General features: G+C 46.5%; 3 non-coding genes across 3 annotated transcripts; all 3 read left to right on the forward strand.

Annotated features, from left to right (window-relative positions):
- Nucleotides 1-7,641: 7,641 nt before the first annotated feature.
- Nucleotides 7,642-7,713, forward strand: TRNAH-GUG (transfer RNA histidin (anticodon GUG)). The gene has a single exon. It is a non-coding gene; the product is annotated as a tRNA-His (tRNA).
- Nucleotides 7,714-15,955: 8,242 nt separating this feature from the next.
- Nucleotides 15,956-16,027, forward strand: TRNAH-GUG (transfer RNA histidin (anticodon GUG)). The gene has a single exon. It is a non-coding gene; the product is annotated as a tRNA-His (tRNA).
- Nucleotides 16,028-47,131: 31,104 nt separating this feature from the next.
- On the forward strand, nucleotides 47,132-47,203 carry TRNAH-GUG (transfer RNA histidin (anticodon GUG)). Its single transcript has one exon. It is a non-coding gene; the product is annotated as a tRNA-His (tRNA).
- The last annotated feature ends 24,886 nt before the right edge of the window (nucleotides 47,204-72,089 follow it).

The following is a 72,089-nucleotide window of genomic DNA, read 5'->3' on the forward strand; positions in this document are numbered from 1 at the left end:
CATAGTCTAGTCCTAGGCTATTGTAGGCACTGGAGTATCTTTGAGTGGAATGAGAGGCGTTCTGTAGTCGCGTGAAAGGACCTTTCAAGTCAATCTGATATGTATTGTCCTGTGAAAAAAAGCGTTCTTAGACACAGTGAGGAGTTTTTGGGGATAATGGGAAAATCATTTGCAACTAAATGACAGGAATTTCTTAGTCCAATCATGAGGTGTGCTAGGCTTTTTTATACTGTGGCGGAAAGAGAGAGAGTATAACAGTCATTATAAATAAAGGGCCAAGGAAGTGACAGTTTATGGAAGGAACAATTTGCACATAGTATTAGAATGTGGTCAGGAGGAGGACAATGTGCTTACACATATGAAACATTAGAAGGTAGACATTATGGAAGCACATATATTTCTTTATTTTTATTGTATTTGGGGAAAGGGGGTTAATATAGCACGTCCAATGTGGAAAAGTGCTTCCCATAGCACCTTGCAGGTGGGCGACATCTAGAGCTGTGCAGTAGCCACCCATGCCCCAGAGGTCAAAGAGAAGAAGAAGTTACACATGTTGGAGGTGAGGGTGAGACAGGGAGGAGATATGATCCTCGTATGAAGCCGAGAGAAGGAGGAGGCGTGAACGTGCATCCATGTATGCAGGCGAGAAAGGGAGGAGTCAGGGTCATGCATCCCTTCCTGAGGGTGAGACAGGGAGGAGATATGATCCCCGTATGAAGCCTAGAGAAGGAAGAGGCGTGAACGTGCATCCATGTATGCAGCCGAGAAGGGAAGGAGCATTGGTCATGCATCCCTGCATGAGGGTGAGACAGGGAGGAGATATGATCCCCGTATGAAGCCGAGAGAACGAGGAGGCGTGAACGTGCATCCATGTATGCAGGCGAGAAGGGAGGGAGCATTGGTCATGCATCCCTGCATGAGGGTGAGACAGGGAGGAGATATGATCCACGTATGAAGCTGAGAGAAGGAGGAGGCGTGAACGTGCATCCATGTATGCAGGCGAGAAGGGAAGGAGCATTGGTCATGCATCCCTTCCTGAGGGTGAGACAGGGAGGAGATAAAATCCCTTTATGAAAGCAAGAGAACGAGGTGGCATGAACATGCATCTCTGTACGCAGGTGTGACAAGGAGGAGACATTAACATGCATCCCTTTTTGAGGGAGTGATAAGGAGTCATCATGAACATGCATCCCTTTATAAGGACATAACGTGGAGGACGCATGAACATGAATGCCTGAATGAGGGCTAAACAAGGAGTCATCAGGAATATGCATGCCTGTATGACAACAATACAGGGAGGAGACATACACATTGCATCCCTGTATGAGAGTGTGACAGGAAGGAGACATTACATTGCATCCCTGAATTAGGACGTGAGAAGGAGGAGACATTAACATGCATGCCTGAATGAGGGCTAGACAAAGACTTATCATGAAGATGCATGTCTTCATGAAGACCACACAGGGAGGAGATATAAACATGCATATCTTTATGGAGGAGAGACAGGGAGCAGATATGAACATGCATCCCTGGCGAGGCAAGGAGAAGATATAAACATGCAACCCTTTATGAAGGCGAGACGGGAGGAGACATCAACATGCCTCGCTGTATGAGGGGATAAAGGAATGAGCCATGACCATGCATCCCGGAATGCGGATGAAAAAGGGAGGAGCCATGACCAGTCCTCCCTCTATGAGGTCGAAACGGTGAGGAGACATCAACATGATTTGATTTGATTTGAAGTACTTGCAACGTGGCACACCGAGCAGGGACAACTGCATCTGGGAGCAGATGTTTCCAGGTTCCATATTCCACTCCATATTCCAACACAAAATCTTAGAGAGCTCCTACCAAAAGATCTGATTCTATCATTTATTTGAATAAGAATGCCTTTAGTGATTTTCCGAACTGTATTAGCTCTGTCATGTTTCTAAGTTCCCAAGGCAAGGTTTTCCATAGCCTGGGTCCATAGACTGCAAAACGTCGGTCTCCTCTGGAGATACAGAGAGAGGGAGGAATTACTAATAGCAGCTGATCTGCCGAATGCAGTGGTCATTTAGGTTGATACCAAGTCACCTTTTCCACAAGATAAGTAGGAGCAAGATTATGTAGACATCTAAAAATCAAACACACTATTGAACCGGGACAGCCCACACAGCCCTTTAAGACGAGGTAGCAATACTTTGAGATGAATGGGGATGCAGAAGATACTCAAACATCAATAATCAAAACAACTCAGGAAGTTGTTTTAATGTCAATAATCTAAAGCAGGGAGTACAACGGACATCAACGGACGTCTCACAGCATGATCTCAACGAAATTCATAAAAAACATTCTAAAACCCATCATTGCTGACGTTAACCAACGTATTGCTAACGTCATCCTACGTGGCAAACTACAAAGACCTAGTGGCAAATGTGATAGGCTTAGAGGGAACATCTAGGCATACGTTCCATACTAGTCGAAGAAAGTGATAGGCTCTTCAACATCGGGTGGGACTACTAAGCCCACCCTTCAAACAGGTCACTATGAACGTCACTAAATACAAGACTTGCCATTGGTTACACAAACTATTGGGCACTTATTTATTTATTTATTTCTATAGCGCCGAAGCTCGCAGGCATCAGGGCGCATTACATGAAGACAAGTACAACAGAAAAGTAACCGGACAGTAGAGTAAGATTACTGGTTCTGAGTAGATTACATTACATGTACATTAGTATTTATGCAGGTCCTTTATTTGAACAACAGTGTCTTCAGTTTTTTCCTAAAGGATAGGTAATTAGATCCTAGCCTTAGGCTGTTTGGGAGCTCGTTCCACTTAGTTGCCGCTTTGGTAGGGAAGGCTCGTCCAAGTCCATTATCTTTTTCGGAGTGACTTACTTTCACAAACCCTTGCGCCTTGGATCTTAAGGTGTGGCAAGGTTCGTATGTGGTTATTTGTTTTTTTAGGTATACGGGTGCGGATCCATATATACAGTGATGGACAATGGTCATTGCTTTAAAAGTGATCCGGTCTTCCAGGGCTAACCAATGAAGGGCCTTTCTGTCTTCTGTAATATGTTCCTCCTTTTTTTCTTGGTAATTGTCCTTACTGCATTGTTCTGTAGGACCTGACATTGTTTGATGCATTTTTTATTGGCCCCCCCCTTAAGTAGTGCATTCCCGTAGTCCAGTCTAGATGAGATGGTGGCTCTGGCGATAATGGTGCTGTTTTGTTTACTCACTAATGGCCTGATGCGGCTGAGCAGTTTTTGGTGGTATCAGCAACTGTTTTTCAGGTATGTTACGTGGGCTTCCGCTTCCAAGGATGCTTGCAGGTGGACACCTAGTGTCTTGACCTTATCAGAGACCCTTACATTTGTGTCTTTGATCTTAAAGGTGGTGTATTCTGTGTCTAGTTTAGCGCTTGCCTGGTGTGATCCAAAGATCATGAGCTCAGTTTTGCTTCCGTTGAGGCAAAGCCAATTTGTCAACATCCAGGCTTCGATGGTGCTGTAATTGCATGCAAGCTTATTATTGTCAGTGGTATGACAGCTAGATATTTTGATGACAAGTTGTGTAACATCGGCGAAATGTGTAAAGAAGACCCCTAGGTTGGTTAATAGGGTACATAGACGCTGCAGATAGAGATGGAACGAAAGGGGCAATAGGATGGCCCCCTGGGGTACTCCATGATTTATAGGTCGGGTATGGAGAAGTGGTCACCACAGTGGATCTTGGAGCTCTGCTCTTTGAGGAAGGATGTTACCCAGTCTATGGCTCCTCGAGAACGATTACCTGATTTGTCTAAAGCCTTGTGGAGTTTTTGATGGTCGAGCAAATCAAATGCTGCTGAGAGGTCTAATAATATCAGCATCCCTGTTTTTCCCTCGTCTAATATATTAAGCATTTTAGTCTGAAGGTCCAGCAGGGCCGTCGCTGTACTATGTGCTCCTCTAAAGCCCAATTGTTGGGTGTCTGTGTGTAGGAGGCTGTTCCTGTCGACATAATTTTGGAGTTGGGTGGTAGCGACTTTGTCCAAGATTTTTAGGAGAAAGTTACAGTTAGTTATTGGACGGAGATTGGAAGGGACGTGTAGGTCTAATCCAGGTTTTTGGACTAGGAGTGTACCAGTAACTGTTTTAATTGTGGTAGGGACTTTGTTGTCTCTAAACAAAGCATTCACCATTCTACGAAGATAGGGGGCAAAAGTCCTGGCATTGTCCAGTATAAGCTAGGGGGGGGGGTAGTATGTTTTCGGAGCAGGCTGTGCATCTAATGGTAGAAAGTATAGAGTTCATGTCCTCTAGAGAGATTGGGAGAACTTGAATGTACTCCTCTCGTGGGGGGTATGCTCTAAGTTATCCAGGAGAAGGTGTGGTTGGACGTCCAACTTACAGGATTTTATGACTTAGCAAGCTTTTTGAATTTTATTGTAAAAGTCTGTTTGGTCCTTCTCACAGTCTTCTTGTGATGGCTGAAATGTATTTATTCATTTGTATTTGTAGAGCACACTACAGCCCGCAGGCATCGAGGTGCTATAACAGTGCTCTAGTTGGCTTGATTAAGGGTTCACTGTGAACCCGTCCAAGTAGATAAACTTAGAGGAAGGTACAATGCATGGTACAAGGTTACACACAGACTTAGACCATGCTACATTGCATGGCATGTGGTTGCAGAATACAGAGAAGGGGGAACAACAAGTTGTTAGGTAACAGGTACAGCAGGGGTATTTAAGGCTAGGCTAGTTCATAGAAAGAGACTAGTTTTGATGGCCTTGCGGAAGGCCGCATGGGAGTCAATTGTCCTAATAGGAGGGCGTTCCAGTGGGTGGCTGACAGAGTTGGGAAACTGGCGCCGCCGGCGCGGGCTTTGCGTGTCCTGGGAACAGTAATCACGTTTGAGTAGGGAGTTCTGGAAGGTCTGGAGGCAGGGGGTTTGGAGATCCTTTGGACCAGTTAGGGGGAGCTGCCTGGCCGTGAAGACACTTGTGTGTAAGGACAAGGGTTTTAAAGATCATCCTTTCTTTGACAAGGCACATGCACAAGGCACACCTGGGAGGGAGTGCTGGTAAACCCTGAGGGCAGCTTGTGGGAGAGATACACTTGCCTGATTTTGCTAGGAGGGTGCAGCTGATATTCAGGGAGGTGGGTGACACATCAATCAGTGTCTGTCTCCTAAAGTGAGTGGACGAGAGACATGTCGTCGGATGAGAACTGTGAGCAAGACCAGGTGGAGATGGGAATCCCTGGGGACAGCTTTTGTGAGAGAGACATGCTTGCCTGGTTTCACTGAGAGGGTGCAATGGAGATTTGAGTGGCTGGTTCACAGACCAGTCAGTGTTAGTCTCGTAAAGCGAATAGACAAGAACAGTGATCTCCCAACATTGCACCGTTTGGAGTACCGCAGGGCGATTTTATCTCCATCTCTTTTTAATCTTTATATGGAGCCCTTAGGAAACATTGGGACTCATTACGAGTTTGCTGGTATGTGGTAAAAGTGCCAGTGATTCTGGTGAACAGGACTTTTTAGCGTTCTGGTCAATTACGAGTTGGCAGTAACACCGTTGCCGGTATTACCGGACCCGGCACAACCACCTCTGTAAATACCGGAGCTGGTAATATCACAAGGGACTGATTGCAGACAGTGCGCGGCCTCGAGCAATATGGCTGCTCCCATACAGGTAATACATCAGGCTCCCCAAAGGAGGGATAATAGATTTTCAGAGGTTTTAGCCTTAAGTGCCGCGAGGAGACTGAAATTGCAGCAAGAACATCTTCTGCTCACTAATATACTACATAGCAATGAGGTTCCCAGGAGCACCGATAGCTTCACCTGCTCCCCTACGGGCTCCTCCATACAACCTCGGCCAATGGTCTATTCACCTTACAATGCACATCTGGGGGTTAAGGGGGAGTTGTTCAAAGATAGTGGAGCTACACCAGAAAGCTCGGGCCCCTTAGGACATCATTTTCCTCGAGATCAGCCGGCTGAGTTAGCAGCAGCCAGAGCTGTGAAGGAGTTGGTTGAGCCCAAAGCCATAGCCAATTGGCTATGCTTTAAGGATAACATGTTACGGGATCTAGCAATCTGTTCGAACTTTGGGGAATTTTATTCCTGGGTAGACACTGTTTCGTCAAATATGTCTGTGCCCTTATCGTCATCTCTACAGAAGTCCTCTCAGGTGAAGTTTACTAGAGAGGAAAAGGCCTCTCAAACGTCCATTCTTGAGAACAGAGGTCATACAGACTCTCAAACAGAGCCGATTGAGCTCACTCACAGAGGGACATCTGGGAAATCCAAGACAACTCTGTTCATTCCTTGTCAAATGACTACAGTATCACAAGAGAGTATACCACCTCTTCTGAAGCCCAGGCGACTCATGGCTCCCCTTCCATTTAAGGACATTCGCCAGAGAAAATCCACCATGCCCGAAATTGCGGATTCCAACATGAGGAGTTTCGCATTGGACCCAAGAAACATCGTTCTGATCAATGTGGACAAGCCGAAGCAAGTGGAATCCAGGGAGTCACTAAAAAATAAAGTTTTAGCACGGCTTAGTAATAAAGTGGGACCCAATTGTATAAGGGCGCAGGACCTCAAAGTTCTTCGGAGACTACAGATCAGCAACTGGTGCAAGACAGATAACACTGACTGTATCATTATTGGTTGTGGGCCTAGTAGTTTGCCCTCTTTTATAAACAGTCTCACCAATGTACAGGACATGTCCGCCTTCACAAAAGTGCGAATAGTGTTAAATTAACCTATCCTCTTTTCTTTACGATGTTGTTTTCCTTCTTCCATGGGAATGGCCTAGTGGCCCCCTTGTCAGTACATGTTTTCGGAGCTTAATGTTGTTTGTTCTTGTTATACTCATTATGCCACTTTGTTGTTTTGTCGGCGCCTATAAGCCTTAGGGTACCTTGTGCGCGGTATAAATCAATAAACATAAACATAAGGCTGCGAACGCCAGCTGGAAACTGTGATCACTGCCTGTGTTCTTTCTGGAACTCCAGCGCCTCTCTATCCCAGCCTCAATATTTTTTCCGCCACCACCCTCCCAATGCCAGCCCGCCACCCCTCTTCGTAGGTCCCATGCAACCCCATTTACCCCCTCTCCTCCTGGCCTCGTCATCTCCATCACCTGCCTACAGCCGTGGCAAAGGGACGTTTTCCCTTTTCTGTTTTTATGGTGGTGGCCTTTGGGAGATTTGGCACGTGCAATTGGTGCAGAGCACTTTTCCTGTGAAAAAAAATTAACTATTAGCACCCAGGAGGGAGCCCCTGCGGTTCTTATAGGGATAAAACTCTGCAATGGAAGGGGACAGGGTCAATAACAGCTGTAAACTCTCACAAGACCATCACTGCTCTCACACTTTCCTGCTCTCAGGCTGGCGGGCCATTATCGGCCCTGGCTGCCGCACCATTGCCAGGTTTGTGTAACTATATTATTTCTAATTGGCTCCACTTTGATGACTTTCATTGGGATTCTGACTTGATTATTGAGATCTTAAATAAGTGACTAGGGATCAGGTGTCCACTTATTCGCATGGATGACAACACAACCAACCTGTAATTCAAACATGAGTCATGACATCACGGATGGAGTACAGCTTATGATAGAGGTGGAACAAGGCGCTCTAGCAGCCCAAGTAGCTCGCCGTGATCGTATAGTGGTTAGTACTCTGCGTTGTGGCCGCAGCAACCTCGGTTCGAATCCGAGTCACGGCATTGCGGTGAGGCAATGTCACGGCAGTTGGGCAGATATTTTAGAATTTCCATTAATACATTGGCAATCTCTGTGGAGGACTGAAACAATTCGATATATCCTGGTACTGTACCTTTTGTTTCTTTAATGCTCTTTGCACACTTTTTCATCGGGTGACTGTAATGTATTTCAACCAAATCTAATTAAGAGCGCATTATGTGGTGACATTTGCAGTACATGAAACATTATAACACTGCCATTTACGTCAATAACCACTAGCTTGATTAAGACATATGTATTGCAGCGACAGTATTTCCCAGTTACAAATGGGAATAAAAACAACATCCGCGAGGGATTGAACCAACGACATTTAACTGATGTTGCCAATGGAGCGCGTTACAGAGAGCGCGAGGTCCCGCCTTTACAGTCACACGCTGATGATAATACAGATGTTTAAATAAACAGGCATATCTGTGGACTTGTGGTCTTTCTACATTGGGACTCATAGTCTAGTCCTAGGCTATTGTAGGCACTGGAGTATCTTTGAGTGGAATGAGAGGCGTTCTGTAGTCGCGCGAAAGGACCTTTCAAGTCAATCTGATCTGTATTGTCCTGTGAAAAAAAGCGTTCTTAGACACAGTGAGGAGTTTTTGGGGATAATGGGAAAATCATTTGCAACTAAATGACAGGAATTTCTTAGTCCAATCATGAGGTGTGCTAGGCTTTTTTATACTGTGGCGGAAAGAGAGAGAGTATAACAGTCATTATAAATAAAGGGCCAAGGAAGTGACAGTTTATGGAAGGAACAATTTGCACATAGTATTAGAATGTGGTCAGGAGGAGGACAATGTGCTTACACATATGAAACATTAGAAGGTAGACATTATGGAAGCACATATATTTCTTTATTTTTATTGTATTTGGGGAGAGGGGGTTAATATAGCACGTCCAATGTGGAAAAGTGCTTTCCATAGCACCTTGCAGGTGGGCGACATCTAGAGCTGTGCAGTAGCCACCCATGCCCCAGAGGTCAAAGAGAAGAAGAAGTTACACATGTTGGAGGTGAGGGTGAGACAGGGAGGAGATATGATCCTCGTATGAAGCCGAGAGAAGGAGGAGGCGTGAACATGCATCCATGTATGCAGGCGAGAAAGGGAGGAGTCAGGGTCATGCATCCCTTCCTGAGGGTGAGACAGGGAGGAGATATGATCCCCGTATGAAGCCTAGAGAAGGAGGAGGCGTGAACGTGCATCCATGTATGCAGCCGAGAAGGGAAGGAGCATTGGTCATGCATCCCTGCATGAGGGTGAGACAGGGAGGAGATATGATCCCCGTATGAAGCCGAGAGAACGAGGAGGCGTGAACGTGCATCCATGTATGCAGGCGAGAAGGGAGGGAGCATTGGTCATGCATCCCTGCATGAGGGTGAGACAGGGAGGAGATATGATCCACGTATGAAGCTGAGAGAAGGAGGAGGCGTGAACGTGCATCCATGTATGCAGGCGAGAAGGGAAGGAGCATTGGTCATGCATCCCTGCATGAGGGTGAGACAGGGAGGAGATATGATCCCCGTATGAAGCCGAGAGAACTCGGAGGCGTGAATGTGCATCCATGTATGCGGGCGAGACAGGAAGGAGCATTGGTCATGCATCCCTTCCCGAGGGTGAGACAGGGAGGAGATAAAATCCCTTTATGAAAGCAAGAGAACGAGGTGGCATGAACATGCATCTCTGTACGCAGGTGTGACAAGGAGGAGACATTAACATGCATCCCTTTTTGAGGGAGTGATAAGGAGTCATCATGAACATGCATCCCTTTATAAGGACATAACGTGGAGGACGCATGAACATGAATGCCTGAATGAGGGCTAAACAAGGAGTCATCAGGAATATGCATGCCTGTATGACAACAATACAGGGAGGAGACATACACATTGCATCCCTGTATGAGAGTGTGACAGGAAGGAGACATTACATTGCATCCCTGAATTAGGACGTGAGAAGGAGGAGACATTAACATGCATGCCTGAATGAGGGCTAGACAAAGACTTATCATGAAGATGCATGTCTTCATGAAGACCACACAGGGAGGAGATATAAACATGCATATCTTTATGGAGGAGAGACAGGGAGCAGATATGAACATGCATCCCTGGCGAGGCAAGGAGAAGATATAAACATGCAACCCTTTATGAAGGCGAGACGGGGAGGAGACATCAACATGCCTCGCTGTATGAGGGGATAAAGGAATGAGCCATGACCATGCATCCCGGAATGCGGATGAAAAAGGGAGGAGCCATGACCAGTCCTCCCTCTATGAGGTCGAAACGGTGAGGAGACATCAACATGATTTGATTTGATTTGAAGTACTTACAACGTGGCACACCGAGCAGGGACAACTGCATCTGGGAGCAGATGTTTCCAGGTTCCATATTCCACTCCATATTCCAACACAAAATCTTAGAGAGCTCCTACCAAAAGATCTGATTCTATCATTTATTTGAATAAGAATGCCTTTAGTGATTTTCCGAACTGTATTAGCTCTATCATGTTTCTAAGTTCCCAAGGCAAGGTTTTCCATAGCCTGGGTCCATAGACTGCAAAACGTCGGTCTCCTCTGGAGATACAGAGAGAGGGAGGAATTACTAATAGCAGCTGATCTGCCGAATGCAGTGGTCATTTAGGTTGATACCAAGTCACCTTTTCCACAAGATAAGTAGGAGCAAGATTATGTAGACATCTAAAAATCAAACACACTATTGAACCGGGACAGCCGACACAGCCCTTTAAGACGAGGTAGCAATACTTTGAGATGAATGGGGATGCAGAAGATACTCAAACATCAATAATCAAAACAACTCAGGAAGTTGTTTTAATGTCAATAATCTAAAGCAGGGAGTACAACGGACATCAACGGACGTCTCACAGCATGATCTCAACGAAATTCATAAAAAACATTCTAAAACCCATCATTGCTGACGTTAACCTACGTATTGCTAACGTCATCCTATGTGGCAAACTACAAAGACCTAGTGGCAAATGTGATAGGCTTAGAGGGAACATCTAGGTATACGTTCCATACTAGTCGAAGAAAGTGATAGGCTCTTCAACATCGGGTGGGACTACTAAGCCCACCCTTCAAACAGGTCACTATGAACGTCACTAAATACAAGACTTGCCATTGGTTACACAAACTATTGGGCCCTTATTTATTTATTTATTTCTATAGCGCCGAAGCTCGCAGGCATCAGGGCGCATTACATGAAGACAAGTACAACAGAAAAGTAACCGGACAGTAGAGTAAGATTACTGGTTCTGAGTAGATTACATTACATGTACATTAGTATTTATGCAGGTCCTTTATTTGAACAACAGTGTCTTCAGTTTTTTCCTAAAGGATAGGTAATTAGATCCTAGCCTTAGGCTGTTTGGGAGCTCGTTCCACTTAGTTGCCGCTTTGGTAGGGAAGGCTCGTCCAAGTCCATTATCTTTTTCGGAGTGACTTACTTTCACAAACCCTTGCGCCTTGGATCTTAAGGTGTGGCAAGGTTCGTATGTGGTTATTTGTTTTTTTAGGTATACGGGTGCGGATCCATATATACAGTGATGGACAATGGTCATTGCTTTAAAAGTGATCCGGTCTTCCAGGGCTAACCAATGAAGGGCCTTTCTGTCTTCTGTAATATGTTCCTCCTTTTTTTTCTTGGTAATTGTCCTTACTGCATTGTTCTGTATGACCTGACATTGTTTGATGCATTTTTTATTGGCCCCCCCCCTTAAGTAGTGCATTCCCGTAGTCCAGTCTGGATGAGATGGTGGCTCTGGCGATAATGGTGCTGTTTTGTTTACTCACTAATGGCCTGATGCGGCTGAGCAGTTTTTGGTGGTATCAGCAACTGTTTTTCAGGTATGTTACGTGGGCTTCCGCTTCCAAGGATGCTTGCAGGTGGACACCTAGTGTCTTGACCTTATCAGAGACCCTTACATTTGTGTCTTTGATCTTAAAGGTGGTGTATTCTGTGTCTAGTTTAGCGCTTGCCTGGTGTGATCCAAAGATCATGAGCTCAGTTTTGCTTCCGTTGAGGCAAAGCCAATTTGTCAACATCCAGGCTTCGATGGTGCTGTAATTGCATGCAAGCTTATTATTGTCAGTGGTATGACAGCTAGATATTTTGATGACAAGTTGTGTAACATCGGCGAAATGTGTAAAGAAGACCCCTAGGTTGGTTAATAGGGTACATAGACGCTGCAGATAGAGATGGAACAAAAGGGGCAATAGGATGGCCCCCTGGGGTACTCCATGATTTATAGGTCGGGTATGGAGAAGTGGTCACCACAGTGGATCTTGGAGCTCTGCTCTTTGAGGAAGGATGTTACCCAGTCTATGGCTCCTCGAGAACGATTACCTGATTTGTCTAAAGCCTTGTGGAGTTTTTGATGGTCGAGCAAATCAAATGCTGCTGAGAGGTCTAATAATATCAGCATCCCTGTTTTTCCCTCGTCTAATATATTAAGCATTTTAGTCTGAAGGTCCAGCAGGGCCGTCGCTGTACTATGTGCTCCTCTAAAGCCCAATTGTTGGGTGTCTGTGTGTAGGAGGCTGTTCCTGTCGACATAATTTTGGAGTTGGGTGGTAGCGACTTTGTCCAAGATTTTTAGGAGAAAGTTACAGTTAGTTATTGGACGGAGATTGGAAGGGCCGTGTAGGTCTAATCCAGGTTTTTGGACTAGGAGTGTACCAGTAACTGTTTTAATTGTGGTAGGGACTTTGTTGTCTCTAAACGAAGCATTCACCATTCTACGAAGATAGGGGGCAAAAGTCCTGGCATTGTCCAGTATAAGCTAGGGGGGGGGTAGTATGTTTTCGGAGCAGGCTGTGCATCTAATGGTAGAAAGTATAGAGTTCATGTCCTCTAGAGAGATTGGGAGAACTTGAATGTACTCCTCTCGTGGGGGGTATGCTCTAAGTTATCCAGGAGAAGGTGTGGTTGGACGTCCAACTTACAGGATTTTATGACTTAGCAAGCTTTTTGAATTTTATTGTAAAAGTCTGTTTGGTCCTTCTCACAGTCTTCTTGTGATGGCTGAAATGTATTTATTTATTTGTATTTGTAGAGCACACTACAGCCCGCAGGCATCGAGGTGCTATAACAGTGCTCTAGAAGGCTTGATTAAGGGTTCACTGTGAACCCGTCCAAGTAGATAAACTTAGAGGAAGGTACAATGCATGGTACAAGGTTACACACAGACTTAGACCATGCTACATTGCATGGCATGTGGTTGCAGAATACAGAGAAGGGGGAACAACAAGTTGTTAGGTAACAGGTACAGCAGGGGTATTTAAGGCTAGGCTAGTTCATAGAAAGAGACTCGTTTTGATGGCCTTGCGGAAGGCCGCATGGGAGTCAATTGTCCTAATAGGAGGGCGTTCCAGTGGGTGGCTGACAGAGTTGGGAAACTGGCGCCGCCGGCGCGGGCTTTGCGTGTCCTGGGAACAGTAATCACGTTTGAGTAGGGAGTTCTGGAAGGTCTGGAGGCAGGGGGTTTGGAGATCCTTTGGACCAGTTAGGGGGAGCGGCCTGGCCGTGAAGACACTTGTGTGTAAGGACAAGGGTTTTAAAGATCATCCTTTCTTTGACAAGGCACATGCACAAGGCACACCTGGGAGGGAGTGCTGGTAAACCCTGAGGGCAGCTTGTGGGAGAGATACACTTGCCTGATTTTGCTAGGAGGGTGCAGCTGATATTCAGGGAGGTGGGTGACACACCAATCAGTGTCTGTCTCCTAAAGTGAGTGGACGAGAGACATGTCGTCGGATGAGAACTGTGAGCAAGACCAGGTGGAGATGGGAATCCCTGGGGACAGCTTTTGTGAGAGAGACATGCTTGCCTGGTTTCACTGAGAGGGTGCAATGGAGATTTGAGTGGCTGGTTCACAGACCAGTCAGTGTTAGTCTCGTAAAGCGAATAGACAAGAACAGTGATCTCCCAACATTGCACCGTTTGGAGTACCGCAGGGCGATTTTATCTCCATCTCTTTTTAATCTTTATATGGAGCCCTTAGGAAACATTGGGACTCATTACGAGTTTGCTGGTATGTGGTAAAAGTGCCAGTGATTCTGGTGAACAGGACTTTTTAGCGTTCTGGTCAATTACGAGTTGGCAGTAACACCGTTGCCGGTATTACCGGCCCCGGCACAACCACCTCTGTAAATACCGGAGCTGGTAATATCACAAGGGACTGATTGCAGACAGTGCGCGGCCTCGAGCAATATGGCTGCTCCCATACAGGTAATACATCAGGCTCCCCAAAGGAGGGATAATAGATTTTCAGAAGTTTTAGCCTTAAGTGCCGCGAGGAGACTGAAATTGCAGCAAGAACATCTTCTGCTCACTAATATACTACATAGCAATGAGGTTCCCAGGAGCACCGATAGCTTCACCTGCTCCCCTACGGGCTCCTCCATACATCCTCGGCCAATGGTCTATTCACCTTACAATGCACATCTGGGGGTTAAGGGGGAGTTGTTCAAAGATAGTGGAGCTACACCAGAAAGCTCGGGCCCCTTAGGACATCATTTTCCTCGAGATCAGCTGGCTGAGTTAGCAGCAGCCAGAGCTGTGAAGGAGTTGGTTGAGCCCAAAGCCATAGCCAATTGGCTATGCTTTAAGGATAACATGTTACGGGATCTAGCAATCTGTTCGAACTTTGGGGAATTTTATTCCTGGGTAGACACTGTTTCGTCAAATATGTCTGTGCCCTTATCGTCATCTCTACAGAAGTCCTCTCAGGTGAAGTTTACTAGAGAGGAAAAGGCCTCTCAAACGTCCATTCTTGAGAACAGAGGTCATACAGACTCTCAAACAGAGCCGATTGAGCTCACTCACAGAGGGACATCTGGGAAATCCAAGACAACTCTGTTCATTCCTTGTCAAATGACTACAGTATCACAAGAGAGTATACCACCTCTTCTGAAGCCCAGGCGACTCATGGCTCCCCTTCCATTTAAGGACATTCGCCAGAGAAAATCCACCATGCCCGAAATTGCGGATTCCAACATGAGGAGTTTCGCATTGGACCCAAGAAACATCGTTCTGATCAATGTGGACAAGCCGAAGCAAGTGGAATCCAGGGAGTCACTAAAAAATCAAGTTTTAGCACGGCTTAGTAATAAAGTGGGACCCAATTGTATAAGGGCGCAGGACCTCAAAGTTCTTCGGAGACTACAGATCAGCAACTGGTGCAAGACAGATAACACTGACTGTATCATTAATGGTTGTGGGCCTAGTAGTTTGCCCTCTTTTATAAACAGTCTCACCAATGTACAGGACATGTCCGCCTTCACAAAAGTGCGAATAGTGTTAAATTAACCTATCCTCTTTTCTTTACGATGTTGTTTTCCTTCTTCCATGGGAATGGCCTAGTGGCCCCCTTGTCAGTACATGTTTTCGGAGCTTAATGTTGTTTGTTCTTGTTATACTCATTATGCCACTTTGTTGTTTTGTCGGCGCCTATAAGCCTTAGGGTACCTTGTGCGCGGTATAAATCAATAAACATAAACATAAGGCTGCGAACGCCAGCTGGAAACTGTGATCACTGCCTGTGTTCTTTCTGGAACTCCAGCGCCTCTCTATCCCAGCCTCAATATTTTTTCCGCCACCACCCTCCCAATGCCAGCCCGCCACCCCTCTTCGTAGGTCCCATGCAACCCCATTTACCCCCTCTCCTCCTGGCCTCGTCATCTCCATCACCTGCCTACAGCCGTGGCAAAGGGACGTTTTCCCTTTTCTGTTTTTATGGTGGTGGCCTTTGGGAGATTTGGCACGTGCAATTGGTGCAGAGCACTTTTCCTGTGAAAAAAAATTAACTATTAGCACCCAGGAGGGAGCCCCTGCGGTTCTTATAGGGATAAAACTCTGCAATGGAAGGGGACAGGGTCAATAACAGCTGTAAACTCTCACAAGACCATCACTGCTCTCACACTTTCCTGCTCTCAGGCTGGCGGGCCATTATCGGCCCTGGCTGCCGCACCATTGCCAGGTTTGTGTAACTATATTATTTCTAATTGGCTCCACTTTGATGACTTTCATTGGGATTCTGACTTGATTATTGAGATCTTAAATAAGTGACTAGGGATCAGGTGTCCACTTATTCGCATGGATGACAACACAACCAACCTGTAATTCAAACATGAGTCATGACATCACGGATGGAGTACAGCTTATGATAGAGGTGGAACAAGGCGCTCTAGCAGCCCAAGTAGCTCGCCGTGATCGTATAGTGGTTAGTACTCTGCGTTGTGGCCGCAGCAACCTCGGTTCGAATCCGAGTCACGGCATTGCGGTGAGGCAATGTCACGGCAGTTGGGCAGATATTTTAGAATTTCCATTAATACATTGGCAATCTCTGTGGAGGACTGAAACAATTCGATATATCCTGGTACTGTACCTTTTGTTTCTTTAATGCTCTTTGCACACTTTTTCATCGGGTGACTGTAATGTATTTCAACCAAATCTAATTAAGAGCGCATTATGTGGTGACATTTGCAGTACATGAAACATTATAACACTGCCATTTACGTCAATAACCACTAGCTTGATTAAGACATATGTATTGCAGCGACAGTATTTCCCAGTTACAAATGGGAATAAAAACAACATCCGCGAGGGATTGAACCAACGACATTTAACTGATGTTGCCAATGGAGCGCGTTACAGAGAGCGCGAGGTCCCGCCTTTACAGTCACACGCTGATGATAATACAGATGTTTAAATAAACAGGCATATCTGTGGACTTGTGGTCTTTCTACATTGGGACTCATAGTCTAGTCCTAGGCTATTGTAGGCACTGGAGTATCTTTGAGTGGAATGAGAGGCGTTCTGTAGTCGCGTGAAAGGACCTTTCAAGTCAATCTGATCTGTATTGTCCTGTGAAAAAAAGCGTTCTTAGACACAGTGAGGAGTTTTTGGGGATAATGGGAAAATCATTTGCAACTAAATGACAGGAATTTCTTAGTCCAATCATGAGGTGTGCTAGGCTTTTTTATACTGTGGCGGAAAGAGAGAGAGTATAACAGTCATTATAAATAAAGGGCCAAGGAAGTGACAGTTTATGGAAGGAACAATTTGCACATAGTATTAGAATGTGGTCAGGAGGAGGACAATGTGCTTACACATATGAAACATTAGAAGGTAGACATTATGGAAGCACATATATTTCTTTATTTTTATTGTATTTGGGGAGAGGGGGTTAATATAGCACGTCCAATGTGGAAAAGTGCTTTCCATAGCACCTTGCAGGTGGGCGACATCTAGAGCTGTGCAGTAGCCACCCATGACCCAGAGGTCAAAGAGAAGAAGAAGTTACACATGTTGGAGGTGAGGGTGAGACAGGGAGGAGATATGATCCTCGTATGAAGCCGAGAGAAGGAGGAGGCGTGAACGTGCATCCATGTATGCAGGCGAGAAAGGGAGGAGTCAGGGTCATGCATCCCTTCCTGAGGGTGAGACAGGGAGGAGATATGATCCCCGTATGAAGCCTAGAGAAGGAGGAGGCGTGAACGTGCATCCATGTATGCAGCCGAGAAGGGAAGGAGCATTGGTCATGCATCCCTGCATGAGGGTGAGACAGGGAGGAGATATGATCCTCGTATGAAGCCGAGAGAACGAGGAGGCGTGAACGTGCATCCATGTATGCAGGCGAGAAGGGAGGGAGCATTGGTCATGCATCCCTGCATGAGGGTGAGACAGGGAGGAGATATGATCCACGTATGAAGCTGAGAGAAGGAGGAGGCGTGAACGTGCATCCATGTATGCAGGCGAGAAGGGAAGGAGCATTGGTCATGCATCCCTGCATGAGGGTGAGACAGGGAGGAGATATGATCCCCGTATGAAGCCGAGAGAACTCGGAGGCGTGAATGTGCATCCATGTATGCGGGCGAGACAGGAAGGAGCATTGGTCATGCATCCCTTCCTGAGGGTGAGACAGGGAGGAGATAAAATCCCTTTATGAAAGCAAGAGAACGAGGTGGCATGAACATGCATCTCTGTACGCAGGTGTGACAAGGAGGAGACATTAACATGCATCCCTTTTTGAGGGAGTGATAAGGAGTCATCATGAACATGCATCCCTTTATAAGGACATAACGTGGAGGACGCATGAACATGAATGCCTGAATGAGGGCTAAACAAGGAGTCATCAGGAATATGCATGCCTGTATGACAACAATACAGGGAGGAGACATACACATTGCATCCCTGTATGAGAGTGTGACAGGAAGGAGACATTACATTGCATCCCTGAATTAGGACGTGAGAAGGAGGAGACATTAACATGCATGCCTGAATGAGGGCTAGACAAAGACTTATCATGAAGATGCATGTCTTCATGAAGACCACACAGGGAGGAGATATAAACATGCATATCTTTATGGAGGAGAGACAGGGAGCAGATATGAACATGCATCCCTGGCGAGGCAAGGAGAAGATATAAACATGCAACCCTTTATGAAGGCGAGACGGGGAGGAGACATCAACATGCCTCGCTGTATGAGGGGATAAAGGAATGAGCCATGACCATGCATCCCGGAATGCGGATGAAAAAGGGAGGAGCCATGACCAGTCCTCCCTCTATGAGGTCGAAACGGTGAGGAGACATCAACATGATTTGATTTGATTTGAAGTACTTACAACGTGGCACACCGAGCAGGGACAACTGCATCTGGGAGCAGATGTTTCCAGGTTCCATATTCCACTCCATATTCCAACACAAAATCTTAGAGAGCTCCTACCAAAAGATCTGATTCTATCATTTATTTGAATAAGAATGCCTTTAGTGATTTTCCGAACTGTATTAGCTCTGTCATGTTTCTAAGTTCCCAAGGCAAGGTTTTCCATAGCCTGGGTCCATAGACTGCAAAACGTCGGTCTCCTCTGGAGATACAGAGAGAGGGAGGAATTACTAATAGCAGCTGATCTGCCGAATGCAGTGGTCATTTAGGTTGATACCAAGTCACCTTTTCCACAAGATAAGTAGGAGCAAGATTATGTAGACATCTAAAAATCAAACACACTATTGAACCGGGACAGCCCACACAGCCCTTTAAGACGAGGTAGCAATACTTTGAGATGAATGGGGATGCAGAAGATACTCAAACATCAATAATCAAAACAACTCAGGAAGTTGTTTTAATGTCAATAATCTAAAGCAGGGAGTACAACGGACATCAACGGACGTCTCACAGCATGATCTCAACGAAATTCATAAAAAACATTCTAAAACCCATCATTGCTGACGTTAACCTACGTATTGCTAACGTCATCCTACGTGGCAAACTACAAAGACCTAGTGGCAAATGTGATAGGCTTAGAGGGAACATCTAGGTATACGTTCCATACTAGTCGAAGAAAGTGATAGGCTCTTCAACATCGGGTGGGACTACTAAGCCCACCCTTCAAACAGGTCACTATGAACGTCACTAAATACAAGACTTGCCATTGGTTACACAAACTATTGGGCACTTATTTATTTATTTATTTCTATAGCGCCGAAGCTCGCAGGCATCAGGGCGCATTACATGAAGACAAGTACAACAGAAAAGTAACCGGACAGTAGAGTAAGATTACTGGTTCTGAGTAGATTACATTACATGTACATTAGTATTTATGCAGGTCCTTTATTTGAACAACAGTGTCTTCAGTTTTTTCCTAAAGGATAGGTAATTAGTTCCTAGCCTTAGGCTGTTTGGGAGCTCGTTCCACTTAGTTGCCGCTTTGGTAGGGAAGGCTCGTCCAAGTCCATTATCTTTTTCGGAGTGACTTACTTTCACAAACCCTTGCGCCTTGGATCTTAAGGTGTGGCAAGGTTCGTATGTGGTTATTTGTTTTTTTAGGTATACGGGTGCGGATCCATATATACAGTGATGGACAATGGTCATTGCTTTAAAAGTGATCCGGTCTTCCAGGGCTAACCAATGAAGGGCCTTTCTGTCTTCTGTAATATGTTCCTCCTTTTTTTTCTTGGTAATTGTCCTTACTGCATTGTTCTGTATGACCTGACATTGTTTGATGCATTTTTTATTGGCCCCCCCCTTAAGTAGTGCATTCCCGTAGTCCAGTCTGGATGAGATGGTGGCTCTGGCGATAATGGTGCTGTTTTGTTTACTCACTAATGGCCTGATGCGGCTGAGCAGTTTTTGGTGGTATCAGCAACTGTTTTTCAGGTATGTTACGTGGGCTTCCGCTTCCAAGGATGCTTGCAGGTGGACACCTAGTGTCTTGACCTTATCAGAGACCCTTACATTTGTGTCTTTGATCTTAAAGGTGGTGTATTCTGTGTCTAGTTTAGCGCTTGCCTGGTGTGATCCAAAGATCATGAGCTCAGTTTTGCTTCCGTTGAGGCAAAGCCAATTTGTCAACATCCAGGCTTCGATGGTGCTGTAATTGCATGCAAGCTTATTATTGTCAGTGGTATGACAGCTAGATATTTTGATGACAAGTTGTGTAACATCGGCGAAATGTGTAAAGAAGACCCCTAGGTTGGTTAATAGGGTACATAGACGCTGCAGATAGAGATGGAACGAAAGGGGCAATAGGATGGCCCCCTGGGGTACTCCATGATTTATAGGTCGGGTATGGAGAAGTGGTCACCACAGTGGATCTTGGAGCTCTGCTCTTTGAGGAAGGATGTTACCCAGTCTATGGCTCCTCGAGAACGATTACCTGATTTGTCTAAAGCCTTGTGGAGTTTTTGATGGTCGAGCAAATCAAATGCTGCTGAGAGGTCTAATAATATCAGCATCCCTGTTTTTCCCTCGTCTAATATATTAAGCATTTTAGTCTGAAGGTCCAGCAGGGCCGTCGCTGTACTATGTGCTCCTCTAAAGCCCAATTGTTGGGTGTCTGTGTGTAGGAGGCTGTTCCTGTCGACATAATTTTGGAGTTGGGTGGTAGCGACTTTGTCCAAGATTTTTAGGAGAAAGTTACAGTTAGTTATTGGACGGAGATTGGAAGGGCCGTGTAGGTCTAATCCAGGTTTTTGGACTAGGAGTGTACCAGTAACTGTTTTAATTGTGGTAGGGACTTTGTTGTCTCTAAACGAAGCATTCACCATTCTACGAAGATAGGGGGCAAAAGTCCTGGCATTGTCCAGTATAAGCTAGGGGGGGGGGCAGTATGTTTTCGGAGCAGGCTGTGCATCTAATGGTAGAAAGTATAGAGTTCATGTCCTCTAGAGAGATTGGGAGAACTTGAATGTACTCCTCTCGTGGGGGGTATGCTCTAAGTTATCCAGGAGAAGGTGTGGTTGGACGTCCAACTTACAGGATTTTATGACTTAGCAAGCTTTTTGAATTTTATTGTAAAAGTCTGTTTGGTCCTTCTCACAGTCTTCTTGTGATGGCTGAAATGTATTTATTTATTTGTATTTGTAGAGCACACTACAGCCCGCAGGCATCGAGGTGCTATAACAGTGCTCTAGAAGGCTTGATTAAGGGTTCACTGTGAACCCGTCCAAGTAGATAAACTTAGAGGAAGGTACAATGCATGGTACAAGGTTACACACAGACTTAGACCATGCTACATTGCATGGCATGTGGTTGCAGAATACAGAGAAGGGGGAACAACAAGTTGTTAGGTAACAGGTACAGCAGGGGTATTTAAGGCTAGGCTAGTTCATAGAAAGAGACTAGTTTTGATGGCCTTGCGGAAGGCCGCATGGGAGTCAATTGTCCTAATAGGAGGGCGTTCCAGTGGGTGGCTGACAGAGTTGGGAAACTGGCGCCGCCGGCGCGGGCTTTGCGTGTCCTGGGAACAGTAATCACGTTTGAGTAGGGAGTTCTGGAAGGTCTGGAGGCAGGGGGTTTGGAGATCCTTTGGACCAGTTAGGGGGAGCGGCCTGGCCGTGAAGACACTTGTGTGTAAGGACAAGGGTTTTAAAGATCATCCTTTCTTTGACAAGGCACATGCACAAGGCACACCTGGGAGGGAGTGCTGGTAAACCCTGAGGGCAGCTTGTGGGAGAGATACACTTGCCTGATTTTGCTAGGAGGGTGCAGCTGATATTCAGGGAGGTGGGTGACACACCAATCAGTGTCTGTCTCCTAAAGTGAGTGGACGAGAGACATGTCGTCGGATGAGAACTGTGAGCAAGACCAGGTGGAGATGGGAATCCCTGGGGACAGCTTTTGTGAGAGAGACATGCTTGCCTGGTTTCACTGAGAGGGTGCAATGGAGATTTGAGTGGCTGGTTCACAGACCAGTCAGTGTTAGTCTCGTAAAGCGAATAGACAAGAACAGTGATCTCCCAACATTGCACCGTTTGGAGTACCGCAGGGCGATTTTATCTCCATCTCTTTTTAATCTTTATATGGAGCCCTTAGGAAACATTGGGACTCATTACGAGTTTGCTGGTATGTGGTAAAAGTGCCAGTGATTCTGGTGAACAGGACTTTTTAGCGTTCTGGTCAATTACGAGTTGGCAGTAACACCGTTGCCGGTATTACCGGCCCCGGCACAACCACCTCTGTAAATACCGGAGCTGGTAATATCACAAGGGACTGATTGCAGACAGTGCGCGGCCTCGAGCAATATGGCTGCTCCCATACAGGTAATACATCAGGCTCCCCAAAGGAGGGATAATAGATTTTCAGAAGTTTTAGCCTTAAGTGCCGCGAGGAGACTGAAATTGCAGCAAGAACATCTTCTGCTCACTAATGTACTACATAGCAATGAGGTTCCCAGGAGCACAGATAGCTTCACCTGCTCCCCTACGGGCTCCTCCATACATCCTCGGCCAATGGTCTATTCACCTTACAATGCACATCTGGGGGTTAAGGGGGAGTTGTTCAAAGTTAGTGGAGCTACACCAGAAAGCTCGGGCCCCTTAGGACATCATTTTCCTCGAGATCAGCCGGCTGAGTTAGCAGCAGCCAGAGCTGTGAAGGAGTTGGTTGAGCCCAAAGCCATAGCCAATTGGCTATGCTTTAAGGATAACATGTTACGGGATCTAGCAATCTGTTCGAACTTTGGGGAATTTTATTCCTGGGTAGACACTGTTTCGTCAAATATGTCTGTGCCCTTATCGTCATCTCTACAGAAGTCCTCTCAGGTGAAGTTTACTAGAGAGGAAAAGGCCTCTCAAACGTCCATTCTTGAGAACAGAGATCATGCAGACTCTCAAACAGAGCCGATTGAGCTCACTCACAGAGGGACATCTGGGAAATCCAAGACAACTCTGTTCATTCCTTGTCAAATGACTACAGTATCACAAGAGAGTATACCACCTCTTCTGAAGCCCAGGCGACTCATGGCTCCCCTTCCATTTAAGGACATTCGCCAGAGAAAATCCACCATGCCCGAAATTGCGGATTCCAACATGAGGAGTTTCGCATTGGACCCAAGAAACATCGTTCTGATCAATGTGGACAAGCCGAAGCAAGTGGAATCCAGGGAGTCACTAAAAAATAAAGTTTTAGCACGGCTTAGTAATAAAGTGGGACCCAATTGTATAAGGGCGCAGGACCTCAAAGTTCTTCGGAGACTACAGATCAGCAACTGGTGCAAGACAGATAACACTGACTGTATCATTATTGGTTGTGGGCCTAGTAGTTTGCCCTCTTTTATAAACAGTCTCACCAATGTACAGGACATGTCCGCCTTCACAAAAGTGCGAATAGTGTTAAATTAACCTATCCTCTTTTCTTTACGATGTTGTTTTCCTTCTTCCATGGGAATGGCCTAGTGGCCCCCTTGTCAGTACATGTTTTCGGAGCTTAATGTTGTTTGTTCTTGTTATACTCATTATGCCACTTTGTTGTTTTGTCGGCGCCTATAAGCCTTAGGGTACCTTGTGCGCGGTATAAATCAATAAACATAAACATAAGGCTGCGAACGCCAGCTGGAAACTGTGATCACTGCCTGTGTTCTTTCTGGAACTCCAGCGCCTCTCTATCCCAGCCTCAATATTTTTTCCGCCACCACCCTCCCAATGCCAGCCCGCCACCCCTCTTCGTAGGTCCCATGCAACCCCATTTACCCCCTCTCCTCCTGGCCTCGTCATCTCCATCACCTGCCTACTGCCGTGGCAAAGGGACGTTTTCCCTTTTCTGTTTTTATGGTGGTGGCCTTTGGGAGATTTGGCACGTGCAATTGGTGCAGAGCACTTTTCCTGTGAAAAAAAATTAACTATTAGCACCCAGGAGGGAGCCCCTGCGGTTCTTATAGGGATAAAACTCTGCAATGGAAGGGGACAGGGTCAATAACAGCTGTAAACTCTCACAAGACCATCACTGCTCTCACACTTTCCTGCTCTCAGGCTGGCGGGCCATTATCGGCCCTGGCTGCCGCACCATTGCCAGGTTTGTGTAACTATATTATTTCTAATTGGCTCCACTTTGATGACTTTCATTGGGATTCTGACTTGATTATTGAGATCTTAAATAAGTGACTAGGGATCAGGTGTCCACTTATTCGCATGGATGACAACACAACCAACCTGTAATTCAAACATGAGTCATGACATCACGGATGGAGTACAGCTTATGATAGAGGTGGAACAAGGTGCTCTAGCAGCCCAAGTAGCTCGCCGTGATAGTGGTTAGTACTCTGCGTTGTGGCCGCAGCAACCTCGGTTCGAATCCGCATTGCGGTGAGGCAATGTCACGGCAGTTGGGCAGATATTTTAGAATTTCCATTAATACATTGGCAATCTCTGTGGAGGACTGAAACAATTCGATATATCCTGGTACTGTACCTTTTGTTTCTTTAATGCTCTTTGCACACTTTTTCATCGGGTGACTGTAATGTATTTCAACCAAATCTAATTAAGAGCGCATTATGTGGTGACATTTGCAGTACATGAAACATTATAACACTGCCATTTACGTCAATAACCACTAGCTTGATTAAGACATATGTATTGCAGCGACAGTATTTCCCAGTTACAAATGGGAATAAAAACAACATCCGCGAGGGATTGAACCAACGACATTTAACTGATGTTGCCAATGGAGCGCGTTACAGAGAGCGCGAGGTCCCGCCTTTACAGTCACACGCTGATGATAATACAGATGTTTAAATAAACAGGCATATCTGTGGACTTGTGGTCTTTCTACATTGGGACTCATAGTCTAGTCCTAGGCTATTGTAGGCACTGGAGTATCTTTGAGTGGAATGAGAGGCGTTCTGTAGTCACGCGAAAGGACCTTTCAAGTCAATCTGATCTGTATTGTCCTGTGAAAAAAAGCGTTCTTAGACACAGTGAGGAGTTTTTGGGGATAATGGGAAAATCATTTGCAACTAAATGACAGGAATTTCTTAGTCCAATCATGAGGTGTGCTAGGCTTTTTTATACTGTGGCGGAAAGAGAGAGAGTATAACAGTCATTATAAATAAAGGGCCAAGGAAGTGACAGTTTATGGAAGGAACAATTTGCACATAGTATTAGAATGTGGTCAGGAGGAGGACAATGTGCTTACACATATGAAACATTAGAAGGTAGACATTATGGAAGCACATATATTTCTTTATTTTTATTGTATTTGGGGAGAGGGGGTTAATATAGCACGTCCAATGTGGAAAAGTGCTTTCCATAGCACCTTGCAGGTGGGCGACATCTAGAGCTGTGCAGTAGCCACCCATGCCCCAGAGGTCAAAGAGAAGAAGAAGTTACACATGTTGGAGGTGAGGGTGAGACAGGGAGGAGATATGATCCTCGTATGAAGCCGAGAGAAGGAGGAGGCGTGAACGTGCATCCATGTATGCAGGCGAGAAAGGGAGGAGTCAGGGTCATGCATCCCTTCCTGAGGGTGAGACAGGGAGGAGATATGATCCCCGTATGAAGCCTAGAGAAGGAGGAGGCGTGAACGTGCATCCATGTATGCAGCCGAGAAGGGAAGGAGCATTGGTCATGCATCCCTGCATGAGGGTGAGACAGGGAGGAGATATGATCCCCGTATGAAGCCGAGAGAACGAGGAGGCGTGAACGTGCATCCATGTATGCAGGCGAGAAGGGAGGGAGCATTGGTCATGCATCCCTGCATGAGGGTGAGACAGGGAGGAGATATGATCCACGTATGAAGCTGAGAGAAGGAGGAGGCGTGAACGTGCATCCATGTATGCAGGCGAGAAGGGAAGGAGCATTGGTCATGCATCCCTGCATGAGGGTGAGACAGGGAGGAGATATGATCCCCGTATGAAGCCGAGAGAACTCGGAGGCGTGAATGTGCCTCCATGTATGCGGGTGAGACAGGAAGGAGCATTGGTCATGCATCCCTTCCTGAGGGTGAGACAGGGAGGAGATAAAATCCCTTTATGAAAGCAAGAGAACGAGGTGGCATGAACATGCATCTCTGTACGCAGGTGTGACAAGGAGGAGACATTAACATGCATCCCTTTTTGAGGGAGTGATAAGGAGTCATCATGAACATGCATCCCTTTATAAGGACATAACGTGGAGGACGCATGAACATGAATGCCTGAATGAGGGCTAAACAAGGAGTCATGAGGAATATGCATGCCTGTATGACAACAATACAGGGAGGAGACATACACATTGCATCCCTGTATGAGAGTGTGACAGGAAGGAGACATTACATTGCATCCCTGAATTAGGACGTGAGAAGGAGGAGACATTAACATGCATGCCTGAATGAGGGCTAGACAAAGACTTATCATGAAGATGCATGTCTTCATGAAGACCACACAGGGAGGAGATATAAACATGCATATCTTTATGGAGGAGAGACAGGGAGCAGATATGAACATGCATCCCTGGCGAGGCAAGGAGAAGATATAAACATGCAACCCTTTATGAAGGCGAGACGGGGAGGAGACATCAACATGCCTCGCTGTATGAGGGGATAAAGGAATGAGCCATGACCGTGCATCCCGGAATGCGGATGAAAAAGGGAGGAGCCATGACCAGTCCTCCCTCTATGAGGTCGAAACGGTGAGGAGACATCAACATGATTTGATTTGATTTGAAGTACTTACAACGTGGCACACCGAGCAGGGACAACTGCATCTGGGAGCAGATGTTTCCAGGTTCCATATTCCACTCCATATTCCAACACAAAATCTTAGAGAGCTCCTACCAAAAGATCTGATTCTATCATTTATTTGAATAAGAATGCCTTTAGTGATTTTCCGAACTGTATTAGCTCTGTCATGTTTCTAAGTTCCCAAGGCAAGGTTTTCCATAGCCTGGGTCCATAGACTGCAAAACGTCGGTCTCCTCTGGAGATACAGAGAGAGGGAGGAATTACTAATAGCAGCTGATCTGCCGAATGCAGTGGTCATTTAGGTTGATACCAAGTCACCTTTTCCACAAGATAAGTAGGAGCAAGATTATGTAGACATCTAAAAATCAAACACACTATTGAACCGGGACAGCCGACACAGCCCTTTAAGACGAGGTAGCAATACTTTGAGATGAATGGGGATGCAGAAGATACTCAAACATCAATAATCAAACAACTCAGGAAGTTGTTTTAATGTCAATAATCTAAAGCAGGGAGTACAACGGACATCAACGGACGTCTCACAGCATGATCTCAACGAAATTCATAAAAAACATTCTAAAACCCATCATTGCTGACGTTAACCTACGTATTGCTAACGTCATCCTACGTGGCAAACTACAAAGACCTAGTGGCAAATGTGATAGGCTTAGAGGGAACATCTAGGTATACGTTCCATACTAGTCGAAGAAAGTGATAGGCTCTTCAACATCGGGTGGGACTACTAAGCCCACCCTTCAAACAGGTCACTATGAACGTCACTAAATACAAGACTTGCCATTGGTTACACAAACTATTGGGCACTTATTTATTTATTTATTTCTATAGCGCCGAAGCTCGCAGGCATCAGGGCGCATTACATGAAGACAAGTACAACAGAAAAGTAACCGGACAGTAGAGTAAGATTACTGGTTCTGAGTAGATTACATTACATGTACATTAGTATTTATGCAGGTCCTTTATTTGAACAACAGTGTCTTCAGTTTTTTCCTAAAGGATAGGTAATTAGATCCTAGCCTTAGGCTGTTTGGGAGCTCGTTCCACTTAGTTGCCGCTTTGGTAGGGAAGGCTCGTCCAAGTCCATTATCTTTTTCGGAGTGACTTACTTTCACAAACCCTTGCGCCTTGGATCTTAAGGTGTGGCAAGGTTCGTATGTGGTTATTTGTTTTTTTAGGTATACGGGTGCGGATCCATATATACAGTGATGGACAATGGTCATTGCTTTAAAAGTGATCCGGTCTTCCAGGGCTAACCAATGAAGGGCCTTTCTGTCTTCTGTAATATGTTCCTCCTTTTTTTTCTTGGTAATTGTCCTTACTGCATTGTTCTGTATGACCTGACATTGTTTGATGCATTTTTTATTGGCCCCCCCCCTTAAGTAGTGCATTCCCGTAGTCCAGTCTGGATGAGATGGTGGCTCTGGCGATAATGGTGCTGTTTTGTTTACTCACTAATGGCCTGATGCGGCTGAGCAGTTTTTGGTGGTATCAGCAACTGTTTTTCAGGTATGTTACGTGGGCTTCCGCTTCCAAGGATGCTTGCAGGTGGACACCTAGTGTCTTGACCTTATCAGAGACCCTTACATTTGTGTCTTTGATCTTAAAGGTGGTGTATTCTGTGTCTAGTTTAGCGCTTGCCTGGTGTGATCCAAAGATCATGAGCTCAGTTTTGCTTCCGTTGAGGCAAAGCCAATTTGTCAACATCCAGGCTTCGATGGTGCTGTAATTGCATGCAAGCTTATTATTGTCAGTGGTATGACAGCTAGATATTTTGATGACAAGTTGTGTAACATCGGCGAAATGTGTAAAGAAGACCCCTAGGTTGGTTAATAGGGTACATAGACGCTGCAGATAGAGATGGAACAAAAGGGGCAATAGGATGGCCCCCTGGGGTACTCCATGATTTATAGGTCGGGTATGGAGAAGTGGTCACCACAGTGGATCTTGGAGCTCTGCTCTTTGAGGAAGGATGTTACCCAGTCTATGGCTCCTCGAGAACGATTACCTGATTTGTCTAAAGCCTTGTGGAGTTTTTGATGGTCGAGCAAATCAAATGCTGCTGAGAGGTCTAATAATATCAGCATCCCTGTTTTTCCATCGTCTAATATATTAAGCATTTTAGTCTGAAGGTCCAGCAGGGCCGTCGCTGTACTATGTGCTCCTCTAAAGCCCAATTGTTGGGTGTCTGTGTGTAGGAGGCTGTTCCTGTCGACATAATTTTGGAGTTGGGTGGTAGCGACTTTGTCCAAGATTTTTAGGAGAAAGTTACTGTCATACACAAACCAGTCCCGCCACCATGCACCGTCACACCAGCACACACAGGTACTGTCCCTGGGTTGCAGACCACCTCCCGGGACATTTCCATACCTAGGGTGCGAGGGAGTCGCCATGGTCAACGAGGGCGGGCAGTGCGGAAGGTCCGACCCGGTTTGTTGCCTCGTTACCATTGGCAACTCCCATGGAGACTACGTTCAAGCTGGAACACCCGACTGCGTTTACTTCCTGGTTCCGCGGCGCTCTCCCGATCACGTGCCCAGAATCCCGCTCACGTGATCAAGAGCCGGCACGCATAAAACCGGGAAGTTCGAGTTCCATCACCGCTTCACAGCTGTTCCACGACTCTGTTCGGCTTTTGCAGCATTCACGATACCTGGATACAACGGACTTATTGGACCTTGGCTTACGGATTACGGACTGGCTTGCTGACTCCTCGGATCTTGTTACACGGATATTGTTACTTTTGACCCTCGGCTTTTGATTAACGGATTGCTTACGGATCACCCTTTCTTGACTCTACGATTTTGGCCACTGGCGCTGAGTGGCAAACTCAGGTGCTCACCTAGCTACAACCAGCCTCTACCATCTGGGTTACGGTTGACACGGCTGTCCAGACCTACGGCTCTCCCTCGCACCAGGCCCCCGGCACCCCAGAATCATCCCGGTTGGGTTTAGGTAAGAGATTTATACACGTTTCTGCATATCCCAGTATTGTGTCTGCCTGTGCTAATCTTACCTTCCCTTTAACAGCCTCCGGGGTCCAGGACGTCATCAGATCCGACGAAGAAACAAAACACCTGTGGCCTCAAAGCTCGCACAGGGAGTTTCTTTACCCATCCCTGTGGGTGATTTGTGGACAGAGGTCCATTACTCTTCACTACGCGGCAAGTCACGACAGACTGTGAAGCCGTTGCGTCGTGGAGAGTATGGAACCGGAGGACCCCGTGGCTGCCTTGGTACAGGCACTCACATTACTAAGAGCAGATATGGTTGCCGCTACTGCTACGATACACCAGAGATTAGATCTGATACAGAGCACCCAACACCCCTTGCCCGCTGATGCTGAGTTCGGGGAAGCTGCTGCTGCAGCGCAACCCCCAACTGCTCAACAGCCTCCTACTGCTCCTGCCGCACCTCAGGTTCCAATACTCATGTCCACGCCCTTTCCTTTGGCTGCCCCAGAGAGGTTCCACGGTGACCCCAGAAAGTTTCGCACATTTGTGAACCAATGTAAACTGCATTTCCTCTGTAGACCTCAGGCTTTCCCTGACGCCATCACTAAAGCGGCGTTCACCTTGTCCCGCCTGGCCGGCACCGCGGCAGAATGGGCCAACCCTTTGTTGGAGAACGACAACCCCGTCCTATACGATTTTGACCTACTAGTCACAGAATTGTCCCGTGTGTTTGACACGCGTCACAAAGCCCAGTCTCGGGACCTCGAGCTGTTAGATCTGACCCAAGGAAAGAATACCCTCCTCGAATACATAGCTCGTTTTAATCAATTAGTCGCTGAGACATCCTGGCCTGAACCAAAGAGGGCGGTCGTTTTCTATAGGGGGCTTAATAACACCATGAAGGACGCTATGGCTGTGGTTCCATCTTTGCCCACGACCCACACTGAGTTAGTGGATCTCGCATTACAAATCGACGCAAGACGTTCCGAACGTCGGTCTGAAACAGGAATCCCCCTTGCCACTCCACCCTCCTCTTTCTTTGGTACAGGCATTGAACCCATGCAAATAGGTGGCATTCGCAGTCCCATCACGCAATCAGAAAGGGAACGCAGAAGAACTGACCATGCCTGTTTTTACTGTGGTCTACTTGGCCATTTTGTAAAATCATGTCCCCGACGCCCTAAACTCAAGAATCCGTTTTTTCTGAATGCTCGACCCTAGATCCGGGGACTGGATCGAGCAATGTTCCCATTTCCCCGGATAGGAACCCCGCTTTTGGCAGAATCAGACCAGTGTTGGTACAGGCCATGCTTAACCCTACACCCGACATATCTCATGCCATCTCGATTTACATCGATTCAGGCGCCACGGGCAATTATATTGATATAACTTTGGCCAGATCCTTAAACTTGCCTCTGATCTCCAAGCAACATCCTGAGCCCGTACAAGCAGTAGATGGTACAGCACTGATATCAGGCCCTATAAAGCAACAAACCGCCCCCATCACACTCACAATACAAGACACGCATCAGGAAATCATCACCTTCGATTTGATTACGATGCCACAGTTCGGTATCATCTTGGGTCTTCCTTGGTTACATCTACATAACCCCTTGATTGACTGGAAGTCGGGGCAAGTCCATTTCGAATCTGAGACATGCCAGAATTATTGTCTCACCGCACCTGATGACGCTGAATACCCCCCACGGGCCCTAGGGGGCATAGCACAGCTCACTCTGCAAGAGGATATCCCTATGGCTCTCGAACCCCATGTAGTGGGGGCTGTTGCCGTTGGTTTCCCTGCGGATTACAACGATTTCCGTGAGGTATTCGACAAGGGTTCCTCGGAGGTGCTACCACCACACCGGCCTTATGACTGCCCCATAGACCTAATTCCTGATTCCGTGATTCCCTCAGGCCGCATCTACTCCTTATCTCCATCAGAAGAACAGGCATTAAAGGATTATATACAGGTTGCATTGAAGGTCGGTCATATTCGTCCCTCCACCTCTCCGGCTGCTAGCCCAATATTCTTTGTCCCAAAAAAGGAGGGCGATCTGCGTCCTTGTGTGGACTACCGCCGACTTAATTCCATCACCGTAAAAAATCGATACCCAATACCCTTGATCACTCCCTTACTGGACAGGTTAAGCCACGCTACCATATTTACAAAACTCGATCTCCGCGGAGCCTACAACCTGGTTAGGATCCGCTCCGGGGACGAGTGGAAGACGGCTTTCTGTACACGTTACGGATTATTCGAATACGTGGTCATGCCCTTTGGGCTTTGTAACGCCCCTGCTACCTTCCAACGTTTCATGAACGAGGTATTTCATGATCTGTTGGACGTATGCGTGGCAGTATACCTTGACGACATTCTCATATACTCGCAGGACATAAAAGAACATATAGTACATGTCCGCGAAGTACTGTCCCGTCTCCGCCAACACTCCCTCTACGCCAAACCTGAGAAATGCCTGTTTCATACTGAAAGCGTTGATTTCTTGGGATTCCACATTACACCTGGGGGTTTGGCCATGAACCAGTCCAAAGTCCGTGCGGTTTTGGACTGGCCAAAACCCGGCAATCTCAAGTCCTTGCAATCATTCCTTGGGTTCTCGAATTTCTATAGGCGTTTCATCCAAGACTTCTCATCTCTGGTAGCTCCTCTTACAGCCCTAACCAGCCCCAAATCGCCTTTTGTTTGGTTGGATGGACACCAGGCTGCTTTCGACGCCTTAAAGTCTGCATTTACTACTGCCCCTGTCCTGAAACATCCCGACCCAGAACTCCCGTTTATTGTGGAGGCCGATGCGTCCTCTTTTGCTCTCGGGGCAGTCCTGTCCCAACGTTGCCCTCATTCGGGTCAATTGCATCCAGTGGCATTTCATTCTCGGAAGTTCTCTGTTACGGAACTACATTACACTGTCACGGAGAAAGAATTGCTCGCCATCAAAGATGCATTCTTGGTCTGGCGGCATCATTTGTTGGGAGCGAAGCACACTGTCATGGTGTTCACCGACCACCGCAACCTCCAGGATCTGGCCTCGCTCAAATGTATTAACAGTCGGCAGGTGCGGTGGCATTTATTCTTTGCGGCCTTTGACTTCCAGGTCAGACATCGTTCCGGTCTGTCCCATGGGAAAGCGGACGCGTTGTCTCGCTCTCCGGGTGGGGTATCCTTACCGGTGTTTCCAGAAACCCTGTTAAACCAACATGTTATTTGCCTTTGCACCCCTCCTTTATCTCTATTGGACTCACTTCGCACATGGGTTTCACAACATCCCGATCAGGTCACCGAGTGGGATCCAGAGTTCCATGAAGGGTTGCCCTATATCCGAAACAGGTTGTGGTTGCCTTCTACCGACACTCGCAACCTTGCTCTGAAGTGGTCCCACGATAGCGCCATCAATGGTCATCCAGGACAGAAACGCACGTTGGACATGCTCGGCGTTGGTGTTGGTGGCCCTCCATGAAAAACGACGTTGAAGGGTATGTTAACACCTGTGCTATATGTGCCCAGTGTAAGCATCGTAGGGGGCGTCCACTGGGGCTACTACTTCCGTTACCTGTACCCCCCAGGCCTTGGCACACGGTTTCCATGGATTTCGTAACCGACCTGCCCCGGACAAAGGGTTTCGACACCATATGGGTGGTGGTCGATTCATTTTCCAAAATGGCTCGCTTCATTCCCTGTTCTGGCATCCCTTCTGCCCCAGCTTTGGCCGATCTCTTCTTTAAATCGGTCTTTTGTTTCTTTGGGTTGCCCACGATTATTATTTCGGATAGGGGGCCCCAGTTCACTTCTCGGTTCTGGCGAGCTCTTACGGCTCTCCTGGGTATAGATTCCCGCTTTTCCTCCGCTTACCACCCGGAGACGGACGGCCAGACTGAGAGGGTGAACCAGGCCATGGAACAATATCTACGTTGTTTGATTCTGCAACACCAGCAATCCTGGCTCGGTTTACTACATCTTGCTGAGTTTTCGTATAACAACTCCACACATTCCTCCACTGGCTCTTCCCCCTTTTTTGTATTATATGGCCAGCATCCCCGCACCTTACCTATCCCGGACCTAGCTCCCTCTGACAACCCTGCTGCTGTCGCCTGTGCCCGCGACCTATCGGCTGTTCAGGCTCGGACCCTTACTCATCTCCAGGAGGCCCGGGAATCCATGAAGGCCATGGCGGATAAAAAGAGGGCGGTAGCACCTTCCTATGTTGTGGGGGACAGGGTTTGGCTCTCTTCTCGTCATCTTAGGCTACCTGGGTGTCGCAAACTATTACCCCGTTTTGTGGGCCCGTATAAGATTACTGCTGTGATCAACCCTGTAGCCTACCGACTCTCAGTCCCTGCTTCCTGGCGCATACACCCCGTATTCCACACCTCTTTGTTGAAGTCCTGTCCGGCACCTACTCGTCTCCGGTCTACGCCTGGCCCGGTGGCGGTGGGTGACTCCGTGGAATATGAGGTTTCTGCTGTCTTGGGTTCTCGCTTTGTCAGGGGTGGGCTCCAGTATCTTGTTGACTGGGTGGGTTTTGGCCCCGAGGAGCGTTGTTGGGTTCCTGCTGGGGACGTCCATGCCCCGAGGCTTGTTTCACGTTTCCACCGGGATCACCCTTCCTGCCCACGTGGTCGTGGGCCATTGAGGAGGGGCTCTGTCATACACAAACCAGTCCCGCCACCATGCACCGTCACACCAGCACACACAGGTACTGTCCCTGGGTTGCAGACCACCTCCCGGGACATTTCCATACCTAGGGTGCGAGGGAGTCGCCATGGTCAACGAGGGCGGGCAGTGCGGAAGGTCCGACCCGGTTTGTTGCCTCGTTACCATTGGCAACTCCCATGGAGACTACGTTCAAGCTGGAACACCCGACTGCGTTTACTTCCTGGTTCCGCGGCGCTCTCCCGATCACGTGCCCAGAATCCCGCTCACGTGATCAAGAGCCGGCACGCATAAAACCGGGAAGTTCGAGTTCCATCACCGCTTCACAGCTGTTCCACGACTCTGTTCGGCTTTTGCAGCATTCACGATACCTGGATACAACGGACTTATTGGACCTTGGCTTACGGATTACGGACTGGCTTGCTGACTCCTCGGATCTTGTTACACGGATATTGTTACTTTTGACCCTCGGCTTTTGATTAACGGATTGCTTACGGATCACCCTTTCTTGACTCTACGATTTTGGCCACTGGCGCTGAGTGGCAAACTCAGGTGCTCACCTAGCTACAACCAGCCTCTACCATCTGGGTTACGGTTGACACGGCTGTCCAGACCTACGGCTCTCCCTCGCACCAGGCCCCCGGCACCCCAGAATCATCCCGGTTGGGTTTAGGTAAGAGATTTATACACGTTTCTGCATATCCCAGTATTGTGTCTGCCTGTGCTAATCTTACCTTCCCTTTAACAGCCTCCGGGGTCCAGGACGTCATCAGATCCGACGAAGAAACAAAACACCTGTGGCCTCAAAGCTCGCACAGGGAGTTTCTTTACCCATCCCTGTGGGTGATTTGTGGACAGAGGTCCATTACTCTTCACTACGCGGCAAGTCACGACAGTTACAGTTAGTTATTGGACGGAGATTGGAAGGGCCGTGTAGGTCTAATCCAGGTTTTTGGACTAGGAGTGTACCAGTAACTGTTTTAATTGTGGTAGGGACTTTGTTGTCTCTAAACGAAGCATTCACCATTCTACGAAGATAGGGGGCAAAAGTCCTGGCATTGTCCAGTATAAGCTAGGGGGGGGGGGTAGTATGTTTTCGGAGCAGGCTGTGCATCTAATGGTAGAAAGTATAGAGTTCATGTCCTCTAGAGAGATTGGGAGAACTTGAATGTACTCCTCTCGTGGGGGGTATGCTCTAAGTTATCCAGGAGAAGGTGTGGTTGGACGTCCAACTTACAGGATTTTATGACTTAGCAAGCTTTTTGAATTTTATTGTAAAAGTCTGTTTGGTCCTTCTCACAGTCTTCTTGTGATGGCTGAAATGTATTTATTTATTTGTATTTGTAGAGCACACTACAGCCCGCAGGCATCGAGGTGCTATAACAGTGCTCTAGAAGGCTTGATTAAGGGTTCACTGTGAACCCGTCCAAGTAGATAAACTTAGAGGAAGGTACAATGCATGGTACAAGGTTACACACAGACTTAGACCATGCTACATTGCATGGCATGTGGTTGCAGAATACAGAGAAGGGGGAACAACAAGTTGTTAGGTAACAGGTACAGCAGGGGTATTTAAGGCTAGGCTAGTTCATAGAAAGAGACTAGTTTTGATGGCCTTGCGGAAGGCCGCATGGGAGTCAATTGTCCTAATAGGAGGGCGTTCCAGTGGGTGGCTGACAGAGTTGGGAAACTGGCGCCGCCGGCGCGGGCTTTGCGTGTCCTGGGAACAGTAATCACGTTTGAGTAGGGAGTTCTGGAAGGTCTGGAGGCAGGGGGTTTGGAGATCCTTTGGACCAGTTAGGGGGAGCGGCCTGGCCGTGAAGACACTTGTGTGTAAGGACAAGGGTTTTAAAGATCATCCTTTCTTTGACAAGGCACATGCACAAGGCACACCTGGGAGGGAGTGCTGGTAAACCCTGAGGGCAGCTTGTGGGAGAGATACACTTGCCTGATTTTGCTAGGAGGGTGCAGCTGATATTCAGGGAGGTGGGTGACACACCAATCAGTGTCTGTCTCCTAAAGTGAGTGGACGAGAGACATGTCGTCGGATGAGAACTGTGAGCAAGACCAGGTGGAGATGGGAATCCCTGGGGACAGCTTTTGTGAGAGAGACATGCTTGCCTGGTTTCACTGAGAGGGTGCAATGGAGATTTGAGTGGCTGGTTCACAGACCAGTCAGTGTTAGTCTCGTAAAGCGAATAGACAAGAACAGTGATCTCCCAACATTGCACCGTTTGGAGTACCGCAGGGCGATTTTATCTCCATCTCTTTTTAATCTTTATATGGAGCCCTTAGGAAACATTGGGACTCATTACGAGTTTGCTGGTATGTGGTAAAAGTGCCAGTGATTCTGGTGAACAGGACTTTTTAGCGTTCTGGTCAATTACGAGTTGGCAGTAACACCGTTGCCGGTATTACCGGCCCCGGCACAACCACCTCTGTAAATACCGGAGCTGGTAATATCACAAGGGACTGATTGCAGACAGTGCGCGGCCTCGAGCAATATGGCTGCTCCCATACAGGTAATACATCAGGCTCCCCAAAGGAGGGATAATAGATTTTCAGAAGTTTTAGCCTTAAGTGCCGCGAGGAGACTGAATTGCAGCAAGAACATCTTCTGCTCACTAATATACTACATAGCAATGAGGTTCCCAGGAGCACCGATAGCTTCACCTGCTCCCCTACGGGCTCCTCCATACATCCTCGGCCAATGGTCTATTCACCTTACAATGCACATCTGGGGGTTAAGGGGGAGTTGTTCAAAGATAGTGGAGCTACACCAGAAAGCTCGGGCCCCTTAGGACATCATTTTCCTCGAGATCAGCCGGCTGAGTTAGCAGCAGCCAGAGCTGTGAAGGAGTTGGTTGAGCCCAAAGCCATAGCCAATTGGCTATGCTTTAAGGATAACATGTTACGGGATCTAGCAATCTGTTCGAACTTTGGGGAATTTTATTCCTGGGTAGACACTGTTTCGTCAAATATGTCTGTGCCCTTATCGTCATCTCTACAGAAGTCCTCTCAGGTGAAGTTTACTAGAGAGGAAAAGGCCTCTCAAACGTCCATTCTTGAGAACAGAGGTCATACAGACTCTCAAACAGAGCCGATTGAGCTCACTCACAGAGGGACATCTGGGAAATCCAAGACAACTCTGTTCATTCCTTGTCAAATGACTACAGTATCACAAGAGAGTATACCACCTCTTCTGAAGCCCAGGCGACTCATGGCTCCCCTTCCATTTAAGGACATTCGCCAGAGAAAATCCACCATGCCCGAAATTGCGGATTCCAACATGAGGAGTTTCGCATTGGACCCAAGAAACATCGTTCTGATCAATGTGGACAAGCCGAAGCAAGTGGAATCCAGGGAGTCACTAAAAAATAAAGTTTTAGCACGGCTTAGTAATAAAGTGGGACCCAATTGTATAAGGGCGCAGGACCTCAAAGTTCTTCGGAGACTACAGATCAGCAACTGGTGCAAGACAGATAACACTGACTGTATCATTATTGGTTGTGGGCCTAGTTGTTTGCCCTCTTTTATAAACAGTCTCACCAATGTACAGGACATGTCCGCCTTCACAAAAGTGCGAATAGTGTTAAATTAACCTATCCTCTTTTCTTTCCGATGTTGTTTTCCTTCTTCCATGGGAATGGCCTAGTGGCCCCCTTGTCAGTACATGTTTTCGGAGCTTAATGTTGTTTGTTCTTGTTATACTCATTATGCCACTTTGTTGTTTTGTCGGCGCCTATAAGCCTTAGGGTACCTTGTGCGCGGTATAAATCAATAAACATAAACATAAGGCTGCGAACGCCAGCTGGAAACTGTGATCACTGCCTGTGTTCTTTCTGGAACTCCAGCGCCTCTCTATCCCAGCCTCAATATTTTTTCCGCCACCACCCTCCCAATGCCAGCCCGCCACCCCTCTTCGTAGGTCCCATGCAACCCCATTTACCCCCTCTCCTCCTGGCCTCGTCATCTCCATCACCTGCCTACTGCCGTGGCAAAGGGACGTTTTCCCTTTTCTGTTTTTATGGTGGTGGCCTTTGGGAGATTTGGCACGTGCAATTGGTGCAGAGCACTTTTCCTGTGAAAAAAAATTAACTATTAGCACCCAGGAGGGAGCCCCTGCGGTTCTTATAGGGATAAAACTCTGCAATGGAAGGGGACAGGGTCAATAACAGCTGTAAACTCTCACAAGACCATCACTGCTCTCACACTTTCCTGCTCTCAGGCTGGCGGGCCATTATCGGCCCTGGCTGCCGCACCATTGCCAGGTTTGTGTAACTATATTATTTCTAATTGGCTCCACTTTGATGACTTTCATTGGGATTCTGACTTGATTATTGAGATCTTAAATAAGTGACTAGGGATCAGGTGTCCACTTATTCGCATGGATGACAACACAACCAACCTGTAATTCAAACATGAGTCATGACATCACGGATGGAGTACAGCTTATGATAGAGGTGGAACAAGGTACTCTAGCAGCCCAAGTAGCTCGCCGTGATCATATAGTGGTTAGTACTCTGCGTTGTGGCCGCAGCAACCTCGGTTCGAATCCGAGTCACGGCATTGCGGTGAGGCAATGTCACGGCAGTTGGGCAGATATTTTAGAATTTCCATTAATACATTGGCAATCTCTGTGGAGGACTGAAACAATTCGATATATCCTGGTACTGTACCTTTTGTTTCTTTAATGCTCTTTGCACACTTTTTCATCGGGTGACTGTAATGTATTTCAACCAAATCTAATTAAGAGCGCATTATGTGGTGACATTTGCAGTACATGAAACATTATAACACTGCCATTTACGTCAATAACCACTAGCTTGATTAAGACATATGTATTGCAGCGACAGTATTTCCCAGTTACAACTGGGAATAAAAACAACATCCGCGAGGGATTGAACCAACGACATTTAACTGATGTTGCCAATGGAGCGCGTTACAGAGAGCGCGAGGTCCCGCCTTTACAGTCACACGCTGATGATAATACAGATGTTTAAATAAACAGGCATATCTGTGGACTTGTGGTCTTTCTACATTGGGACTCATAGTCTAGTCCTAGGCTATTGTAGGCACTGGAGTATCTTTGAGAGAAATGAGAGGCGTTCTGTAGTCGCGTGAAAGGACCTTTCAAGTCAATCTGATATGTATTGTCCTGTGAAAAAAAGCGTTCTTAGACACAGTGAGGAGTTTTTGGGGATAATGGGAAAATCATTTGCAACTAAATGACAGGAATTTCTTAGTCCAATCATGAGGTGTGCTAGGCTTTTTTATACTGTGGCGGAAAGAGAGAGAGTATAACAGTCATTATAAATAAAGGGCCAAGGAAGTGACAGTTTATGGAAGGAACAATTTGCACATAGTATTAGAATGTGGTCAGGAGGAGGACAATGTGCTTACACATATGAAACATTAGAAGGTAGACATTATGGAAGCACATATATTTCTTTATTTTTATTGTATTTGGGGAGAGGGGGTTAATATAGCACGTCCAATGTGGAAAAGTGCTTCCCATAGCACCTTGCAGGTGGGCGACATCTAGAGCTGTGCAGTAGCCACCCATGCCCCAGAGGTCAAAGAGAAGAAGAAGTTACACATGTTGGAGGTGAGGGTGAGACAGGGAGGAGATATGATCCTCGTATGAAGCCGAGAGAAGGAGGAGGCGTGAACGTGCATCCATGTATGCAGGCGAGAAAGGGAGGAGTCAGGGTCATGCTTCCCTTCCTGAGGGTGAGACAGGGAGGAGATATGATCCCCGTATGAAGCCTAGAGAAGGAGGAGGCGTGAACGTGCATCCATGTATGCAGCCGAGAAGGGAAGGAGCATTGGTCATGCATCCCTGCATGAGGGTGAGACAGGGAGGAGATATGATCCCCGTATGAAGCCGAGAGAACGAGGAGGCGTGAACGTGCATCCATGTATGCAGGCGAGAAGGGAGGGAGCATTGGTCATGCATCCCTGCATGAGGGTGAGACAGGGAGGAGATATGATCCACGTATGAAGCTGAGAGAAGGAGGAGGCGTGAACGTGCATCCATGTATGCAGGCGAGAAGGGAAGGAGCATTGGTCATGCATCCCTGCATGAGGGTGAGACAGGGAGGAGATATGATCCCCGTATGAAGCCGAGAGAACTCGGAGGCGTGAATGTGCATCCATGTATGCGGGCGAGACAGGAAGGAGCATTGGTCATGCATCCCTTCCTGAGGGTGAGACAGGGAGGAGATAAAATCCCTTTATGAAAGCAAGAGAACGAGGTGGCATGAACATGCATCTCTGTACGCAGGTGTGACAAGGAGGAGACATTAACATGCATCCGTTTTTGAGGGAGTGATAAGGAGTCATCATGAACATGCATCCCTTTATAAGGACATAACGTGGAGGACGCATGAACATGAATGCCTGAATGAGGGCTAAACAAGGAGTCATCAGGAATATGCATGCCTGTATGACAACAATACAGGGAGGAGACATACACATTGCATCCCTGTATGAGAGTGTGACAGGAAGGAGACATTACATTGCATCCCTGAATTAGGACGTGAGAAGGAGGAGACATTAACATGCATGCCTGAATGAGGGCTAGACAAAGACTTATCATGAAGATGCATGTCTTCATGAAGACCACACAGGGAGGAGATATAAACATGCATATCTTTATGGAGGAGAGACAGGGAGCAGATATGAACATGCATCCCTGGCGAGGCAAGGAGAAGATATAAACATGCAACCCTTTATGAAGGCGAGACGGGAGGAGACATCAACATGCCTCGCTGTATGAGGGGATAAAGGAATGAGCCATGACCATGCATCCCGGAATGCGGATGAAAAAGGGAGGAGCCATGACCAGTCCTCCCTCTATGAGGTCGAAACGGTGAGGAGACATCAACATGATTTGATTTGATTTGAAGTACTTACAACGTGGCACACCGAGCAGGGACAACTGCATCTGGGAGCAGATGTTTCCAGGTTCCATATTCCACTCCATATTCCAACACAAAATCTTAGAGAGCTCCTACCAAAAGATCTGATTCTATCATTTATTTGAATAAGAATGCCTTTAGTGATTTTCCGAACTGTATTAGCTCTGTCATGTTTCTAAGTTCCCAAGGCAAGTTTTCCATAGCCTGGGTCCATAGACTGCAAAACGTCGGTCTCCTCTGGAGATACAGAGAGAGGGAGGAATTACTAATAGCAGCTGATCTGCCGAATGCAGTGGTCATTTAGGTTGATACCAAGTCACCTTTTCCACAAGATAAGTAGGAGCAAGATTATGTAGACATCTAAAAATCAAACACACTATTGAACCGGGACAGCCCACACAGCCCTTTAAGACGAGGTAGCAATACTTTGAGATGAATGGGGATGCAGAAGATACTCAAACATCAATAATCAAAACAACTCAGGAAGTTGTTTTAATGTCAATAATCTAAAGCAGGGAGTACAACGGACATCAACGGACGTCTCACAGCATGATCTCAACGAAATTCATAAAAAACATTCTAAAACCCATCATTGCTGACGTTAACCTACGTATTGCTAACGTCATCCTACGTGGCAAACTACAAAGACCTAGTGGCAAATGTGATAGGCTTAGAGGGAACATCTAGGCATACGTTCCATACTAGTCGAAGAAAGTGATAGGCTCTTCAACATCGGGTGGGACTACTAAGCCCACCCTTCAAACAGGTCACTATGAACGTCACTAAATACAAGACTTGCCATTGGTTACACAAACTATTGGGCCCTTATTTATTTATTTATTTCTATAGCGCCGAAGCTCGCAGGCATCAGGGCGCATTACATGAAGACAAGTACAACAGAAAAGTGACGGGACAGTAGAGTAAGATTACTGGTTCTGAGTAGATTACATTACATGTACATTAGTATTTATGCAGGTCCTTTATTTGAACAACAGTGTCTTCAGTTTTTTCCTAAAGGATAGGTAATTAGATCCTAGCCTTAGGCTGTTTGGGAGCTCGTTCCACTTAGTTGCCGCTTTGGTAGGGAAGGCTCGTCCAAGTCCATCATCTTTTTCGGAGTGACTTACTTTCACAAACCCTTGCGCCTTGGATCTTAAGGTGTGGCAAGGTTCGTATGTGGTTATTTGTTTTTTTAGGTATACGGGTGCGGATCCATATATACAGTGATGGACAATGGTCATTGCTTTAAAAGTGATCCGGTCTTCCAGGGCTAACCAATGAAGGGCCTTTCTGTCTTCTGTAATATGTTCCTCCTTTTTTTTCTTGGTAATTGTCCTTACTGCATTGTTCTGTATGACCTGACATTGTTTGATGCATTTTTTATTGCCCCCCCCCTTAAGTAGTGCATTCCCGTAGTCCAGTCTGGATGAGATGGTGGCTCTGGCGATAATGGTGCTGTTTTGTTTACTCACTAATGGCCTGATGCGGCTGAGCAGTTTTTGGTGGTATCAGCAACTGTTTTTCAGGTATGTTACGTGGGCTTCCGCTTCCAAGGATGCTTGCAGGTGGACACCTAGTGTCTTGACCTTATCAGAGACCCTTACATTTGTGTCTTTGATCTTAAAGGTGGTGTATTCTGTGTCTAGTTTAGCGCTTGCCTTGTGTGATCCAAAGATCATGAGCTCAGTTTTGCTTCCGTTGAGGCAAAGCCAATTTGTCAACATCCAGGCTTCGATGGTGCTGTAATTGCATGCAAGCTTATTATTGTCAGTGGTATGACAGCTAGATATTTTGATGACAAGTTGTGTAACATCGGCGAAATGTGTAAAGAAGACCCCTAGGTTGGTTAATAGGGTACATAGACGCTGCAGATAGAGATGGAACAAAAGGGGCAATAGGATGGCCCCCTGGGGTACTCCATGATTTATAGGTCGGGTATGGAGAAGTGGTCACCACAGTGGATCTTGGAGCTCTGCTCTTTGAGGAAGGATGTTACCCAGTCTATGGCTCCTCGAGAACGATTACCTGATTTGTCTAAAGCCTTGTGGAGTTTTTGATGGTCGAGCAAATCAAATGCTGCTGAGAGGTCTAATAATATCAGCATCCCTGTTTTTCCCTCGTCTAATATATTAAGCATTTTAGTCTGAAGGTCCAGCAGGGCCGTCGCTGTACTATGTGCTCCTCTAAAGCCCAATTGTTGGGTGTCTGTGTGTAGGAGGCTGTTCCTGTCGACATAATTTTGGAGTTGGGTGGTAGCGACTTTGTCCAAGATTTTTAGGAGAAAGTTACAGTTAGTTATTGGACGGAGATTGGAAGGGCCGTGTAGGTCTAATCCAGGTTTTTGGACTAGGAGTGTACCAGTAACTGTTTTAATTGTGGTAGGGACTTTGTTGTCTCTAAACGAAGCATTCACCATTCTACGAAGATAGGGGGCAAAAGTCCTGGCATTGTCCAGTATAAGCTAGGGGGGGGTAGTATGTTTTCGGAGCAGGCTGTGCATCTAATGGTAGAAAGTATAGAGTTCATGTCCTCTAGAGAGATTGGGAGAACTTGAATGTACTCCTCTCGTGGGGGGTATGCTCTAAGTTATCCAGGAGAAGGTGTGGTTGGACGTCCAACTTACAGGATTTTATGACTTAGCAAGCTTTTTGAATTTTATTGTAAAAGTCTGTTTGGTCCTTCTCACAGTCTTCTTGTGATGGCTGAAATGTATTTATTTATTTGTATTTGTAGAGCACACTACAGCCCGCAGGCATCGAGGTGCTATAACAGTGCTCTAGAAGGCTTGATTAAGGGTTCACTGGGAACCCGTCCAAGTAGATAAACTTAGAGGAAGGTACAATGCATGGTACAAGGTTACACACAGACTTAGACCATGCTACATTGCATGGCATGTGGTTGCAGAATACAGAGAAGGGGGAACAACAAGTTGTTAGGTAACAGGTACAGCAGGGGTATTTAAGGCTAGGCTAGTTCATAGAAAGAGACTAGTTTTGATGGCCTTGCGGAAGGCCGCATGGGAGTCAATTGTCCTAATAGGAGGGCGTTCCAGTGGGTGGCTGACAGAGTTGGGAAACTGGCGCCGCCGGCGCGGGCTTTGCGTGTCCTGGGAACAGTAATCACGTTTGAGTAGGGAGTTCTGGAAGGTCTGGAGGCAGGGGGTTTGGAGATCCTTTGGACCAGTTAGGGGGAGCGGCCTGGCCGTGAAGACACTTGTGTGTAAGGACAAGGGTTTTAAAGATCATCCTTTCTTTGACAAGGCACATGCACAAGGCACACCTGGGAGGGAGTGCTGGTAAACCCTGAGGGCAGCTTGTGGGAGAGATACACTTGCCTGATTTTGCTAGGAGGGTGCAGCTGATATTCAGGGAGGTGGGTGACACACCAATCAGTGTCTGTCTCCTAAAGTGAGTGGACGAGAGACATGTCGTCGGATGAGAACTGTGAGCAAGACCAGGTGGAGATGGGAATCCCTGGGGACAGCTTTTGTGAGAGAGACATGCTTGCCTGGTTTCACTGAGAGGGTGCAATGGAGATTTGAGTGGCTGGTTCACAGACCAGTCAGTGTTAGTCTCGTAAAGCGAATAGACAAGAACAGTGATCTCCCAACATTGCACCGTTTGGAGTACCGCAGGGCGATTTTATCTCCATCTCTTTTTAATCTTTATATGGAGCCCTTAGGAAACATTGGGACTCATTACGAGTTTGCTGGTATGTGGTAAAAGTGCCAGTGATTCTGGTGAACAGGACTTTTTAGCGTTCTGGTCAATTACGAGTTGGCAGTAACACCGTTGCCGGTATTACCGGCCCCGGCACAACCACCTCTGTAAATACCGGAGCTGGTAATATCACAAGGGACTGATTGCAGACAGTGCGCGGCCTCGAGCAATATGGCTGCTCCCATACAAGTAATACATCAGGCTCCCCAAAGGAGGGATAATAGATTTTCAGAAGTTTTAGCCTTAAGTGCCGCGAGGAGACTGAAATTGCAGCAAGAACATCTTCTGCTCACTAATATACTACATAGCAATGAGGTTCCCAGGAGCACCGATAGCTTCACCTGCTCCCCTACGGGCTCCTCCATACATCCTCGGCCAATGGTCTATTCACCTTACAATGCACATCTGGGGGTTAAGGGGGAGTTGTTCAAAGATAGTGGAGCTACACCAGAAAGCTCGGGCCCCTTAGGACATCATTTTCCTCGAGATCAGCCGGCTGAGTTAGCAGCAGCCAGAGCTGTGAAGGAGTTGGTTGAGCCCAAAGCCATAGCCAATTGGCTATGCTTTAAGGATAACATGTTACGGGATCTAGCAATCTGTTCGAACTTTGGGGAATTTTATTCCTGGGTAGACACTGTTTCGTCAAATATGTCTGTGCCCTTATCGTCATCTCTACAGAAGTCCTCTCAGGTGAAGTTTACTAGAGAGGAAAAGGCCTCTCAAACGTCCATTCTTGAGAACAGAGGTCATACAGACTCTCAAACAGAGCCGATTGAGCTCACTCACAGAGGGACATCTGGGAAATCCAAGACAACTCTGTTCATTCCTTGTCAAATGACTACAGTATCACAAGAGAGTATACCACCTCTTCTGAAGCCCAGGCGACTCATGGCTCCCCTTCCATTTAAGGACATTCGCCAGAGAAAATCCACCATGCCCGAAATTGCGGATTCCAACATGAGGAGTTTCGCATTGGACCCAAGAAACATCGTTCTGATCAATGTGGACAAGCCGAAGCAAGTGGAATCCAGGGAGTCACTAAAAAATAAAGTTTTAGCACGGCTTAGTAATAAAGTGGGACCCAATTGTATAAGGGCGCAGGACCTCAAAGTTCTTCGGAGACTACAGATCAGCAACTGGTGCAAGACAGATAACACTGACTGTATCATTATTGGTTGTGGGCCTAGTAGTTTGCCCTCTTTTATAAACAGTCTCACCAATGTACAGGACATGTCCGCCTTCACAAAAGTGCGAATAGTGTTAAATTAACCTATCCTCTTTTCTTTACGATGTTGTTTTCCTTCTTCCATGGGAATGGCCTAGTGGCCCCCTTGTCAGTACATGTTTTCGGAGCTTAATGTTGTTTGTTCTTGTTATACTCATTATGCCACTTTGTTGTTTTGTCGGCGCCTATAAGCCTTAGGGTACCTTGTGCGCGGTATAAATCAATAAACATAAACATAAGGCTGCGAACGCCAGCTGGAAACTGTGATCACTGCCTGTGTTCTTTCTGGAACTCCAGCGCCTCTCTATCCCAGCCTCAATATTTTTTCCGCCACCACCCTCCCAATGCCAGCCCGCCACCCCTCTTCGTAGGTCCCATGCAACCCCATTTACCCCCTCTCCTCCTGGCCTCGTCATCTCCATCACCTGCCTACTGCCGTGGCAAAGGGACGTTTTCCCTTTTCTGTTTTTATGGTGGTGGCCTTTGGGAGATTTGACACGTGCAATTGGTGCAGAGCACTTTTCCTGTGAAAAAAAATTAACTATTAGCACCCAGGAGGGAGCCCCTGCGGTTCTTATAGGGATAAAACTCTGCAATGGAAGGGGACAGGGTCAATAACAGCTGTAAACTCTCACAAGACCATCACTGCTCTCACACTTTCCTGCTCTCAGGCTGGCGGGCCATTATCGGCCCTGGCTGCCGCACCATTGCCAGGTTTGTGTAACTATATTATTTCTAATTGGCTCCACTTTGATGACTTTCATTTGGATTCTGACTTGATTATTGAGATCTTAAATAAGTGACTAGGGATCAGGTGTCCACTTATTCGCATGGATGACAACACAACCAACCTGTAATTCAAACATGAGTCATGACATCACGGATGGAGTACAGCTTATGATAGAGGTGGAACAAGGCACTCTAGCAGCCCAAGTAGCTCGCCGTGATCGTATAGTGGTTAGTACTCTGCGTTGTGGCCGCAGCAACCTCGGTTCGAATCCGAGTCACGGCATTGCGGTGAGGCAATGTCACGGCAGTTGGGCAGATATTTTAGAATTTCCATTAATACATTGGCAATCTCTGTGGAGGACTGAAACAATTCGATATATCCTGGTACTGTACCTTTTGTTTCTTTAATGCTCTTTGCACACTTTTTCATCGGGTGACTGTAATGTATTTCAACCAAATCTAATTAAGAGCGCATTATGTGGTGACATTTGCAGTACATGAAACATTATAACACTGCCATTTACGTCAATAACCGCTAGCTTGATTAAGACATATGTATTGCAGCGACAGTATTTCCCAGTTACAAATGGGAATAAAAACAACATCCGCGAGGGATTGAACCAACGACATTTAACTGATGTTGCCAATGGAGCGCGTTACAGAGAGCGCGAGGTCCCGCCTTTACAGTCACACGCTGATGATAATACAGATGTTTAAATAAACAGGCATATCTGTGGACTTGTGGTCTTTCTACATTGGGACTCATAGTCTAGTCCTAGGCTATTGTAGGCACTGGAGTATCTTTGAGTGGAATGAGAGGCGTTCTGTAGTCGCGTGAAAGGACCTTTCAAGTCAATCTGATATGTATTGTCCTGTGAAAAAAAGCGTTCTTAGACACAGTGAGGAGTTTTTGGGGATAATGGGAAAATCATTTGCAACTAAATGACAGGAATTTCTTAGTCCAATCATGAGGTGTGCTAGGCTTTTTTATACTGTGGCGGAAAGAGAGAGAGTATAACAGTCATTATAAATAAAGGGCCAAGGAAGTGACAGTTTATGGAAGGAACAATTTGCACATAGTATTAGAATGTGGTCAGGAGGAGGACAATGTGCTTACACATATGAAACATTAGAAGGTAGACATTATGGAAGCACATATATTTCTTTATTTTTATTGTATTTGGGGAGAGGGGGTTAATATAGCACGTCCAATGTGGAAAAGTGCTTCCCATAGCACCTTGCAGGTGGGCGACATCTAGAGCTGTGCAGTAGCCACCCATGCCCCAGAGGTCAAAGAGAAGAAGAAGTTACACATGTTGGAGGTGAGGGTGAGACAGGGAGGAGATATGATCCTCGTATGAAGCCGAGAGAAGGAGGAGGCGTGAACGTGCATCCATGTATGCAGGCGAGAAAGGGAGGAGTCAGGGTCATGCATCCCTTCCTGAGGGTGAGACAGGGAGGAGATATGATCCCCGTATGAAGCCTAGAGAAGGAGGAGGCGTGAACGTGCATCCATGTATGCAGCCGAGAAGGGAAGGAGCATTGGTCATGCATCCCTGCATGAGGGTGAGACAGGGAGGAGATATGATCCCCGTATGAAGCCGAGAGAACGAGGAGGCGTGAACGTGCATCCATGTATGCAGGCGAGAAGGGAGGGAGCATTGGTCATGCATCCCTGCATGAGGGTGAGACAGGGAGGAGATATGATCCACGTATGAAGCTGAGAGAAGGAGGAGGCGTGAACGTGCATCCATGTATGCAGGCGAGAAGGGAAGGAGCATTGGTCATGCATCCCTGCATGAGGGTGAGACAGGGAGGAGATATGATCCCCGTATGAAGCCGAGAGAACTCGGAGGCGTGAATGTGCATCCATGTATGCGGGCGAGACAGGAAGGAGCATTGGTCATGCATCCCTTCCTGAGGGTGAGACAGGGAGGAGATAAAATCCCTTTATGAAAGCAAGAGAACGAGGTGGCATGAACATGCATCTCTGTACGCAGGTGTGACAAGGAGGAGACATTAACATGCATCCCTTTTTGAGGGAGTGATAAGGAGTCATCATGAACATGCATCCCTTTATAAGGACATAACGTGGAGGACGCATGAACATGAATGCCTGAATGAGGGCTAAACAAGGAGTCATCAGGAATATGCATGCCTGTATGACAACAATAAAGGGAGGAGACATACACATTGCATCCCTGTATGAGAGTGTGACAGGAAGGAGACATTACATTGCATCCCTGAATTAGGACGTGAGAAGGAGGAGACATTAACATGCATGCCTGAATGAGGGCTAGACAAAGACTTATCATGAAGATGCATGTCTTCATGAAGACCACACAGGGAGGAGATATAAACATGCATATCTTTATGGAGGAGAGACAGGGAGCAGATATGAACATGCATCCCTGGCGAGGCAAGGAGAAGATATAAACATGCAACCCTTTATGAAGGCGAGACGGGGAGGAGACATCAACATGCCTCGCTGTATGAGGGGATAAAGGAATGAGCCATGACCATGCATCCCGGAATGCGGATGAAAAAGGGAGGAGCCATGACCAGTCCTCCCTCTATGAGGTCGAAACGGTGAGGAGACATCAACATGATTTGATTTGGTTTGAAGTACTTACAACGTGGCACACCGAGCAGGGACAACTGCATCTGGGAGCAGATGTTTCCAGGTTCCATATTCCACTCAATATTCCAATTTAAAATCTTAGAGAGCTCCTACCAAAAGATCTGATGCTATCATTTATTTGAATAAGAATGCCTTTAGTGATTTTCCGAACTGTATTAGCTCTGTCATGTTTCTAAGTTCCCAAGGCAAGGTTTTCCATAGCCTGGGTCCATAGACTGCAAAACGTCGGTCTCCTCTGGAGATACAGAGAGAGGGAGGAATTACTAATAGCAGCTGATCTGCCGAATGCAGTGGTCATTTAGGTTGATACCAAGTCACCTTTTCCACAAGATAAGTAGGAGCAAGATTATGTAGACATCTAAAAATCAAACACACTATTGAACAGGGACAGCCCACACAGCCCTTTAAGACGAGGTAGCAATACTTTGAGATGAATGGGGATGCAGAAGATACTCAAACATCAATAATCAAAACAACTCAGGAAGTTGTTTTAATGTCAATAATCTAAAGCAGGGAGTACAACGGACATCAACGGACGTCTCACAGCATGATCTCAACGAAATTCATAAAAAACATTCTAAAACCCATCATTGCTGACGTTAACCTACGTATTGCTAACGTCATCCTACGTGGCAAGCTACAAAGACCTAGTGGCAAATGTGATAGGCTTAGAGGGAACATCTAGGTATACGTTCCATACTAGTCGAAGAAAGTGATAGGCTCTTCAACATCGGGTGGGACTACTAAGCCCACCCTTCAAACAGGTCACTATGAACGTCACTAAATACAAGACTTGCCATTGGTTACACAAACTATTGGGCCCTTATTTATTTATTTATTTCTATAGCGCCGAAGCTCGCAGGCATCAGGGCGCATTACATGAAGACAAGTACAACAGAAAAGTAACCGGACAGTAGAGTAAGATTACTGGTTCTGAGTAGATTACATTACATGTACATTAGTATTTATGCAGGTCCTTTATTTGAACAACAGTGTCTTCAGTTTTTTCCTAAAGGATAGGTAATTAGATCCTAGCCTTAGGCTGTTTGGGAGCTCGTTCCACTTAGTTGCCGCTTTGGTAGGGAAGGCTCGTCCAAGTCCATTATCTTTTTCGGAGTGACTTACTTTCACAAACCCTTGCGCCTTGGATCTTAAGGTGTGGCAAGGTTCGTATGTGGTTATTTGTTTTTTTAGGTATACGGGTGCGGATCCATATATACAGTGATGGACAATGGTCATTGCTTTAAAAGTGATCCGGTCTTCCAGGGCTAACCAATGAAGGGCCTTTCTGTCTTCTGTAATATGTTCCTCCCTTTTTTTCTTGGTAATTGTCCTTACTGCATTGTTCTGTATGACCTGACATTGTTTGATGCATTTTTTATTGGCCCCCCTTAAGTAGTGCATTCCCGTAGTCCAGTCTGGATGAGATGGTGGCTCTGGCGATAATGGTGCTGTTTTGTTTACTCACTAATGGCCTGATGCGGCTGAGCAGTTTTTGGTGGTATCAGCAACTGTTTTTCAGGTATGTTACGTGGGCTTCCGCTTCCAAGGATGCTTGCAGGTAGACACCTAGTGTCTTGACCTTACCAGAGACCCTTACATTTGTGTCTTTGATCTTAAAGGTGGTGTATTCTGTGTCTAGTTTAGCGCTTGCCTGGTGTGATCCAAAGATCATGAGCTCAGTTTTGCTTCCGTTGAGGCAAAGCCAATTTGTCAACATCCAGGCTTCGATGGTGCTGTAATTGCATGCAAGCTTATTATTGTCAGTGGTATGACAGCTAGATATTTTGATGACAAGTTCTGTAACATCGGCGAAATGTGTAAAGAAGACCCCTAGGTTGGTTAATAGGGTACATAGACGCTGCAGATAGAGATGGAACAAAAGGGGCAATAGGATGGCCCCCTGGGGTACTCCATGATTTATAGGTCGGGTATGGAGAAGTGGTCACCACAGTGGATCTTGGAGCTCTGCTCTTTGAGGAAGGATGTTACCCAGTCTATGGCTCCTCAAGAACGATTACCTGATTTGTCTAAAGCCTTGTGGAGTTTTTGATGGTCGAGCAAATCAAATGCTGCTGAGAGGTCTAATAATATCAGCATCCCTGTTTTTCCCTCGTCTAGTATATTAAGCATTTTAGTCTGAAGATGGAGCAGGGCCGTCGCTGTACTATGTGCTCCTCTAAAGCCCAATTGTTGGGTGTCTGTGTGTAGGAGGCTGTTCCTGTCGACATAATTTTGGAGTTGGGTGGTAGCGACTTTGTCCAAGATTTTTAGGAGAAAGTTACAGTTAGTTATTGGACGGAGATTGGAAGGGCCGTGTAGGTCTAATCCAGGTTTTTTACTAGGGGTGTACCAGTAACTGTTTTAATTGCTGTAGGGACTTTGTTGTCTCTAAACGAAGCATTCACCATTCTACGAAGATAGGGGGCAAAAGTCCTGGCATTGTCCAGTATAAGCTGGGGGGGGGTAGTATGTTTTCGGAGCAGGCTGTGCATCTAATGGTAGAAAGTATAGAGTTCATGTCCTCTAGAGAGATTGGGAGAACTTGAATGTACTCCTCTCGTGGGGGGTATGCTCTAAGTTATCCAGGAGATGGTGTGGTTGGACGTCCAACTTACAGGATTTTATGACTTAGCAAGCTTTTTGAATTTTATTGTAAAAGGCTGTTTGGTCCTTCTCACAGTCTTCTTGTGATGGCTGAAATGTATTTATGTATTTGTATTTGTAGAGCACACTACAGCCCGCAGGCATTGAGGTGCTATAACAGTGCTCTAGAAGGCTTGATTAAGGGTTACAGTGAACCCGCCCAAGTAGATAAACTTAGAGGAAGGTACAATGCATGGTACAAGGTTACACACAGACTTAGACCATGCTACATTGCATGGCATGTGGTTGCAGAATACAGAGAAGGGGGAACAACAAGTTGTTAGGTAACATGTACAGCAGGGGTATTTAAGGCTAGGCTAGTTCATACAAAGAGACTAGTTTTGATGGCCTTGCGGAAGGCCGCATGGGAGTCAATTGTCCTAATAGGAGGGCGTTCCAGTGGGTGGCTGACAGAGTTGGGAAACTGGCGCCGCCGGCGCGGGCTTTGCGTGTCCTGGGAACAGTAATCACGTTTGAGTAGGGAGTTCTGGAAGGTCTGGAGGCAGGGGGTTTGGAGATCCTTTGCACCAGTTAGGGGGAGCGGCCTGGCCGTGAAGACACTTGTGTGTAAGGACAAGGGTTTTAAAGATCATCCTTTCTTTGACAAGGCACATGCACAAGGCACACCTGGGAGGGAGTGCTGGTAAACCCTGAGGGCAGCTTGTGGGAGAGATACACTTGCCTGATTTTGCTAGGAGGGTGCAGCTGATATTCAGGGAGGTGGGTGACACACCAATCAGTGTCTGTCTCCTAAAGTGAGTGGACGAGAGACATGTCGTCGGATGAGAACTGTGAGCAAGACCAGGTGGAGATGGGAATCCCTGGGGACAGCTTTTGTGAGAGAGACATGCTTGCCTGGTTTCACTGAGAGGGTGCAATGGAGATTTGAGTGGCTGGTTCACAGACCAGTCAGTGTTAGTCTCGTAAAGCGAATAGACAAGAACAGTGATCTCCCAACATTGCACCGTTTGGAGTACCGCAGGGGCGATTTTATCTCCATTTCTTTTTAATCTTTATATGGAGCCCTTAGGAAACATTGGGACTCATTACGAGTTTGCTGGTATGTGGTAAAAGTGCCAGTGATTCTGGTGAACAGGACTTTTTAGCGTTCTGGTCAATTACGAGTTGGCAGTAACACCGTTGCCGGTATTACCGGCCCCGGCACAACCACCTCTGTAAATACCGGCGCTGGTAATATCACAAGGGACTGATTGCAGACAGTGCGCGGCCTCGAGCAATACGGCTGCTCCCATACAGGTAATACATCAGGCTCCCCAAAGGAGGGATAATAGATTTTCAGAAGTTTTAGCCTTAAGTGCCGCGAGGAGACTGAAATTGCAGCAAGAACATCTTCTGCTCACTAATATACTACATAGCAATGAGGTTCTCAGGAGCACCGATAGCTTCACCTGCTCCCCTACGGGCTCCTCCATACAACCTCAGCCAATGGTCTATTCCCCTTACAATGCACATCTGGGGGTTAAGGGGGAGTTGTTCAAAGATAGTGGAGCTACACCAGAAAGCTCGGGCCCCTTAGGCCATCATTTTCCTCGAGATCAGCCGGCTGAGTTAGCAGCAGCCAGAGCTGTGAAGGAGTTGGTTGAGCCCAAAGCCATAGCCAATTGGCTATGCTTTAAGGATAACATGTTACGGGATCTAGCATTCTGTTCGAACTTTGGGGAATTTTATTCCTGGGTAGACACTGTTTCGTCAAATATGTCTGTGCCCTTATCGTCATCTCTACAGAAGTCCTCTCAGGTGAAGTTTACTAGAGAGGAAAAGGCCTCCCAAACGTCCATTCTTGAGAACAGAGTTCATACAGACTCTCAAACAGAGCCGATTGAGCTCACTCACAGAGGGACATCTGGGAAATCCAAGACAACTCTGTTCATTCCTTGTCAAATGACTACAGTATCACAAGAGAGTATACCACCTCTCCTGAAGCCCAGGCGACTCATGGCTCCCCTTCCATTTAAGGACATTCGCCAGAGAAAATCCACCATGCCCGAAATTGCGGATTCCAACATGAGGAGTTTCGCATTGGACCCAAGAAACATCGTTCTAATCAATGTGTGGACAAGCCGAAGCAAGTGGAATCCAGGGAGTCACTAAAAAATAAAGTTTTAGCACGGCTTAATAATAAAGTGGGACCCCATTGTATAAGGGCACAGGACCTCAAAGTTCTTCGGAGACTACAGATCAGCAACTGGTGCAAGACAGATAACACTGACTGTATCATTATTGGTTGTGGGTCTAGTAGTTTGCCCTCTTTTATAAACAGTCTCACCAATGTACAGGACATGTCCGCCTTCACAAAAGTGCGAATAGTGTTAAATAAACCTATCCTCTTTTCTTTACGATGTTGTTTTCCTTCTTCCATGGGAATGGCCAGTGGCCCCCTTGTCAGTACATGTTTTCGGAGCTTAATGTTGTTTGTTCTTGTTATGCTCATTATGCCACTTTGTTGTTTTGTCGGCGCCTATAAGCCTTAGGGTACCTTGTGCGCGGTATAAATCAATAAACATAAACATAATCATAAGGCTGCGAACGCCAGCTGGAAACTGTGATCACTGCCTGTGTTCTTTCTGGAACTCCAGCGCCTCTCTATCCCAGCCTCAATATTTTTTCCGCCACCACCCTCCCAATGCCAGCCCGCCACCCCTCTTCGTAGGTCCCATGCAACCCCATTTACCCCCTCTCCTCCTGGCCTCGTCATCTCCATCACCTGCCTACTGCCGTGGCAAAGGGACGTTTTCCCTTTTCTGTTTTTATGGTGGTGGCCTTCGGGAGATTTGGCACGTGCAATTGGTGCAGAGCACTTTTCCTGTGAAAAAAAATTAACTATTAGCACCCAGGAGGGAGCCCCTGCGGTTCTTATAGGGATACAACTCTGCAATGGAAGGGGACAGGGTCAATAACAGCTGTAAACTCTCACAAGACCATGAATGCTCTCACACTTTCCTGCTCTGAGGCTGGCGGGCCATTATCGGCCCTGGCTGCCGCACCATTGCCAGGTTTGTGTAACTATATTATTTCTAATTGGCTCCACTTTGATGACTTTCATTTGGATTCTGACTTGATTATTGAGATCTTAAATAAGTGACTAGGGATCAGGTGTCCACTTATTCGCATGGATGACAACACAACCAACCTGTAATTCAGACATGAGTCATGACATCACAGATGGAGTACAGCTTATGATAGAGGTGGAACATGATGCTGTAGCAGCCCAAATAGCTCGCCGTGATCGTATAGTGGTTAGTACTCTGCGTTGTGGCCGCAGCAACCTCGGTTCGAATCGAATCCGAGTCACGGCATTGCGGTGAGGCAATGTCACGGCAGTTGGGCAGATATTTTAGAATTTCCATTAATACATTGGCAATCTCTGTGGAGGACTGAAACTATTCGATATGTCATGTTACTGTTAGGAACCTTTTGTTTCTTTAATGCTCTTTGCACACTTTTTCATCGGGTAACTGTAATGTATTTCAACCAAATCTAATTAAGAGCGCATTATGTGGTGACATTTGCAGTACATGAAACATTATAACACTGCCATTTACGTCAATAACCACTAGCTTGATTAAGACATATGTATTGCAGCGACAGTATTTCCCAGTTACAAATGGGAATAAAAACAACATCCCCGAGGGATTGAACCAACGACATTTAACTGATGTTGCCAATGGAGCGCCTTACAGAGAGCGCGAGGTCCCGCCTTTACAGTCACACGCTGATGATAATACAGATGTTTAAATAAACAGGCATATCTGTGGACTTGTGGTCTTTCTACATTGGGACTCATAGTCTCGTCCTAGGCTATTGTAGGCACTGGCGTATCTTTGAGTGGAATGAGAGGCGTTCTGTAGTCGCGTGAAAGGACCTTTCAAGTCAATCTGATCTGTATTGTCCTGTGAAAAAAGCGTTCTTAGACAAAGTGAGGAGTTTTTGGGGATAATGGGAAAATCATTTCCAACTAAATGACAGGAATTTCTTAGTCCAATCATGAGGTGTGCTAGGCTTTTTTATACTGTGGCGGAAAGAGAGAGAGTATAACAGTCATTATAAATAAAGGGTCAAGGAAGTGACAGTTTATGGAAGGAACAATTGCACATAGTTGTAGAATGTGGTCAGGAGGAGGGCAATGTGCTTACACATATGAAACATTAGAAGGTAGACATTGTGGAAGCACATATATTTCTTTATTTTTATTGTATTTGGGGAGAGGGGGTTAATATAGCACGTCCAATGTGGAAAGTGCTTTCCATAGCACCTTGCAGGTGGGCGACATCTAGAGCTGTGCAGTAGCCACCCATGCCCCAGAGGTCAAAGAGAAGAAGAAGTTACACATGTTGGAGGTGAGGGTGAGACAGGGAGGAGATATGATCCTCGTATGAAGCCGAGAGAAGGAGGAGGCGTGAACGTGCATCAATGTATGCAGGCGAGAAAGGGAGGAGCCAGGGTCATGCATCTCTTCCTGAGGGTGAGACAGGGAGGAGATATGATCCCCGTATGAAGCCGAGAGAAGGAGGAGGCGTGAACGTGCATCCATGTATGCAGCCGAGAAGGGAAGGAGCATTGGTCATGCATCCCTGCATGAGGGTGAGACAGGGAGGAGATATGATCCCCGTATGAAGCCGAAAGGACGAGGAGGCGTGAACGTGCATCCATGTATGCAGGCGAGAAGGGAGGGAGCATTGGTCATGCATCCCTGCATGAGGGTGAGACAGGGAGGAGATATGATCCCCGTATGAAGCTGAGAGAAGGAGGAGGCGTGAACGTGCATCCATGTATGCAGGCGAGAAGGGAAGGAGCATTGGTCATGCATCCCTGCATGAGGGTGAGACAGGGAGGAAATATGATCCCCGTATGAAGCCCAGAGCACTAGGAGGCGTGAATGTGCATCCATGTATGCGGGCGAGACAGGAAGGAGCATTGGCCATGCATCCCTTCCTGAGGGTGAGACAGGGAGGAGATAAAATACCTGTATGAAAGCAAGAGAACGAGGTGGCATGAACATGCTTCTCTGTACGCAGGTGTGACAAGGAGGAGACATTAACATGCATCCCTTTTTGAGGGAGTGATAAGGAGTCATCATGAACATGCATCCCTTTATAAGGACATAACGTGGAGGACGCATGAACATGAATGCATGAATGAGGGCTAAACAAGGAGTCATCAGGAATATGCGTGCCTGTATGACAACAATACAGGGAGGATACATACACATTGCATCCCTGTATGAGAGTGTGACAGGAAGGAGACATTACATTGCATCCCTGAATTAGGACGTGAGAAGGAGGAGACATTAACATGCATGCCTGAATGAGGGCTAGACAAAGACTTATCATGAAGATGCATGTCTTCATGAAGACCACACAGGGAGGAGATATAAACATGCATATCTTTATGGAGGAGAGACAGGGAGCAGATATGAACAAGCATCCATGGCGAGGCAAGGAGAAGATATAAACATGCAACCCTTTATGAAGGCGAGACGGGGAGGAGACATCAACATGCCTCGCTGTATGAGGGGATAAAGGAATGAGCCATGACCATGCATCCCGGAATGCGGATGAGAAAGGGAGGAGCCATGACCAGTCCTCCCTCTATGAGGTCGAGACGGTGAGGAGACATCAACATGATTTGATTTGATTTGAAGTACTTACAACGTGGCACACCGAGCAGGGACAACTGCATCTGGGCGCAGATGTTTCCAGGTTCCATATTCCACTCCATATTCCAACACAAAATCTTAGAGAGCTCCTACCAAAAGATCTGATTCTATCATTTATTTGAATAAGAATGCCTTTAGTGATTTTCCGAACTGTATTAGCTCTGTCATGTTTCTAAGTTCCCAAGGCAAGGTTTTCCATAGCCTGGGTCCATAGACTGCAAAACGTCGGTCTCCTCTGGAGATACAGAGAGAGGGAGGAATTACTAATAGCAGCTGATCTGCCGAATGCAGTGGTCATTTAGGTTGATACCAAGTCACCTTTTCCACAAGATAAGTAGGAGCAAGATTATGTAGACATCTAAAAATCAAACACAGTATTGAACCGGGACAGCCGACACAGCCCTTTAAGACGAGGTAGAAATACTTTGAGATGAATGGGGATGCAGAAGATACTCAAACATCAATAATCAAAACAACTCAGGAAGTTGTTTTAATGTCAATAATCTAAAGCAGGGAGTACAACGGACATCAACGGACGTCTCACAGCATGATCTCAACGAAATTCATAAAAAACATTCTAAAACCCATCATTGCTGACGTTAACCTACGTATTGCTAACGTCATCCTACGTGGCAAACTACAAAGACCTAGTGGCAAATGTGATAGGCTTAGAGGGAACATCTAGGTATACGTTCCATAGTAGTCGAAGAAAGTGATAGGCTCTTCAACATCGGGTGGGACTACTAAGCCCACCCTTCAAACAGGTCACTATGAACGTCACTAAATACAAGACTTGCCATTGGTTACACAAACTATTGGGCCCTTATTTATTTATTTATTTCTATAGCGCCGAAGCTCGCAGGCATCAGGGCGCATTACATGAAGACAAGTACAACAGAAAAGTGACGGGACAGTAGAGTAAGATTACTGGTTCTGAGTAGATTACATTACATGTACATTAGTATTTATGCAGGTCCTTTATTTGAACAACAGTGTCTTCAGTTTTTTCCTAAAGGATAGGTAATTAGATCCTAGCCTTAGGCTGTTTGGGAGCTCGTTCCACTTAGATGCCGCTTTGGTAGGGAATGCTCGTCCAAGTCCATTATCTTTTTCGGAGTGACTTACTTTCACAAACCCTTGCGCCTTGGATCTTAAGGTGTGGCAAGGTTCGTATGTGGTTATTTGTTTTTTTAGGTATACGGGTGTGGATCCATATATACAGTGATGGACAATGGTCATTGCTTTAAAAGTGATCCGGTCTTCCAGGGCTAACCAATGAAGGGCCTTTCTGTCTTCTGTAATATGTTCCTCCCTTTTTTTCTTGGTAATTGTCCTTACTGCATTGTTCTGTATGACCTGACATTGTTTGATGCATTTTTTATTGGCCCCCCCTTAAGTAGTGCATTCCCGTAGTCCAGTCTGGATGAGATGGTGGCTCTGGCGATAATGGTGCTGTTTTGTTTACTCACTAATGGCCTGATGCGGCTGAGCAGTTTTTGGTGGTATCAGCAACTGTTTTTCAGGTATGTTACGTGGGCTTCCGCTTCCAAGGATGCTTGCAGGTAGACACCTAGTGTCTTGACCTTATCAGAGACCCTTACATTTGTGTCTTTGATCTTAAAGGTGGTGTATTCTGTGTCTAGTTTAGCGCTTGTCTGGTATGATCCAAAGATCATGAGCTCAGTTTTGCTTCCGTTGAGGCAAAGCCAATTTGTCAACATCCAGGCTTCGATGGTGCTGTAATTGCATGCAAGCTTATTATTGTCAGTGGTATGACAGCTAGATATTTTGATGACAAGTTGTGTAACATCGGCGAAATGTGTAAAGAAGACCCCTAGGTTGGTTAACAGGGTACATAGACGCTGCAGATAGAGATGGAACAAAAGGGGCAATAGGATGGCCCCCTGGGGTACTCCATGATTTATAGGTCGGGTATGGAGAAGTGGTCACCACAGTGGATCTTGGAGCTCTGCTCTTTGAGGAAGGATGTTACCCAGTCTATGGCTCCTCGAGAACGATTACCTGATTTGTCTAAAGCCTTGTGGAGTTTTTGATGGTCGAGCAAATCAAATGCTGCTGAGAGGTCTAATAATATCAGCATCCCCGTTTTTCCCTCGTCTAATATATTAAGCATTTTAGTCTGAAGGTCGAGCAGGGCCGTCGCTGTACTATGTGCTCCTCTAAAGCCCAATTGTTGGGTGTCTGTGTGTAGGAGGCTGTTCCTGTCGACATAATTTTGGAGTTGGGTGGTAGCGACTTTGTCCAAGATTTTTAGGAGAAAGTTACAGTTAGTTATTGGACGGAGATTGGAAGGGCCGTGTAGGTCTAATCCAGGTTTTTTGACTAGGGGTGTACCAGTAACTGTTTTAATTGCTGTAGGGACTTTGTTGTCTCTAAACGAAGCATTCACCATTCTACGAAGATAGGGGGCAAAAGTCCTGGCATTGTCCAGTATAAGCTAGGGGGGGGGGTAGTATGTTTTCGGAGCAGGCTGTGCATCTAATGGTAGAAAGTATAGAGTTCATGTCCTCTAGAGAGATTGGGAGAACTTGAATGTACTCCTCTCGTGGGGGGTATGCTCTAAGGTATCCAGGAGATGGTGTGGTTGGACGTCCAACTTACAGGATTTTATGACTTAGCAAGCTTTTTGAATTTTATTGTAAAAGGCTGTTTGGTCCTTCTCACAGTCTTCTTGTGATGGCTGAAATGTATTTATGTATTTGTATTTGTAGAGCACACTACAGCCCGCAGCGCAGGCATTGAGGTGCTATAACAGTGCTCTAGAAGGCTTGATTAAAGGTTACAGTGAACCCGCCCAAGTAGATAAACTTAGAGGAAGGTACAATGCATGGTACAAGGTTACACACAGACTTAGACCATGCTACATTGCATGGCATGTGGTTGCAGAATACAGAGAAGGGGGAACAACAAGTTGTTAGGTAACAGGTACAGCAGGGGTATTTAAGGCTAGGCTAGTTCATACAAAGAGACTAGTTTTGATGGCCTTGCGGAAGGCCGCATGGGAGTCAATTGTCCTAATAGGAGGGCGTTCCAGTGGGTGGCTGACAGAGTTGGGAAACTGGCGCCGCCGGCGCGGGCTTTGCGTGTCCTGGGAACAGTAATCACGTTTGAGTAGGGAGTTCTGGAAGGTCTGGAGGCAGGGGGTTTGGAGATCCTTTGCACCAGTTAGGGGGAGCGGCCTGGCCGTGAAGACACTTGTGTGTAAGGACAAGGGTTTTAAAGATCATCCTTTCTTTGACAAGGCACATGCACAAGGCACACCTGGGAGGGAGTGCTGGTAAACCCTGAGGGCAGCTTGTGGGAGAGATACACTTGCCTGATTTTGCTAGGAGGGTGCAGCTGATATTCAGGGAGGTGGGTGACACACCAATCAGTGTCTGTCTCCTAAAGTGAGTGGACGAGAGACATGTCGTCGGATGAGAACTGTGAGCAAGACCAGGTGGAGATGGGAATCCCTGGGGACAGCGTTTGTGAGAGAGACATGCTTGCCTGGTTTCACTGAGAGGGTGCAATGGAGATTTGAGTGGCTGGTTCACAGACCAGTCAGTGTTAGTCTCGTAAAGCGAATAGACAAGAACAGTGATCTCCCAACATTGCACCGTTTGGAGTACCGCAGGGGCGATTTTATCTCCATTTCTTTTTAATCTTTATATGGAGCCCTTAGGAAACATTGGGACTCATTACGAGTTTGCTGGTATGTGGTAAAAGTGCCAGTGATTCTGGTGAACAGGACTTTTTAGCGTTCTGGTCAATTACGAGTTGGCAGTAACACCGTTGCCGGTATTACCGGCCCCGGCACAACCACCTCTGTAAATACCGGCGCTGGTAATATCACAAGGGACTGATTGCAGACAGTGCGCGGCCTCGAGCAATACGGCTGCTCCCAGGGATAATAGATTTTCAGAAGTTTTAGCCTTAAGTGCCGCGAGGAGACTGAAATTGCAGCAAGAACATCTTCTGCTCACTAATATACTACATAGCAATGAGGTTCCCAGGAGCACCGATAGCTTCACCTGCTCCCCTACGGGCTCCTCCATACAACCTCAGCCAATGGTCTATTCCCCTTACAATGCACATCTGGGGGTTAAGGGGGAGTTGTTCAAAGATAGTGGAGCTACACCAGAAAGCTCGGGCCCCTTAGGCCATCATTTTCCTCGAGATCAGCCGGCTGAGTTAGCAGCAGCCAGAGCTGTGAAGGAGTTGGTTGAGCCCAAAGCCATAGCCAATTGGCTATGCTTTAAGGATAACATGTTACGGGATCTAGCAATCTGTTCGAACTTTGGGGAATTTTATTCTGTTTCGTCAAATATGTCTGTGCCCTTATCGTCATCTCTACAGAAGTCCTCTCAGGTGAAGTTTACTAGAGAGGAAAAGGCCTCTCAAACGTCCATTCTTGAGAACAGAGGTCATACAGACTCTCAAACAGAGCCGATTGAGCTCACTCACAGAGGGACATCTGGGAAATCCAAGACAACTCTGTTCATTCCTTGTCAAATGACTACACTATCACAAGAGAGTATACCACCTCTCCTGAAGCCCAGGCGACTCATGGCTCCCCTTCCATTTAAGGACATTCGCCAGAGAAAATCCACCATGCCCGAAATTGCGGATTCCAACATGAGGAGTTTCGCATTGGACCCAAGAAACATCGTTCTAATCAATGTGGACAAGCCGAAGCAAGTGGAATCCAGGGAGTCACTAAAAAATAAAGTTTTAGCACGGCTTAATAATAAAGTGGGACCCAATTGTATAAGGGCGCAGGACCTCAAAGTTCTTCGGAGACTACAGATCAGCAACTGGTGCAAGACAGATAACACTGACTGTATCATTATTGGTTGTGTGTCTAGTAGTTTGCCCTCTTTTATAAACAGTCTCACCAATGTACAGGACATGTCCGCCTTCACAAAAGTGCGAATAGTGTTAAATAAACCTATCCTCTTTTCTTTACGATGTTGTTTTCCTTCTTCCATGGGAATGGCCTAGTGGCCCCCTTGTCAGTACATGTTTTCGGAGCTTAATGTTGTTTGTTCTTGTTATGCTCATTATGCCACTTTGTTGTTTTGTCGGCGCCTATAAGCCTTAGGGTACCTTGTGCGCGGTATAAATCAATAAACATAAACATAATCATAAGGCTGCGAACGCCAGCTGGAAACTGTGATCACTGCCTGTGTTCTTTCTGGAACTCCAGCGCCTCTCTATCCCAGCCTCAATATTTTTTCCGCCACCACCCTCCCAATGCCAGCCCGCCACCCCTCTTCGTAGGTCCCATGCAACCCCATTTACCCCCTCTCCTCCTGGCCTCGTCATCTCCATCACCTGCCTACTGCCGTGGCAAAGGGACGTTTTCCCTTTTCTGTTTTTATGGTGGTGGCCTTCGGGAGATTTGGCACGTGCAATTGGTGCAGAGCACTTTTCCTGTGAAAAAAAATTAACTATTAGCACCCAGGAGGGAGCCCCTGCGGTTCTTATAGGGATAAAACTCTGCAATGGAAGGGGACAGGGTCAATAACAGCTGTAAACTCTCACAAGACCATGACTGCTCTCACACCTTCCTGCTCTCAGGCTGGCGGGCCATTATCGGCCCTGGCTGCCGCACCATTGCCAGGTTTGTGTAACTATATTATTTCTAATTGGCTCCACTTTGATGACTTTCATTTGGATTCTGACTTGATTATTGAGATCTTAAATAAGTGACTAGGGATCAGGTGTCCACTTATTCGCATGGATGACAACACAACCAACCTGTAATTCAGACATGAGTCATGACATCACAGATGGAGTACAGCTTATGATAGAGGTGGAACATGATGCTGTAGCAGCCCAAATAGCTCGCCGTGATCGTATAGTGGTTAGTACTCTGCGTTGTGGCCGCAGCAACCTCGGTTCGAATCGAATCCGAGTCACGGCATTGCGGTGAGGCAATGTCACGGCAGTTGGGCAGACTTTTTAGAATTTCCATTAATACATTGGCAATCTCTGTGGAGGACTGAAACTATTCGATATGTCATGTTACTGTTAGGAACCTTTTGTTTCTTTAATGCTCTTTGCACACTTTTTCATCGGGTAACTGTAATGTATTTCAACCAAATCTAATTAAGAGCGCATTATGTGGTGACATTTGCAGTACATGAAACATTATAACACTGCCATTTACGTCAATAACCACTAGCTTGATTAAGACATATGTATTGCAGCGACAGTATTTCCCAGTTACAAATGGGAATAAAAACAACATCCCCGAGGGATTGAACCAACGACATTTAACTGATGTTGCCAATGGAGCGCCTTACAGAGAGCGCGAGGTCCCGCCTTTACAGTCACACGCTGATGATAATACAGATGTTTAAATAAACAGGCATATCTGTGGACTTGTGGTCTTTCTACATTGGGACTCATAGTCTAGTCCTAGGCTATTGTAGGCACTGGCGTATCTTTGAGTGGAATGAGAGGCGTTCTGTAGTCGCGTGAAAGGACCTTTCAAGTCAATCTGATCTGTATTGTCCTGTGAAAAAAAGCGTTCTTAGACAAAGTGAGGAGTTTTTGGGGATAATGGGAAAATCATTTCCAACTAAATGACAGGAATTTCTTAGTCCAATCATGAGGTGTGCTAGGCTTTTTTATACTGTGGCGGAAAGAGAGAGAGTATAACAGTCATTATAAATAAAGGGTCAAGGAAGTGACAGTTTATGGAAGGAACAATTGCACATAGTTGTAGAATGTGGTCAGGAGGAGGACAATGTGCTTACACATATGAAACATTAGAAGGTAGACATTGTGGAAGCACATATATTTCTTTATTTTTATTGTATTTGGGGAGAGGGGGTTAATATAGCACGTCCAATGTGGAAAAGTGCTTTCCATAGCACCTTGCAGGTGGGCGACATCTAGAGCTGTGCAGTAGCCACCCATGCCCCAGAGGTCAAAGAGAAGAAGAAGTTACACATGTTGGAGGTGAGGGTGAGACAGGGAGGAGATATGATCCTCGTATGAAGCCGAGAGAAGGAGGAGGCGTGAACGTGCATCCATGTATGCAGGCGAGAAAGGGAGGAGCCAGGGTCATGCATCCCTTCCTGAGGGTGAGACAGGGAGGAGATATGATCCCCGTATGAAGCCGAGAGAAGGAGGAGGCGTGAACGTGCATCCATGTATGCAGCCGAGAAGGGAAGGAGCATTGGTCATGCATCCCTGCATGAGGGTGAGACAGGGAGGAGATATGATCCCCGTATGAAGCCGAAAGAACGAGGAGGCGTGAACGTGCATCCATGTATGCAGGCGAGAAGGGAGGGAGCATTGGTCATGCATCCCTGCATGAGGGTGAGACAGGGAGGAGATATGATCCCCGTATGAAGCTGAGAGAAGGAGGAGGCGTGAACGTGCATCCATGTATGCAGGCGAGAAGGGAAGGAGCATTGGTCATGCATCCCTGCATGAGGGTGAGACAGGGAGGAAATATGATCCCCGTATGAAGCCCAGAGCACTAGGAGGCGTGAATGTGCATCCATGTATGCGGGCGAGACAGGAAGGAGCCAGGGTCATGCATCCCTTCCTGAGGGTGAGACAGGGAGGAGATATGATCCCCGTATGAAGCCGAGAGAAGGAGGAGGCGTGAACGTGCATCCATGTATGCAGCCGAGAAGGGAAGGAGCATTGGCCATGCATCCCTTCCTGAGGGTGAGACAGGGAGGAGATAAAATCCCTGTATGAAAGCAAGAGAACGAGGTGGCATGAACATGCTTCTCTGTAAGCAGGTGTGACAAGGAGGAGACATTAACATGCATCCCTTTTTGAGGGAGTGATAAGGAGTCATCATGAACATGCATCCCTTTATAAGGACATAACGTGGAGGACGCATGAACATGAATGCCTGAATGAGGGCTAAACAAGGAGTCATCAGGAATATGCATGCCTGTATGACAGCAATACAGGGAGGATACATACACATTGCATCCCTGTATGAGAGTGTGACAGGAAGGAGACATTACATTGCATCCCTGAATTAGGACGTGAGAAGGAGGAGACATTAACATGCATGCCTGAATGAGGGCTAGACAAAGACTTATCATGAAGATGCATGTCTTCATGAAGACCACACAGGGAGGAGATATAAACATGCATATCTTTATGGAGGAGAGACAGGGAGCAGATATGAACATGCATCCCTGGCGAGGCAAGGAGAAGATATAAACATGCAACCCTTTATGAAGGCGAGACGGGGAGGAGACATCAACATGCCTCGCTGTATGAGGGGATAAAGGAATGAGCCATGACCATGCATCCCGGAATGCGGATGAGAAAGGGAGGAGCCATGACCAGTCCTCCCTCTATGAGGTCGAGACGGTGAGGAGACATCAACATGATTTGATTTGATTTGAAGTACTTACAACGTGGCACACCGAGCAGGGACAACTGCATCTGGGCGCAGATGTTTCCAGGTTCCATATTCCACTCCATATTCCAACACAAAATCTTAGAGAGCTCCTACCAAAAGATCTGATTCTATCATTTATTTGAATAAGAATGCCTTTAGTGATTTTCCGAACTGTATTAGCTCTGTCATGTTTCTAAGTTCCCAAGGCAAGGTTTTCCATAGCCTGGGTCCATAGACTGCAAAACGTCGGTCTCCTCTGGAGATACAGAGAGAGGGAGGAATTACTAATAGCAGCTGATCTGCCGAATGCAGTGGTCATTTAGGTTGATACCAAGTCACCTTTTCCACAAGATAAGTAGGAGCAAGATTATGTAGACATCTAAAAATCAAACACAGTATTGAACTGGGACAGCCGACACAGCCCTTTAAGACGAGGTAGCAATACTTTGAGATGAATGGGGATGCAGAAGATACTCAAACATCAATAATCAAAACAACTCAGGAAGTTGTTTTAATGTCAATAATCTAAAGCAGGGAGTACAACGGACATCAACGGACGTCTCACAGCATGATCTCAACGAAATTCATAAAAAACATTCTAAAACCCATCATTGCTGACGTTAACCTACGTATTGCTAACGTCATCCTACGTGGCAAACTACAAAGACCTAGTGGCAAATGTGATAGGCTTAGAGGGAACATCTAGGCATACGTTCCATACTAGTCGAAGAAAGTGATAGGCTCTTCAACATCGGGTGGGACTACTAAGCCCACCCTTCAAACAGGTCACTATGAACGTCACTAAATACAAGACTTGCCATTGGTTACACAAACTATTGGGCCCTTATTTATTTATTTATTTCTATAGCGCCGAAGCTCGCAGGCATCAGGGCGCATTACATGAAGACAAGTACAACAGAAAAGTGACGGGACAGTAGAGTAAGATTACTGGTTCTGAGTAGATTACATTACATGTACATTAGTATTTATGCAGGTCCTTTATTTGAACAACAGTGTCTTCAGTTTTTTCCTAAAGGATAGGTAATTAGATCCTAGCCTTAGGCTGTTTGGGAGCTCGTTCCACTTAGATGCCGCTTTGGTAGGGAATGCTCGTCCAAGTCCATTATCTTTTTCGGAGTGACTTCCTTTCACAAACCCTTGCGCCTTGGATCTTAAGGTGTGGCAAGGTTCGTATGTGGTTATTTGTTTTTTTAGGTATACGGGTGTGGATCCATATATACAGTGATGGACAATGGTCATTGCTTTAAAAGTGATCCGGTCTTCCAGGGCTAACCAATGAAGGGCCTTTCTGTCTTCTGTAATATGTTCCTCCCTTTTTTCTTGGTAATTGTCCTTCCTGCATTGTTCTGTATGACCTGACATTGTTTGATGCATTTTTTATTGGCCCCCCCTTAAGTAGTGCATTCCCGTAGTCCAGTGTGGATGAGATGGTGGCTCTGGCGATAATGGTGCTGTTTTGTTTACTCACTAATGGCCTGATGCGGCTGAGCAGTTTTTGGTGGTATCAGCAACTGTTTTTCAGGTATGTTACGTGGGCTTCCGCTTCCAAGGATGCTTGCAGGTAGACACCTAGTGTCTTGACCTTATCAGAGACCCTTACATTTGTGTCTTTGATCTTAAAGTTGGTGTATTCTGTGTCTAGTTTAGCGCTTGTCTGGTATGATCCAAAGATCATGAGCTCAGTTTTGCTTCCGTTGAGGCAAAGCCAATTTGTCAACATCCAGGCTTCGATGGTGCTGTAATTGCATGCAAGCTTATTATTGTCAGTGGTATGACAGCTAGATATTTTGATGACAAGTTGTGTAACATCGGCGAAATGTGTAAAGAAGACCCCTAGGTTGGTTAATAGGGTACATAGACGCTGCAGGTAGAGATGGAACAAAAGGGGCAATAGGATGGCCCCCTGGGGTACTCCATGATTTATAGGTCGGGTATGGAGAAGTGGTCACCACAGTGGATCTTGGAGCTCTGCTCTTTGAGGAAGGATGTTACCCAGTCTATGGCTCCTCAAGAACGATTACCTGATTTGTCTAAAGCCTTGTGGAGTTTTTGATGGTCGAGCAAATCAAATGCTGCTGAGAGGTCTAATAATATCAGCATCCCTGTTTTTCCCTCGTCTAGTATATTAAGCATTTTAGTCTGAAGGTCGAGCAGGGCCGTCGCTGTACTATGTGCTCCTCTAAAGCCCAATTGTTGGGTGTCTGTGTGTAGGAGGCTGTTCCTGTCGACATAATTTTGGAGTTGGGTGGTAGCGACTTTGTCCAAGATTTTTAGGAGAAAGTTACAGTTAGTTATTGGACGGAGATTGGAAGGGCCGTGTAGGTCTAATCCAGGTTTTTTGACTAGGGGTGTACCAGTAACTGTTTTAATTGCTGTAGGGACTTTGTTGTCTCTAAACGAAGCATTCACCATTCTACGAAGATAGGGGGCAAAAGTCCTGGCATTGTCCAGTATAAGCTAGGGGGGGGGTAGTATGTTTTCGGAGCAGGCTGTGCATCTAATGGTAGAAAGTATAGAGTTCATGTCCTCTAGAGAGATTGGGAGAACTTGAATGTACTCCTCTCGTGGGGGGTATGCTCTAAGTTATCCAGGAGATGGTGTGGTTGGACGTCCAACTTACAGGATTTTATGACTTAGCAAGCTTTTTGAATTTTATTGTAAAAGGCTGTTTGGTCCTTCTCACAGTCTTCTTGTGATGGCTGAAATGTATTTATGTATTTGTATTTGTAGAGCACACTACAGCCCGCAGGCATTGAGGTGCTATAACAGTGCTCTAGAAGGCTTGATTAAAGGTTACAGTGAACCCTCCCAAGTAGATAAACTTAGAGGAAGGTACAATGCATGGTACAAGGTTACACACAGACTTAGACCATGCTACATTGCATGGCATGTGGTTGCAGAATACAGAGAAGGGGGAACAACAAGTTGTTAGGTAACAGGTACAGCAGGGGTATTTAAGGCTAGGCTAGTTCATACAAAGAGACTAGTTTTGATGGCCTTGCGGAAGGCCGCATGGGAGTCAATTGTCCTAATAGGAGGGCGTTCCAGTGGGTGGCTGACAGAGTTGGGAAACTGGCGCCGCCGGCGCGGGCTTTGCGTGTCCTGGGAACAGTAATCACGTTTGAGTAGGGAGTTCTGGAAGGTCTGGAGGCAGGGGGTTTGGAGATCCTTTGCACCAGTTAGGGGGAGCGGCCTGGCCGTGAAGACACTTGTGTGTAAGGACAAGGGTTTTAAAGATCATCCTTTCTTTGACAAGGCACATGCACAAGGCACACCTGGGAGGGAGTGCTGGTAAACCCTGAGGGCAGCTTGTGGGAGAGATACACTTGCCTGATTTTGCTAGGAGGGTGCAGCTGATATTCAGGGAGGTGGGTGACACACCAATCAGTGTCTGTCTCCTAAAGTGAGTGGACGAGAGACATGTCGTCGGATGAGAACTGTGAGCAAGACCAGGTGGAGATGGGAATCCCTGGGGACAGCGTTTGTGAGAGAGACATGCTTGCCTGGTTTCACTGAGAGGGTGCAATGGAGATTTGAGTGGCTGGTTCACAGACCAGTCAGTGTTAGTCTCGTAAAGCGAAAAGACAAGAACAGTGATCTCCCAACATTGCACCGTTTGGAGTACCGCAGGGGCGATTTTATCTCCATTTCTTTTTAATCTTTATATGGAGCCCTTAGGAAACATTGGGACTCATTACGAGTTTGCTGGTATGTGGTAAAAGTGCCAGTGATTCTGGTGAACAGGACTTTTTAGCGTTCTGGTCAATTACGAGTTGGCAGTAACACCGTTGCCGGTATTACCGGCCCCGGCACAACCACCTCTGTAAATACCGGCGCTGGTAATATCACAAGGGACTGATTGCAGACAGTGCGCGGCCTCGAGCAATACGGCTGCTCCCAGGGATAATAGATTTTCAGAAGTTTTAGCCTTAAGTGCCGCGAGGAGACTGAAATTGCAGCAAGAACATCTTCTGCTCACTAATATACTACATAGCAATGAGGTTCCCAGGAGCACCGATAGCTTCACCTGCTCCCCTACGGGCTCCTCCATACAACCTCAGCCAATGGTCTATTCCCCTTACAATGCACATCTGGGGGTTAAGGGGGAGTTGTTCAAAGATAGTGGAGCTACACCAGAAAGCTCGGGCCCCTTAGGCCATCATTTTCCTCGAGATCAGCCGGCTGAGTTAGCAGCAGCCAGAGCTGTGAAGGAGTTGGTTGAGCCCAAAGCCATAGCCAATTGGCTATGCTTTAAGGATAACATGTTACGGGATCTAGCAATCTGTTCGAACTTTGGGGAATTTTATTCCTGGGTAGACACTGTTTCGTCAAATATGTCTGTGCCCTTATCGTCATCTCTACAGAAGTCCTCTCAGGTGAAGTTTACTAGAGAGGAAAAGGCCTCTCAAACGTCCATTCTTGAGAACAGAGGTCATACAGACTCTCAAACAGAGCCGATTGAGCTCACTCACAGAGGGACATCTGGGAAATCCAAGACAACTCTGTTCATTCCTTGTCAAATGACTACACTATCACAAGAGAGTATACCACCTCTCCTGAAGCCCAGGCGACTCATGGCTCCCCTTCCATTTAAGGACATTCGCCAGAGAAAATCCACCATGCCCGAAATTGCGGATTCCAACATGAGGAGTTTCGCATTGGACCCAAGAAACATCGTTCTAATCAATGTGGACAAGCCGAAGCAAGTGGAATCCAGGGAGTCACTAAAAAATAAAGTTTTAGCACGGCTTAATAATAAAGTGGGACCCAATTGTATAAGGGCGCAGGACCTCAAAGTTCTTCGGAGACTACAGATCAGCAACTGGTGCAAGACAGATAACACTGACTGTATCATTATTGGTTGTGTGTCTAGTAGTTTGCCCTCTTTTATAAACAGTCTCACCAATGTACAGGACATGTCCGCCTTCACAAAAGTGCGAATAGTGTTAAATAAACCTATCCTCTTTTCTTTACGATGTTGTTTTCCTTCTTCCATGGGAATGGCCAGTGGCCCCCTTGTCAGTACATGTTTTCGGAGCTTAATGTTGTTTGTTCTTGTTATGCTCATTATGCCACTTTGTTGTTTTGTCGGCGCCTATAAGCCTTAGGGTACCTTGTGCGCGGTATAAATCAATAAACATAAACATAATCATAAGGCTGCGAACGCCAGCTGGAAACTGTGATCACTGCCTGTGTTCTTTCTGGAACTCCAGCGCCTCTCTATCCCAGCCTCAATATTTTTTCCGCCACCACCCTTCCAATGCCAGCCCGCCACCCCTCTTCGTAGGTCCCATGCAACCCCATTTACCCCCTCTCCTCCTGGCCTCGTCATCTCCATCACCTGCCTACTGCCGTGGCAAAGGGACGTTTTCCCTTTTCTGTTTTTATGGTGGTGGCCTTCGGGAGATTTGGCACGTGCAATTGGTGCAGAGCACTTTTCCTGTGAAAAAAAATTAACTATTAGCACCCAGGAGGGAGCCCCTGCGGTTCTTATAGGGATAAAACTCTGCAATGGAAGGGGACAGGGTCAATAACAGCTGTAAACTCTCACAAGACCATGTCTGCTCTCACACTTTCCTGCTCTCAGGCTGGCGGGCCATTATCGGCCCTGGCTGCCACACCATTGCCAGGTTTGTGTAACTATATTATTTCTAATTGGCTCCACTTTGATGACTTTCATTTGGATTCTGACTTGATTATTGAGATCTTAAATAAGTGACTAGGGATCAGGTGTCCACTTATTCGCATGGATGACAACACAACCAACCTGTAATTCAGACATGAGTCATGACATC

Source organism: Ambystoma mexicanum, assembly GCF_040938575.1.
Source record: "Ambystoma mexicanum isolate Mex_15411 chromosome 12 unlocalized genomic scaffold, UKY_AmexF1_1 Mex_chr12_unloc.1, whole genome shotgun sequence".
NCBI lineage: Eukaryota > Metazoa > Chordata > Amphibia > Caudata > Ambystomatidae > Ambystoma > Ambystoma mexicanum.